The 72089-nt window shown below is 40.0% G+C and overlaps 2 protein-coding genes and 1 long non-coding RNA gene across 4 annotated transcripts; 1 reads left to right on the top strand and 2 right to left on the bottom strand.

Moving 5' to 3' along the window:
* Positions 1-5818: 5818 nt before the first annotated feature.
* On the bottom strand, positions 5819-7147 carry LOC104107497 (uncharacterized). Its single transcript, XR_688811.4, has 2 exons — positions 6766-7147; positions 5819-6321 (listed from the first exon to the last, which is right to left on the bottom strand). It is a non-coding gene; the product is annotated as an uncharacterized lncRNA (long non-coding RNA).
* Positions 7148-42590: 35443 nt separating this feature from the next.
* Positions 42591-48322, top strand: LOC104107498 (ABC transporter C family member 10-like). The gene is made up of 11 exons (XM_009616322.4): positions 42591-44648; positions 44741-45061; positions 45161-45247; positions 45454-46041; positions 46142-46306; positions 46427-46721; positions 46816-47030; positions 47106-47411; positions 47498-47561; positions 47661-47900; positions 48220-48322. Exons 1-11 carry the CDS (start codon positions 42660-42662, stop codon positions 48318-48320), a joined length of 4371 nt encoding a protein of 1456 aa, XP_009614617.1. The 5' UTR covers positions 42591-42659; the 3' UTR covers positions 48321-48322.
* Positions 48323-49574: 1252 nt separating this feature from the next.
* Positions 49575-70521, bottom strand: LOC104107499 (uncharacterized). Of its 2 annotated transcripts, none has more exons than XM_070188664.1 (15): positions 70094-70521; positions 67502-68176; positions 66585-66791; positions 66159-66470; positions 61156-61265; positions 58872-60059; positions 57801-57942; positions 57555-57726; positions 57248-57411; positions 56066-56151; positions 55138-55237; positions 54115-54176; positions 50809-50911; positions 50260-50468; positions 49575-50160 (listed from the first exon to the last, which is right to left on the bottom strand). In XM_070188664.1, the coding sequence occupies exons 1-14, from the start codon at positions 70265-70267 to the stop codon at positions 50292-50294; spliced, it is 3672 nt and encodes a 1223-aa protein (XP_070044765.1). In that variant the 5' UTR covers positions 70268-70521; the 3' UTR covers positions 49575-50160; positions 50260-50291. The 2 variants fall into 2 exon arrangements, with proteins under 2 accessions (XP_070044765.1, XP_070044764.1); XM_070188663.1 differs by having other exon boundaries at positions 49575-50163; positions 70094-70520.
* Between the last annotated feature and the right edge of the window lie 1568 nt (positions 70522-72089).

Below are 72089 nucleotides of genomic sequence, written 5' to 3'. Positions count from 1 at the left end.
TGGTAGAAAACTAGGGATTTAGGAAGAATTGGGGGTTTTTTGCAAATTTGGGGGTTTAGACCTCAATTTGGGGTAGGATTCCGAAACTAATTATATAATCGGTCGCGGCGTGAACGGGTAAATGGATTTTGGTCCGAACCTCGGGTTTTGACCAAGCGGGCCCGGGGTCGATTTTTGAATTTTTGGGGGAAAGTTTGGGGAATCTAAATTTATGCATTGTAATTGATTCCTTTAGCAATAATTGATATTGTTGAGTCGTTTGTGGATAGATACGAGTGGTTTGGAGGTGGATTCTAAAGGAAAAACCATGGTTGAGCTTTGAGTTTGGTGTTCGGAGCGAGGTAAGTATCGTGGTTAACCTTGACTTGAGGGAATAGGATTTGTTTGTCTATTTGCTACATGTATAAATGTTGGGTAACAACGTATATGTGAGGTGACGAGTACTTATGCGCTGTAGTCGGGTTAAAGCATGCGGGTGGGGCTTGGTTTTTTGCAATTATAGCTTCCTTTGTTCATGTTATCCGTGTTTAGACTAGTATTATTAAATTGATCGTTCTTATCATGTTTACGGATCTTCTGGTGATAATTGAGTATTGATTCCGAAGTTGAGGTTGATATTGTAGAACCAAATGTTGAAGTAAGGCTTGTACTTGTTATTCTATCTCCCTATTGTTATTTGTTCATTGCATTATGGTACGGGAGAGCGTTAATGCACGAAGGGTGATGTTGTGCCATATTGTGAGTGTTAATACACGAAGGGTGATGCCGTGCCATATCGTGAGTGTTAATGTACGAAGGGTGATGTCGTGCCACATTGTGAGTGTTAATGCACGAAGGGTGATGCCGTGCATTTTTCCTTTACTGTATTTACTTGTTTTTATTGGTTTATAATATATTGGCTGTTCAAGTTACCATTCTGCTGTAGTTCTCTATCTCGTATTCTCCTTAGCATGTTCCCCCTCCCAATAGTACATGTTTAGCTGTTATTTGTACATATACTGTTAAATTGCACAGGTTTGTTATGTAGGTGTCTTGTCATAGCCTCGTCACTACTTCGTCGAGGTTAAGCTCAACACTTACCAGTACCTGGGGTTGGTTGTACTGATACTGCACTCTGCACTTCCTATGCAGATTTTGGTATTGGTCCCAGCTGATCGAGAGGTGTAGTAGCTCGGACTGGTTCATCGGAGACTCAAGGTACATCTGTTGGCGTTCGCAGACCTTGAAGTCCCCGTCTATCTTTTCTTTGTTTTTTCTTTACTGTTTCTTTCGTTCAAATAGCTGTATTTTCTTTCAGACTTGTGCTTGTGGTAAATCCTAGAAGTTCGTAAATTGTGACTCCTGATCCAGGTTGTAGTAATTAATGAAGTTTTAATATTATTCCGCACTCGTTATATTTCATTTTAGCTTATTTGTTATTATTTACTGAATTGAATAAGGATTGGCTTAATAATTCTCTAACGCCGACTTACCTAGCAAGTGGAATGTTAGGCGCTATCACGATCCGGGCGGTGAAAATTTCAAGTCGTGACAGTTGTACTCATAATATACTTTTGCACCTCGCATGTAGATGTTGGATGCTGATGTTGCTGTGATCGGTGGGAGCTGGATTTGAAAACGTACCTGTGTTCCGGTTGTAGCTGTCTCTTGTTCATGGTAGCCTTAGATTTATAAAAATTTGTTTATGTACATTTCAAACAGATGATGTATTTAATTCATATCAACATTGTAAATTCTAATCTTAGATGCTCATGATTTGTAATACAAGTCCTTGGGAATTTTTGTATAAAGGGAGTTTTATTATCATTTATTTCTTGAAAAATCTCATTAAGTGGGATAGTTGTTAATTGGCTTACCTGACGGGTTGGGTTAAATTCCATCACGACTAGGTGGATTTTAGGTCGTGAGAATAAAGAAAGTACTTTCTCTACAATATGAAAAAAGTATTCATTTTGTTAAAATGAAAGAAAATACTTTTTTCACATCATGAAAAGAAAGTACTCATTTTGTTGAAATGAAAAAAAATATTTTTTACTACATTATTTTGTTGAAATGAAAGAAAATACATTTTCTACATCATAAAAGTAAGTTTTTTTTTTTAATGAAAGAAAATACTTTTTTACATCATGAAAAAAATACTCATTTTGTTGATATAACGACCCGGTCGGTCGTTTTGAGTATTTCAACCCTATTCCCCCATTAACTGCTTAAATTGTGATTTACGGTTATTATTTGGCTTGCCAGGGTAATTGGTTCGGGTCCGATGAGGTTTTGGAATGATTTGAAACACTTAGTTCCAAGGTTTAGAACTTAAGTTGAAAAGGTTAACCGGATATTGACTTATGTGTAACGACCCCGGAGAAATTTTGCTAAGGAAATTTAAGGTTTTGTGGTTCAAGCTCGCCGCGACTCGGATATTTTGGGTTGAACAATGTACTGGGAGTAAAGAAAAAATTTTGCCAAAAAATTTCATTTCTACGGCCCACTATGCGGTCGCAGAATCACTCTGCAGACCGCATAATGGCCGCAGAGTGAAGCAGATGAGGCAATTTTGCAGATCAGGTTTGCAGCACATTATGCGATCGCAGACCAGTTCTGCAGTGCATTATATGAACGCAGAACAGGTCTACGGGCCGCATAATCACCGCAAACCCAACCAGGCGACCCCCGTTTTTGGAGCTTCAGTTATGCGGTCGATGTGCGGACGCAGATGTGTTATGCGGTCGCATATGCAACCGCATATCTGTGTTGAGCTTCAATTTATTTTTAATTTTTTACCCGACCCAACTTCGATTTATAGCCCTTGAAGCTTATTTTGGAGCAAAAATCTGATATTTTTAGAGAGAAGGGAGAGTGTTCTAGAGAGAGAGGAAGAAGATCAAGGGCTTTGTTCATCAAGATCTTGTTCAAGCTTTGAAATCCAACAAGGAAATATCACAAGATCTTCACCCAAGAGGTAAGGTTCTAACCCCTAGTCTTCAATTTCGAGTTTGGGTAAAGATGAGTGATTAAGAGTATTATTCTTAGGTGTTAGAGTATTATTTATACATACACATACCAATAAAGTTTGTGGAAAGATTGTTGAGTTCAAATGGGTAAAGATTGAGTTGAAAATAATAGAAATCTTCATAGACTTTAATTGAAGATTTGAGAGTCGAGTTGATGTCAGAATTTTGTAAAATTTGTATGGTTGGACTCATGGTTGGATGGGAGTTCATATTTTGTAACTTTTGTCGGGTTCCGAGACGGGCGATTGTTTGAGTTAATTTCGGATTTTTCATTGGAAAATTAATTTCCTTATGGAATTAATTACTATAATTAGTATTGACTGAATCGAATTAATTATGACTAGATATGAAGCTTTCGGAGACCAATTCGCGAGGCAAGGGCATAACAGAGTAAGGAATTACGCGGTTTGAGGTAAGTAACACTTCTAAACTTGGTTCTGAGGGTATGAATCTCCGAATTTAGTATGATATAAATTGTTTGGAGGTGACACACATGATAGGTGACGAGCATGTGGACGTGCACCAAAGAAATTGTGTCTTGAATAAATCCTGTGCGGTTGTAAAATTTATGAATCATGTTATTATCGGAATATGTTCCACGTTTAGAGAAATTGAACTGAGGCTCTTATTAAAGATCATGTTTAGGCTACGTGCCAATATTTTGGGACCCATGGGGTCGTGTTGCTGTTGAATTAATTATTTTAAAAATATACATTTCCCACTCAGTCATATTTGTCCATTGTGAGGATATTTATGGGATCGAGTTGCGTGCCGCAGCAGGCCATATTGGCTTTATATATATGATTACTATATGGAACGGGGCTACCCGTCTGCAGCAGGCCATATTAGCTTTATACATTATTATTATATGGATCGGGGCTGCCCGCCTGCAGCAGGCCTTATAGGCTTTACTATCATATAGATCGGGGGTTGCCCGCCTGCAGCAGGCCTTATAGGCTTTATTATTATACGGATCGGGACTGCCCGCCTGCAGTAGGCCATATCGGCTTTATATCACGTTTGGGCTGAAGGAGCCCCTCCGGAGTCTGTACACACCCCCAGTGAGCGTAGATGATTATATATATTCGGGATGGATTTTTTCGGGACATGGACTTGCCTTAATTATTTATATTATAATGGATTTACCTGGACATGGATCTTGTCCGTATCATTTACATCTGGGGATAAATTACCCTAGGGCTGGATTGGCCTTATACGATACTAAGTGACTGACTGTCAGTCGATGTGTATTTATATACGGGTTGGAACACCCCTGGGCTAGATTGACCATAAAAAGTACTGAGTGACCGAGTAATTTGTGACCAGTATTTACATGAGGTCTTTCTACTGAGTTTAATTGTTGAACTTGAAAGCATGCCTACATTTTTGTACCACTATTTATACTGAATTGTACCTGCGGAGCTCGTCACTATTTTCATTCCAGAGGTTAGTCTTATTACTTATTGAGTTAGTTGTACTCATACTACACTCTGCACCTCGTGTGCAGATCCAGGTACTCCCGGATACGGCGGATACTAGATTTCGAAGTTAATTTTGTTGGGGACTATCAAGGTAGTTGTTTGACGTCCGCAGACTCGATTCCTTTCCTGTCTAATTATTGTATTGTTCTATATTTCCATACAATAATTTTTATCCGTCAGATTTTGTATTCATATTAGATGCTCATGTACTCAGTGGCACCGGATTTTGGAAGTGTTATATTTGAAATTGTGAGTTTCTTCCACTGAATTTAATTATTTTATTTTCAAACTTAAAAGATACGGTGGTTTATTGATATTGTTAGCTTGCCTAGTATTGAGATATGCATCATCACGACAGGTGAGATTTTGGGTTGTGACAGTTGAAATGAAAGAAAATATGTTTTCTACATCATAAAAAGAAAGTATTTTTTTTTTGTTGAAATGAAAGGCGATACTTTTTACTACATCATTTTGTTGAAAAGAAATAAAATACTTTTTCTACATCATGAACAAAAAGTACTTTTTGTGTTGAAATGAAAGAAGATATATTTTACTACATCAGTTTGCACAAATGAAAGAAAATACTTTTTCAACATCACGAAAAGAAAGTACTTTTTTGTTGAAATAAAAGAAAGTACTTTTTACTACATTATTTTATAATGAAGGAAAATATTTTTTTCTATATCATGAAAAGAAAGTACTTTTTCGGTTAAAATGAAAGAAGATATTTTTTACTATATCATTTTGTTGAAATGAAAGAAAAAATATTTTCTATATCATAAAAAAAATACTTTTTTTTTGTTGAAATGAAAGACGATACTTTTTATTACATCATTTTGCTGAAATGAAAGAAAAAGTTTTTTCTACATCATGAAAAGAAAGTACTTTTTTATTGAAATGAAAAAAGAAAGTACTCTATTTACAACATGAAAAAAAAGTATTCTTAATAATATTTTTATTTAGGGTGGGGGTAGGGTAGGGTTAGGGGAGGGTTGGTGGGGTGGGATAGGTGTGGGGGGTTGGTGGGGATGGGAAATAGGGAGGGGAAGGTTGAACAAAAGTTTTGAAAAATATTTTTCCTTCTCTTGACAGGAAAAATATTTTCCTTCAATTGGTGGAAAATGCGTTCATGAGAAAAATATTTTTCAAAACATTTAAGCCAATCAAACATGAGAAAATTGAAAAATATTTTTCGAAAAATATTTTCCTTTCGTACCAAACACACCTTGAGTCTCATTATAAAAAATTTTGTAAATCATTTAAATATCTTTTGGTCAACATGTGATAACACCATTTCTTTTTTCAATTCTTTTATGCTTGCTGAGCATGTAACAAAAATAAAAATTACCATTGAATCTACTTTCCTGTATTATTGAAGATGCGTCACTGAATGCTCTTTAATGTACTAATGAAGCTCCATACTGCTTCTGATTTGAAAGCTCTTTTTTTGGGGGGGAAAGGTCAAATTTGTACCTCTACTTTGGTAAATTGTTCACGTTTATACCTCGTTCTACTTTTTATCTAAATATGTCCCTACCGTTAACAAAGTAGATAAAATCATCCCTAACCCTAACAGATCTCCAACGTGACAATGAGACCCCTTAATTAATCTGCCAACTAGACAAAATATCAACCCAAATTTTAAAAGACCCATGCCCATTTCTTTGACCCAACTATCCAACCACCTTATGGGTCCCATCTCTCTCTCTTGATTGAAGTATTCAACTACAACTTTTCTTCTACCTCGTTTCTTCTTTTCCAGTTCTTGTTCTTCCTTCTTTTTTCTTTTTTATTTATGGCTGGGAAATCATGGTTCAAGATAAGGTAACCAACTGAAAATTTTATCAAAAAGAAAATATTGTGAGCAGAAAACTTAAAATCAATTTGAAAAATTTAGAAGATTCCATAATAAAATGAAAACTAAATACACATTGAATAACATTTCATCGGTCGAAAAAAAAGGATTTCCATGACAAAAAATGAAACAGACAAATCTTGTTTCTTTTTCTTCTCCCTTCTTTCATGTCCTGATAATCATTTATTTCTACAGGACAAAGAAATAGAACATGGAAAGAGATAACTCGGAGATGGATCCCTCTTTCTAACCTTCCCCCTCCAAATATTTGTGGGACTCCTCAACCATACTAATCTAGTCAGGCATCAATCAGTAACAACCACAAATAAAATCCAAAATATGTAGAAAAATTAGCTTATGTGTGCACATTAAACCATTTGAGTCCCTGGAACATAAAAGAAAAAGAAGAGAGCTCTCGTACTCATGATTTGATGGAAGAGAAGGAGAGCGGTCGATGGCGGCGACTGCGGCAGCTTAGCCGTGGAGGAACGAAGAGGAGTGAGCAATCGTCAGGCAGCGAGTCTTGCAATTTCTCCGACGGCACTGATTCGACGACCTCTTCATTGTCATCGTCTATTTGTTTCCAGATTTTGACCCATTCATTTGTGATAGTTGGGTCGGACATGGGTCTTTTAACTTGGGTTGATATTTGTCCAGTTGGCAAATTAATTGAAGGGTTCATTGCCACGTTGGAGATAGGGTTAGGGACGATTTTATCTACTTTGCTAACAGTAGGGACATATTTAAGACGGAAAGTAAAACGAGGTATAAACGTGAACAATTTACCAAAGTAGAGGTACAAATCTGGCCTTTTTCCCCTTTTTTTGGGTCCCCGAACCCTTATGCATAATGTTTTTTTTAAAAACGTTGTGTTAGAACCCGTGCGATGTGCGGATAATTTGACAGAATATTAATCTTTTAAAATTATGATTTAATATATCATATCCACACATCTGCGCTCCTGCCCAGCTCTCCCAGAACCGCTTCTGCGACCCTTTTGGTCGCTTTTACGACCCTCTTGGTCGCTTCTGCGGCTCCGCACCGGCGACCAAAACCTCGTAGGTGCGGTTACACCAGATGTCAGCTGCTTCAGCATTTCACCCTAGTCCAAACTCGAATCGTTTTCAATACAATTCGCACCCGAGGCCCCAAGGACCCCATCCAAACATACCAACACATCCCAAAGTACAATACAAACTTAGTCCAAGCCTTAAACCACGTCAAACAACATCAAAATCATGAATCGCACCTCGAATCAAACTTATAAATTTTCAAAATCTATATCATGTGCCGAAACGTAACAAATCAATCCGGAATGATTTTAAATTTTACACACGAGTCGTAAATGACATAACAAAACCGTTCCAAGGCTCGGAACCCTAAACAGACATTGATAACATCAAAATCCACTTCAAACCAAACTTATGAAATTCTTAAATCTTTAAAATACCAACCTTCCATAATAAGCGTCGAAATGTTCCCGGATGATCCAATACTCAACTCGAACGTACGCTCAAGTCCAAAATCATCATACAAACCTATTGGAACCTTCAAACTCCGATTCCGAGGTCTTTTACTCAAAAGTCAAATCTTAGCCAATTCTTCCAACTTAAGGCTTCCGAAATTAGAATTTTCTTTCCAAATCAACTCTGAACTTCCCGAAATTCAATTCCGACCACACGTACAAGTCATAATACCCGAAGTGAAGCTACTCAAGACCTCAAACCGCCAAACAACACGCTAAAACTCAAAACGACCGATCAGGTCGTTACATTCTCCCCCACTTAAACATACGTTCGTCCTTGAATGTGCTAAGAACTGTTCCGGAGTTTTTCAAAATCATTGTTTAACACCTCGTGCACCTACCCGTGCCACCACAATCCAGTTGAACACATTAGCTCGAGTCAGACTGAAGATCCTCCTTTTTATTTAGTCAATAAACCTCAGGACCAAATTCCAATCTCCGAATTTCTCTACAGGTCCTGATTCTAACATACGAACACCGTACCAATCACCACACTCTGTACCAACATATGATCATGCATCACATAAGTCGGTTGCCCATAATAACATCCTCCGACCATAATAGCTGTAATTTCACGAATTCGATGCCCGCAATACATATCATGATGCATATAAATCATGTTCCAACTCTCGCAATACTGCCACGACAAAAGAGACGTGTAAAAACTCATAACTACCTGCCGAATCAATAATTGATGGAGTCTCTCCTCCTGACTAGAACCATTACCTCATTTTGAACTGAATAACAATATTTCTTTTGAATGTACCTTATATAAATCTCATTGCACTAATTTCAGGACCAATAATCTCGTCTTACCCAGTACAAGTTGATCAGGCAATAACCCATCTCAGACACTTCCAAAAATCTCATATGACGCCCACAATGTGCCAACAAGCTACAACTCAAATGTGATACATAAGGAAGAACGAACGCTGGAGAAGGACTACCCAACCCGCATAACGAATAAAATGGCCGAATAGATGTTTTGAACCTACCTCAGGGATGAAAGCAAGGCACACGAAAATAAGTGTAAGGAATTATACTCAACATCTCGTTGTTGCAGCGTGCAACCCTATCCGACATGACAATGTTGCGGCGTGCAACCCGACCCACATGACACTGTTGTGGCATGCAACCCAATCCACATAACATGCCCGTGGCGGCGTACCACCCGATCTATACAATATACTCATGGCGGCGTGCCACCCGATCCGCACATAACATCAAGAAGACAAACACACACATCAAGCCATCACGCTTATACTTACGAAATGCCCAATTATCGACCACAGGCATGCCAAGTGCACAATACAAATCCCGGGGAGACGGATAGCGCCATACGCTATGAAACTCAAGCACAACTAAGGTGCAATAAATGACCTACATCTCGATAGCCATCCTGCTTACATAACACCACAAGCTACACGGGGCCTCAACACGTGTGCGAATAATCAAGCCGTCTCACAGCCAACATAGCACAATAGATATTTACATGGAATAGCCGACGACGGGAATAACATCCAATGCCCGACGCCTCCTCCATAAGAAATGCTATGACAAATGAACATATCTGACCTGACATAGAGCATACACTCACATTAGGCCCACCAATGAACCTCACACCGATTTTGATCATACCATACTGGGCCAATAACCTTCCAAAGATCCATAATGTCCCTATGCATGACACATAAGAACAACCGTCAAATCCGAAACAAACTCCCATAGTCCACAGCCCAAGGAATAGAACACCTCTCAGGCATAAACTCTCGTATTAACGACAATATGATACTCTTCATAGTTAGTTTCAATATTTAACAATCAAGTGACTAACATGTCACACTTATACAGATTTTCCCGTGGGATAATCTCCCATGATCTTTTGCACCAGGTAGCAAAGTATGCACATCCATACCACCAACCGTTCTAATCTATAAAGAAATTCACAATTCGTAACTCAATACGCATTGCCTCTTCCATAGAACACCATTCTTAGGCGACACTAAGATAACGCCAGCTTACTCTAAACATCTGAATTCTCCCCTGATCATCCGAGCTCATGACATTCTTATCAATACCGAACCGCAACCTTGATCCTCAACTTCTAATTTCCATGCCACTCACTGTACCCATCATGCCGCTACGCGAGAATACAAGAATTCATCATAAACCCTGAATTACCAGTAGAATAAACACTTCATTAGCTAGAATCCTTTCACTTAACTCATTTCAGAAGAACCAATGCAACACGTAACCGAATTCCCAAACCGCAGAATATACAAACCTTAAGTCGTGATCTAGGCCGCCATGACTCTTCCGGAGTCCTTTTACACAACAAGGCCATTTGAATCAAATACCTCCCAAGTCAATCAAGTTATGGTGGCTATAAAGCCTATACATACATCCACGAACAACACGTATAACTTCACATCGAAGGAACTAATCATTGCCACAATCATGCCGACTCAACCATTACTAACTGACCCAGCTTATTTCAATTTTCTCTTGACCTGACTTAGAAATATAATAGCTCCATTCACAAAATAACGAACTCAATTAGCACTCACCCTGAGTGACACGAATCGCGAGACCACATCATCTCAACACTCATGAACCATCACATACCCTCCTTATGTGCTCAATAGCAACTCTAACTGATACACCATTTCTGCAAGACCTTCCGCGAATCTGAAGTTATTACTTATTTTCCTACAATATTGTACCGCATACCCAATAATAACATAGAGAATTCCAAGTTCCGTTCGCAATCCACTATGAAGACTCGATCCTTAACCACATAACGAACCTGAAATCCTTAGGCACCGCATTTTAATTCTTGAACCCACTAGAACCGTTGTTGAGAGTAACCCACTCTGACCTGATCCCGAATATCACCAAATTTCAAGGCTCTGCTAGCACATGAACATACTATCAAAGAAATAACCAACTGAATTCTTATTCTTGTACATACATCCACAAGAAGCATAAACTCTGAGTCTTCCTAAAACCTACACCTCATTCTATAAGGCGAAATATAGCACACATTCATCAAGTTCCTTGCTTGAATTACTCCTGATATTTCCTTTTTTTAGTCATAATAATACACCAATGCATCGATAACTAGAAACCGCACAAGTAGACAACCACGCGATCCAATCGTAGACGGCGGGGCTCCCCTACTTAGCTTTAAGCTACCCTCACATAATGTAGAGCCCACAACGATTCCTCTTTCTCAATTACCATGATCTTGTACCATTAATCCGCCAAATTTCTCGAAGTCTTTTGTTAAGCTTTTCATGAACATTCTGAATCATCAGTCAAAATCATATATTCGACCTCTTACCAGGTAGAAAGTAGTTTTCATCGTAGAGGCGTCATCATCATCACGCAACCGCTAACATGTTCACAAGAGATAACCCACATGTGGAATTCCTTACTGATATCTTCCAATGACGCTGCACTAGGTACAACTACCATATAATCAGTAAATTCTCTTGAGCCTATGCTCGCCCACCAGTTGTATAAGTTTGTTCCTTCCCCATTGATATCAACTGAAAGTTCAACGATACCTTCCAAACTCAGATCATATTGTATCAGGAACGATAATCAAATCTTCACACCCATCTTCATTTCAAGCAACTCCTTTCTGCCATATTCAATATTTCTTCATACAATAACCATCATTCCAAATAAAATTCGTCGACCAAATCACCTTCTATCACAACTCCCAAACCGTTATATACTTTCTCAAGGTGCGTGGCTCTCCTACTACAGAGTCCATATGCTACTTTTACACTCCCACTTCGGTCAAACCATCTCCTTTAAGCAACTTCTCGGCCTATGTTATTCATACTTGACCTGCTAGTAATTCAACTACCGCGAGACATTTCCCGTCATGTCCCCCCTCATACTTTGCTGCCCAATTGATGCCTTACACCAACTCCCCATCTGTGGCACTGATCTAATGAATTGCCACTAACTCTAAACCTCGTAGAAGATCATCTTTCTCGAGCCATCAATATTAGAAATACCAATTCAATTCTGAACCGCTACACACTGCTATCTCTGATAACCGCTTCTCAGGCACCGTTTCACAACACCCTGCCATGAAGCCAAAAATCAAAGAAGACTATAACACAGGCGAACCTTAATGTGTTCAATATAAACGAAGACATCACATCACAATTGATAATTCCACCACACTCAAAAATATCAAGTCTCGTTATTTCATCAACCAAGGCCTGAACATCCATAGTCCGATTGCCTTTCCTTCGCTGTAGTTAAATGTTGAATCCCTAAATCATGCATTGATAAATCCTCCTTTCCAGTCATTCATGACCTCGACACATAAACAAGCATCCTACCATTACACCAATATTGTGCGTTAACAATGCCTGAACATCATAGCAATCTGCGCGTAGCCTCAAAATCATCGAAAATACAGTTGTTGAGCTGCAATGACAGAACATCCTTCTGTAAGACTACGATAATAGCCTACCCGAACACGCAGGGAAAACCAATCTACACCACGTCTACAATATCAATAGCACTACTCGACCTCTAATTGATAACAAGCGCTTCACGTCGCATAAGATTGAGTAGGAAGGAAATAAAGGTACATGCCTCAAAGGAATCAAATTGCACGATGAGGAATCAAGAAGGGAAGTGCTCCTAACACCCTTGTAACCTCTCGAAGATAAGCACAGACATCTACGTACCGATCCGCAAGACTCTACTAGACTTGCTCATGACTCGTGAGACATAAGTAAACCTAAGGCTCTGATACCAAGCTATCACGACCCAAAATTCGAGTCTGGTCATGATGGCGCCTAACGTCGCCGTCAGGCAAGCCAACGTTGATTTATCAATTTATTTACTCATGTTATTACTTTCGAGATCATAATCTCCAATACGTAAATAGTAAAAAAAATGGAATTTACAGGGTAAAAAAATAATAACTACGTGAACTATAATAACGAACAACCAGTAGGGACCCCCAAAACTCGGTGTCACAAGTGCATGAGCATTTTCTAAGGAGTACAATAATAATACAATATTTATCCCGAATGTAGTAAGACAGAATAAAATAAACAATACAATGGAGACTCGGTGGACTGTAATGCGTAGCTTGGAATGCAGCTCACATAAAGTCTCCTCAACAGGTGCGCCTACGCACCAAGGTGATCATTGAATGAACCTGTCAGATCTTGCACATTTAGTGCAGAAGTCCAGCATGAGTACGTAAATCAATGCGTACCCAGTAAGTATCTAGTATAACCCAGGAGAAGTAGTGACGAGGGGTCAACATCGACACTTACTAAAGGTCCAATAAAATAATATAATAAAACATGAGCAGATATGAAGCATACGGCAATGATGGGGCAAATTTGCAAATTACATAATCTTTCAATTACTTCTTTTAAGGAAATAATTTCTAAATATTGTATTCTATCTTAGCAGCTCAGTAAATGTCAAGTGTCATTATCAAATAAATAAGGAATCCCATATAAATGTCGGGCATCAGCGGAAAGATTAGCTCGTGAATATTCGGACTACTAGAGATATAACACATGATTCTGCCGAGGTCGTTCGGCCCGATCCAGAATAATATGTACACTGCCGAGGGTCGAGCGGCACGAACCATAGATGCATCTATATACTGCCGAGGCGTTCGGCCCGCTGCACAAGAAAGGAAGGAAGTTACCAAATTTTGAGACACGTGTTTACAATACCGTACATGAGTACAAAATGAATATAATCTTCACAGTTTCTCAAATAACTCGCCCACAACTCAAAGTGTTAAGTCTTGGCCTAGTATGCATATATTTGTTTCTAAATTAATTTCATTTATAATTCAATTAATTAAGCCAGCAAAATGATTTCAAATAATTCAAATATTACATGATAAAATCCTAAGTCTACCCGGACATAAACATGTTGTAGCTACGTACGGTCTCTCGTCACCTCGTGCATACGTAACACCCCACAACTAGTTGCACATAACAATAAATATCATCTAGGGGTAGTTTCCCCATCACAAGGATAGACAGGAGACTTACCTCGCTCCGAGGTTCCATAACCGGTTCCAAGGACTCTCTACACCTCAAATCAAATACCATCGATCCAAAACTATTCAAATAATGTGAAAACCAATCAAAATATATTCTAATAGCCATAATTAACCCATTTAAACAATTCCTAATTCCGTTCGAAAAGTTGATAAATTCAACCCTCGGGCCTACATGCCCGAATTCCAAAAATTTTTAAAGATAAACTTTACCCATAACACCACGAACTCAAATATATTATTTATTCCTAATTCCATGTCCAATTTCATAGTCAAAATCCAAAAATGCCAATTTTTTAGGTTTTCTACCAAAATTCTAATTTCTACAAATTTCCATGCTTAAATCCATATATAAACCATGTATTAAACTCACAATATGAAAAAAACACTTACCCCATAGTAGTTGATGAAGATGGCACTCTAAAAGTGCTCCAAGATCGGCTCCCATAGAAGAAATAAAGTGAAATTGAGCCAAACCCTCATTTTAAAGAAACACACTGTCCAACCCGACCTTCGCACATGCAGTCTAATAGCCGCTTCTGCGGCTCCGCACCTACGAAAAATCCATCGCAGGTGAAACTCTAACTCAACCAAGCAGCCTCCGCTTCTGCGGCCTATATAGCGCTTATGCGCTCAAGCACCTACGTGCCAAAGTCCGCTCCTGTGGCCCCAGGCTTTCTTGGACAAATTCCGCTTCTGCGATATCCCCTCCTTATCTGCGGCTATGCAGGTGCGGACATTTCCTCGCACTTGCGCTCCTTCCCAGCTCACCTAGAACCGCTTTTGCGACCCTCTTGGCCGTTTCTGCGGTGTCACAACCTAAAATCCTAACATGTTGTGATGGAGCCTATCGCGGTACTAGGAAAGCCTATGTTGCACAATATTCCCAACACTTTTAACAAAAAATGAATTTAAAATAGTTAAACAATGAAAAATCTCATAAATGGGATAGAAACCCAAAACAGAACGTGGAAGTTTCCAGCTATCGGGGTGTCTCAGAGTACATGAGCATCTAAACATCACAAGTTTGGAAAATACTGTCTATGATAGGTTGAACTAAATACAATAAATGGAAAGATAGGGAAGGAGAGACAAGGTCTGCGAAACGCTGGCAGCTACCTTAGAATCTCCATAAGATCAACTATGCGCTGAAATCAACACCCGTCGTATCCGAAAACACCTGGATCTACACACGAAGTGCATGGTGTAGTGTGAGTACAACCAACTCAGTAAGTAACAAGACTAAATAAAGAACTGAAAGTAGTGACAAACTTCACAGTCAAAGTTCAATTGCAGTGATTTCATCATAGGAAAGTAGACATGCTTTCAAGTTTGACTGTTAAGGCCAAAACAGTTAATTCATGACAAGTTCAACTGAAACAGAAGATAATATCTCTCAAAAATTTCAAGACAGTGATATATGACGACTGAAGTGCAACACAAATGAAAGTCAAATGCATCCTCTCAAAGGAACAGTCACTCAAACCTCCCATACATTCCAACCTCACAATCACTCAAACCTCCCATACATTCCAACCTCACAATCACTCTTTCCTCATAATCACTCATTCCTCTCAATCACTCAGCACTCGGTACTTGACACTCCGCACTCGCACTCAGTAGGTACCTGCGCTCACTGAGGTGTGTACTAACTCTGGAGGGGCACATTCAGTCCAAGCGCTATAACAAGCCAATCATGGCATATATCAGTGAAACATGATGCGGCGTGCAGCTCGATCCCATAAATTCTTCACAATCAGGCCATCGGCCTAACTGAGTCATCTACCTCTCCAGTCTCTTGGGATCTCAGAAATCATGATAAGCATCCCAAACAACAATAATATGATGCATCAATAATGAACAGTAGAGACTGAGGCGTAAGATACAAGTAAAACTGTGACTGAGTATAAAACAGCAATTTAGCGGATAATTCAACATGTACACGACCTCTGTGGGTCCCTACAGTGCCAACACAAAGTCTAAACATGATTTCTAACATGATTTGTGGTTCAATTTCTCTAATACATGGAGAATGTACAAATAACAACAGATTATTCAATTACACAGTTCCATGGAATTTGACCAAGTCACAATTCCTACGGTGCACGCCCACACGCCCGTCACGTACCATGTGTGTCACCTCAAAACCAAATACATGATGCATAATACGGGGTTTCGTACCCTCGGAACCAAATTTAGAACTGTTACTTACCTTAATCCGAGCAAATCACTACTCGAACACACCCTTGCCTCGCGAAATGGCCTCAGAATGCCTCGAATCTAGCCATAAGTAATTCGATATAATCAACACAGGGTAAAGGAATTAACTCCATAAGAAAATGCTAAGCTATTAATCAAAATAAAAAATCGACTCAAAAGTCGGCCCCCGGACCCACGTCTCGAAATTTGATAAAAGTCACAAAACTTGAAAGCCCATTCAACCATGAGTCTAACCATACCAAATTTATCAAAATCCGACACCAAATCATCACCAATATATCAAAATCCGACACCAAATCGTCACCCAAATCCCCAAATCAAACTCTCTAAATCCCTAGCCTCAAATTCTCCATTTACAACTTAATTACACACCAACTAGGTGGAAAAAACAATGGGGAAGCAAGATTGTTGATAAAGAAAGAGAACAAGGGACTTACCTCAAGAATCCCCTCGAAAACCCTCTCAAGAATCGCCCAAACCCGTGCTTTAAATGTTTGAAATGAAGCCAAAATCGCGAACCCTTGTTTTAATAATCTACCGAGCACTTCCGTTTCTGCAGGAACTTAACCGCTTCTGCGGCATCGCAAAAGCGACATCACACACGCATCTGCAACTCATTCCGCTCCTGCAATCCCTCACTCTACTTCTGCGGACTCGTTTCTACAAGACTCCAAGCCGCCTCTGCGGACCAAGCCCATCTGCCTAGTTCCGCTTCTATTATCCCCTTGCCGCATCTGTGATCACGCAGATGCGGAACTCCATATCGCACATGCGCACCTTTCATTTCTGCGCACCTCTCACCACACCAGCAGCCATGCATGTGAGAAAAACTCTCCTCGCACCTGCGACCACGTGCACACTCCCCTCCAATCTCACACCTGCGATCAAAGATCCGCAGGTGCGGTTACACCAGCAAAGGTCCTACTTCAGCAATCACTCAACTCCGACTTTTGATCTATTAACCATCCAGAATCAACTCGAGGCCCCCTAGACCTCAATCAAATACCAACAGGTCCTAAAACCTCATACAAACTTAGTCGAGCACTCAAATCACATCAACCATCTTCAAAAACACGAATCGCACCCCAATTCAAGCCTATTGAAACTAAGGAAATTCAACTTCCAAAAACGAAGTTGAAACTTATCAAATCACGTCCGATTCACTCCAAATTTTGCACACAAGTCACATTTGACATTACGGACCTACTCCAACGTCTGAAATCGGAATCCGACCCCGGTATCAAAAAGTCCACTCCCGGTCAAACTTTCCAAAAATTCCAATTTTCGTAATTTCAAGCCTAATTCCACTACGGACCTCCAAATCACAATCCGGACACGCTCCTAAGTCCAAAATCACCCAACGGGTATAACAGAACCATCAAAATACCATTCCGGAGTTGTTCACTCATAGATCAACATCCGGTCAATCATTTCAACTTAAGCTTTCATCCTTAAGACTAAGTGTCTCATTTTATTCTGAAATCTCACCGGACCAGGATCGATTACCCCGACAAGTTACATAATAGCTATAAAGTACAAAATGAGCAGTAAATGGGGGAACGAGGCTACAACTCTCAAAAAACCGGCCGGGTCATTACATCTTTCCCCTCTTAAACAAATGTTTGTCCTCGAACGGGTCTAGAAATATACCTAAAGTCTCAAATAGGTGTGGATATCTGCTTTGCATCTCCCGCTCGGTCTCCCAAGTAACCTCCTCAACTGGCTGAAACTATGTCCTTTGTCCTCAACTTTCAAACCTACCGATTCAAAATAGCGACCGGCTCCACATCATACGTCAATCACTGTCCAACTGAACCATGCTGAAATTGAAAACATGAGACGGATCGCCGACATACTTTTGGAGCATAGAAACATGAAATAAGGGATGCACACTTGACAAACTAGGTTGCAAAGCAAGCTTTTAAGCCACTTCCCCAATCCTCTGAAGTACCTCAAACGGCCCAATATATCGAGGGCTCAACTTTCCCTTCTTCCTGAACCTCATAACACCCTTCATGGGTGAAACCTTGAGTAGTACCTTCTTCTCAACCATGTAAGAAACATCACGGACCTTCCTATCTGCATAACTCTTCTGTCTAGACTGCGCCATGCACAAACGCTCCTAAATCATCTTAACCTTGTCTAAAGCATCCTGCACAAGTCAGTACCCAATAGCCTGGCCTCACCAGGCTCAAAGCAACCCACCGGAGAAAGCCTCAAACGGAATCATCTAAATGCTCGACTGGTAGCTGTCATTTTAGGCAAACTCCGTGAGTGGCAGAAACTGATCCCATAACCCCCAAAATCAATGACACAAGCACGTAGCATGTCCTCCAATATCTGAATAGATCACGGACCTTCCTATCTGCATAACTCTTCTGTCTAGACTGCGCCATGCACAAACGCTCCTAAATCATCTTAACCTTGTCTAAAGCATCCTGCACAAGTCAGTACCCAATAGCCTGGCCTCACCAGGCTCAAAGCAACCCACCGGAGAAAGCCTCAAATGGAATCATCTAAATGCTTGACTGGTAGCTGTCATTTTAGGCAAACTCCGTGAGTGGCAGAAACTGATCCCATAACCCCCAAAATCAATGACACAAGCACGTAGCATGTCCTCCAATATCTGAATAGTACGCTCGGACTATCCGGCTGTCTGAGGGTGAAACGATGTACTCAACCCAACCTGGGTACCCAACTCTCGCTGCACATCTCTCCAAAACTGCGATGTAAACTGCGTGCCCTATTTTGAAATTATGGACACTGGCACGCCGTGGAGGCGTACAATCTCTATGTTGTAAATCTCAATCAATCGCTCTGAAGAATAAGTAGTCCAAACGGGAATCAAGTGCGCGGACTTGGTCAGCCGATCCACAATCACCCAAATAGCATTGAACCTCCTCGAAGTCCGTGGGAGCCCAACTACAAAATCCATGGTGATCCGCTCCTATTTCCACTCTGGAATCTCTAACCTCTGAAGCAATCCACCCGGTCTCTGATGCTCATACTTCACCTGCTAACAGTTAAGGCACCGAGCTACAAACCCCACTATATCCTTCTTCATTCTTCTCCACCAATAATGTTTCCTCAAGTCCTGATACATCTTCGAGGCACTCGGATGACTAGAATGTCGCGAACTGTGGGCCTCCTCAAGAATCAACTCACGGCCCATCTACCTTTGGAACACAAATCTGACCCTGCATCATTAACATCCATCATCCCCAATAGTAATATCTCAAGCATCACCGTATTGAACCGTGTCCTTAAGGACAAGCAAATGAGGATTATCATAATGACGCTCTCTGATGCGATCATATAAGGAAGACCGAGAAACCACACAAGCTATAACCTGACTAGGCTCTGAAACATCTAATCTCACGAACTTGTTGGCCAAGGCCTGAACATCAACTGCAAGAGGTCTCTCACCAACAGGAATGAATGCAAGGCTACCCATACTCACCGCCTTTCTACTCAAGGCATCAGCTACCACATTGGCCTTCTCGGGATGATACAGAATAGTGATATCATAGTCCTTTAGCAGCTCCAACCAACTCTGCTGCCTCAAATTTAGATCCTTCTGTTTGAACAAGTGTTGGAGACTCCAATGATCTGTAAACACCTCACAAGACACACCGTAGAGATAATTCCTCCAAATCTTCAATGCATGAACGTTGGCAACTAACTCCAAATCATAGACAGGGTAGTTATTCTCATAGGGATTCAACTGACGCAAAGCATAAGCAATCACTCTACCCTTATGCATCAAAACACATTCAATACCGATCCGAGAAGCATTGTAATACACTGTATAAAATCCTGACGCTGAAAGTAAAACTAGAACTGGAGCTGTGGTCAAGGTAGTTTTGAGCTTCTTAAAGCTCTCCACACACTCATTCGTCCACCTGAAAATAGCACCCTTTTGGGTTAATTTGGTCAAAGGTGATGCAATAGATGAGAAACCCTCCACAAAGCGATGATAATAACCGGCCAAGCCGAGAAATCTCCGAATCTCCGTAGCTGAGGATGGTCTGGGCTAACTCTGAACCACCTCTATCTTTTTTGGATCCACCTAAATCCCCTCACCGGACACCACGTGCCCCAAGAATGTCACTGAGCTAAGCCAAAACTCATATTTAGAGAACTTAGCATAAAGCTTCTCCTCCCTCAACCGCTGCAACACAATTCTCAAATGATGGGCATGCTCCTCCTAGCTACGAGAGTACACCAAGATATCATCAATGAACACTATGACAAACGAGTCAAGATAAGGCTGAAATACACTGTTCATCAGGTGCATGAACGCTATTGGGGCGTTGGTCAGCCCAAAAGACATCACGAGGAACTCATAATGACCATAACGTGTCTTGAATGTTGTCTTTAGAATATCCGAGTCCTGAATCTTCAACTGGTGACACCCAGACCTCAAGTCAATCTTAGAGAACACCCTCACTCCCTGAAGCTGGTCAAATAGATCATCAATGCGTGGCAAAGGTTACTTGTTCTTGATTGTAACTTTGTTCAACTGCCTATAATTAATGCACATCTACATAGTACCATCCTTCTTCTTCACAAACAGAGCCGGTGCACCCCAAGGCGACACACTAGGCCTAATAAACCCCTTATCAAGAAGTTCGTGAAGTTGTTCCTTCAATTCCTTCAACTCATCCAGTATCGTACGATACGATGGAATAAAAATGGGTTGAGTGCCCGACACCAAGTCAATACCAAAGTGAATATCCATGTTGGGCGGAATACCCAGCAAGTCTGCAGGAAACACATCCGAAAACTCTCGCACCACCGGAACAAAATCAATAGTAGGAATATCAGCACCAACATCCCTCACAAAGGCCAAATAAGATAAACAACCCTTCCCAACCATCTGCTGGGCCTTCAAATCTGAAATTACTCTGCTGAGAACATAGTCTAGAGAACCTCTCCACTCAATTCTTAGCAACCCCAGCATCGCTAACATCACGGTCTTAGCGTGACAATCCAAAACAGCATGACATGGAGACAACCAATACATACCCAAGATCATGTCAAAGTCCACCATACTAAGCAATAAAAGATCAACTCTAGTCTCAAATCTGCCAAAAGTCACTACACACGACCGATATACATGGTCCACAATAATAGTATTGCCTACCGGCATAGATACATGGACAGATGAAACTAAGGAATCACGGGGCATATCCAGATAATGAGCAAAATATGATGATACATATGAATAAGTGGAACCAGGGTCAAATAATACAGAGGCATCCCTGTGGCATACTAAGACAATATATGTGATCAATGCATCAGAAGCAACAATATCTGGTCTGGAAGGAATAGCATAGAATCGAGCCTGGCCTACACCTGATTGGCCTCCCCCTCTAGGGCGACCCCTAACTGACTGAGCCCCACCCTGAGCTGGCTGGACGGGTGGTGAAATATATGGTGCAGAAGTCGCAGCCTGACTCCTCTGCTGCACTGGACCTCCCGGGCGACGAGGACACTGCCTTCACATATGCCCAAACTATCCGTACTCAAAGCAACTCCCCGGTGCTGGTGGTGGGGACTGAAGGGAGCCCCGAGCACTGGATAACTACTAGAAGGGCCCGGCATAGATGAACCCTGAGCCGATAGAGCATGGGAAGAACTTTGAGTTGGAAAGGCACCGAGAGATGACTGACCCTGATAAGAAATGTATGAACTATGGCTGGATGTTGCACTACGGTAAACTGGATGAGCCGTCTGAGCGTGCCTATACGGACAACCCCTACCATGGTATAACTGACACCTAGAAGGAGCACCACTGAAACCACCTGGGATACGAGGCCTCTTGTCCTCCCTCTCTCCGTGCTCTTGACTGCAGACTATCTCTATCTATTGAGCAACATCGACCACATCATCAAAAGTAGCACCAGACACCCTCTATCGGGTCATAAGCAATCACAGCTGATATGTGAGGCCATCAATGAACCTCCTAATCCTCTCCCTATCAGTGGGAACCAACCAAACTACATGACGAGCCAACTCAGAAAACCTCATGCCATACTGCATCACAGACATGCCCTCTTGTCGTAATCGCTCAAACTGTCTACGCAGCTCCTCCATGCGAGACTGTGGCACAAACTTATCCAAGAAGAGAATGGAGAAATCCTGCCATGTAAGTGGTGTTGTACCGACCAGCCTGCGCCTCTCATAAGCCTCCCACCATCTGAAGGCAGCCTTAGTGAACTGAAAAGTAGTGAACGAGACCCCATTGGTCTCCAGAATACTAGCCGTGCGAATATTCTGCTGGCACTTATCCAAGAAACCCTGGGTATCCTCTGATTCAGCACTGCTAAATGATGGAGGATGAAGTCTCCCAAATCTCTCAAGTCTCCTCTGCTTATCATCAATCATAATGGGGACCACTAGGGCCTGAGCAGCTGCAGCCGGCTGGACTGGTAGTACCCCCGGTGTCTGAAATCCCTGCATCACCTGCTCTGGAGCGGGGGTATGAGTACCTCCCCCGACCTGAGAAGTGGCTGGTGTGGCCTGAGCTGAAACCACCTGACCAAGGCCAGTGCAAACCGTCAATAGCTGAGCCAAAGCCTCTTGAAGGCCTGGAATCATAATGGGCACAGTTGGTGTCTGAGATGGCCCAACTGGCTCAACTATATCTGGAACCTGCTCCTGAGCTGGGGCAACTGGTGGATCTACATGTGTTGCTCTATCTATTGTACGAGCTACACCTCTGCCCTTACTGCGGTCCCTACCACGACCTCAGCCTCTCGTGGCCCTAGAAAGTGGTACTGGTGGTTGTCAACCCTGTCCGGTAGCACGTGTCCTCACTATGTGTGAGAGAATAGAATACAAAAGTTTAGTTACCGGAATCAACAAATCCGCACGACATGAATACAAGAACGTGAAGTTTCCTAAGGGTTCGGCAGCCTCTTGAAGATAAGTACAGACGCCTCTATACCGATCTGCAAGACTCTACTGATACCAACTTGTCATGACCCAAAATCCTAACCTGTCATGATGGCGCCTATCGTGGTACTAGGTAAGCCGATGTTTCAAAATATTCCCAACACTCTTGATAGAAAATGAATTCAAAATAGTTAAACAATGAAAATTCTCATAAATGGGATAGAAACCCAAAACATAACATGAAAGTTCCCAACTATCGGGGTGTCACAGAGTACATGAGCATATAAACATCACAAATTTGGAAAATACTGTCTATGATAGTTTGAACTAAATACAATAAATGGAAAGATAGGGAATAAGAGACAAAGTCTCCAAAACATCGGCAGCGGCCCTGGAATCTCCAGAAGATCAACTATGCGCTAAAATCAACCCCAACTGTGTTCGGAAACACCTGGATCTGCATACGAAGTGCAGGGTGTAGCGTGAGTACAAAAACTTAGTAAGTAACAAGACTAAATAAAGAACTGAAAGTAGTGACGAGCTTCACAATCAAAATTCAATTGCAGTGATTTCATCATAGGAAAGTAGGCATGCTTTCAAGTTCGACTGTTAAGGCCAAAACAGTTAATTCATGACAAGTTCAACTGAAACAGAAGATAATATCTCTCAAAAATATCAAGACAGTGATATATGACAACTGAAGTGCAAAAGAAATGAAAGTCAAATGCATCCTCTCAGAGGAACAGTCACTCGGTCCACCCATACATTCCAACCTCACAAACACTCATTTCTCTCAATCACTCAGCACTCGGCACTCGCACTAAGTAGGCGCCTGTGCTCACTAGGGGTGTGTACAGACTCCGGAGGGGCTCCTTCAGCCCAAGCGCTATAACAAGCCAATCATGGCATATATCAGTAAAACATGCTGCAGCATGCAGACCGATCCCATAAATATCCTCACAATCAGGCCCTCGGCCTTACTCAATCATCAACCTCTGCAGTCTCTCGGGCTCTCAGAAATCATGATAAGCAACCCAAATAGCAATAACATGATGCATCAATAATGAACAGTAGAGACTGAGACGTTACATACAAGTAAAACTGTGACTGGGTACAAAATAGCATTTTAGCAGATAATTCAATGTGTACACGACCTCTGTGGGTCCCTACAGTGCCAGCACAGAGTCTAAACATGATTTGTGGTTCAATTTCTCTAATACATGGAGAATGTATAGTAACAACAAATTATTCAATTACAAAATTCTATGGAATTTGACCAAGTCACAATTCCTACGGTGCACGCCCATACGCCCGTCACCTACCATGTGCGCCACCTCAAAACCAAAGACATGACATGTAATACAGGGTTTCATACCCTCAGAACAAAATTTAGAACTGTTACTTACCTCAATCCGAGCAAATCTCTACTCCAACACACCCCTACCTCGTGAAACGGCTATGAATGCCTCGAATCTAGCCATAAATAATTCAATATAATCAACACGGACGAAAGGGATCAACTCCATACGAAACTGCTAAGCTATTAATCAAAATCATAAATCGACTCAAAAGTCGCCCCCCGGGCCCACGTCTCGAAATTCGATATAAGTCATAAAACCTAAAAGCCCATTCAACCACGAGACCAACCATACCAAATTTATCAAAATTCGACACCAAATCGTCACCCAAATCCCCAAATAAAGCTCTCTAAATCCCTAGCCTCAAACTCCCAATTTACACCTTAAATGCACACCAACTAGGTGGGAAAATCACTGGGGAAGCAAGATTATTGATAAAAAAATGAGCACAAATGACTTACCTCAAGAACTCCCTCGAAAACCCTCTCAAGAATAGCCCAAACCCGTGCTTAAAATATTTGAAATGAAGCCAAAATCGCGAACCCTTGTTTCAATAATCTACCCAGCACTTCCGCTTCTGCGGGAACTTAACCGCTTCTGCGGCGTCGTAGAAGCGACATCACACATGCATCTGCGTCTCATTCTTCTCCTGCGGTCCCTCACTCAGCTTCTGCAGACTCACTTCTCTGAGATTCCAAGCGCCTCTGCGGACCAAGCCCATCTGCCCAGTTCTGCTTCTGTTGTCCCCCTGCCGCATTTGCGGTCACGCAGATGTGGAACTCCCTATCACACGTGTGCGCCTTCCGCTTCTGCGCACCTCTTACCGCACTTGCAGGCATGCAGGTGCGAAAAACTCCTCGCACCTGCAATCACCTGCACACTCCCCTCCAATCTCGCACTGCAATCAAAGCTCCGCAGGTGCGGTTACACCAGCAGAGGTCCAACTTCAGCAATCACTTAACTCCGACTTTTGATCTGTTAACCATCCGAAATCAACCCAAGGCCCCCGGGACCTCAACCAAATATACCAACAGGTCCTAAAACCTCATACGGACTTAGTCGAGCACTCAAATCACATCAACCATCTTCAAAAACTCGAATCGCACCCCAATTCAAGCCTATTGAAACTAAGGAAATTCAACTTCCACAAACAACGCTGAAACTTATCAAATCACGTCTGATTGACTCCAAATTTTGCACACAAGTCACATTTGATATTACGGACATACTTAAACTTCTGTAATAGGAATCTGACCCCGATATCAAAAAGTTCACTCCCAGTCAAACTTTCCAAAAATTCTAACTTTAGTCATTTCAAGCCTAATTCCACTACGGACCTCCAAATAACAATCCCGACACACTCCTAAGTCCAAAATCACCCAACGAAGATAACGGAACCATCAAAACTCCATTACGGAGTTGTCTACTCACTGATCAATATCCGTTCAATCATTTCAACTTAAGCTTTCAACATTGAGACTACTGTCTCATTTCATTCTGAAATCCCACCGGACCCGAATCTACTACTTTGGCAAGTCACATAACAGTTATAAAGTACAAAATGTGCAGTAAATGGGGGAATGGGGCTACAACTCTCAAAACGACCGGCCGGGTCATTACATGCGGCTCTGCACCTGCGGCCAAAACCTCGCAGGTGCGGTTACACCAGATGCCAGGGCTTCAGTATTTCTCTCAAGTCCAAACTCGATCCGTTTTCAATCTGATTCGCACCCGAGGCCCTCGGGACCCCGTCAAAATATACCAACACATTCCAAAGTATAATACGAACTTAGTCAAAGCCTTAAAGTACGTTAAACAACATCAAAATCATGAATCGCGCCTCGAATCAAAGTTATAAATTTTTAAATTTCCAAAATCTATATCTTGTTCCGAAACGTATCAAATCAATCCGGAATGACTTCAAATTTCACACAATAACGAAGCTATTCCAAGGCTCAGAACCTCAAACGGACATTGATAACATCAAAATCCACTTCAAACCAAACTTATGAAATTCTAAACCTTTAAAATACCAATCTTCCATAATAAGCGTCAAAATGCTCTCGGGTGATTTGATACTCAACTCGAACATACGCTCAAGTCCAAAATCATCATACGAACCTATTGAAACTTTCAAACCCCGATTCTGAGATCTTTTACTCAAAAGTCAAATCTTAGCCAATTCTTCTAACTTAAGACTTCCGAAATTAGAATTTCTTTCCAAATCAACTCCGAACTTCCCGAAGTTTAATTTTGACCACACGCACAAGTCATAATATCCTAAGTGAAGCTACTCAAGGCCTCAAACCGTCGAACGATATGCTAAAGCTCAGAACGATCGGTCGGATCATTACATAAATATTTTATTATTTTGATAAAAGACGTTTCCAAAATTTTTAATAATTATTAATTTATGTTATATATATAATATACTTATCTTATGTATAATATCTTAATAGTATCTTTATATTTTGTATTTTCATTATGAAATTATGAGGTTTATTTATTTACTAAAATTTCCGACATGAGAAATTTAATTAGTATATGTATGTTATCGCTTGAAATTCTTTTTTTTTAGGTATTATTCCTTTATGAATATTTATTTAATATTATTTTAGTTATGTGTATGTGTACGACTTCCCTCATAATATACTAATTATAAATCTTATATTTTTGTATTTTTCCATAATTTTATATTTTATTTCTTTTTTTGTTCCTTCCTTATCTGTATTATCCATTACTTAGTATTACTAAATTAAAATATTAATATTTAATAAATATTCAGTTTAATATAAAAAATAAATATAATACAATAAATTTTTAATTTTGTTTTTTATTATTTTCGTTTTTTATAAATATTTAAATTCAAAAATAATACTCAATAACTAATTATTAACTAAATAACTAATTATACCATGTGGCTTTTTCCTAGGCTACCACTTGGCTTAATGTGGTGCCTTTTTCCTTGAAATATATATATATATATATATAAAAAAAAATAATACTCAATAACTAATTATTAACTAAATAACTAATTATACCATGTGGCTTTTTCCTAGGCTACCACTTGGCTTAATGTGGTGCCTTTTTCCTTGAAATATATATATATATATATATAAAAAAAAATAATACTCAATAACTAATATATATATATATATATATATATATATACGACTCAACCGGTCGTTTTACTTTCTAGATTTTCGTTCCCCTAAATAAGACTTCTCATATGTACTTTTACTATTTTATGACCTACGGGGATGGTTAGTTCGAATTTGGAAGGGTTCGGATTGAAATCGGAACGCTAGGTTTCTTAGTTTGGCTTTTAAAAGGCTAAATTTGACTTTGGTCAACATTTTGAGTAAACAACCTCGGAACCGGGATTTGACAGTTCCAATAGGTTCATATGATGATTTTGTACTTGGGCGTACGTTTGGATCAGGTTTTGGATGACTCGGGAGCGTTTCGGCGCTTAATGTTGAAAGTTGGCTTATTGAAGGTTTAAAAGTTTTTTAAATTTGATTTGGGGTAGGTTTTGGTGTTATCGAGGTCTGTGTCAGATTTCGAGCCTGGGAATAGTTTTGTATGGTTATTTAAGACTTGCACGCGAAATTTGGTGTCATTTCGAATAGTTTGGGTATGATTCGGCGCGTTCGGAGCAAGTTAAAGAACTTTAAGTTCATAAGTTGATTCGATTTGGTTTGTGGCGTGATTCTTAGTTTTGGTGTTATTTTCCAAGTTCTGAGGGTTCGAGCAAGTTTTTCTTATGTTACGGACTTATTGGTATGTTTGGACGAGGCCTCGGGTGGAATCCGGACGATGCACGGATTAATTTAGGACACAAAAGGGTTGTTGGTGCACCAGTTCTGGTGTGACCGCACCTGCGAGCTTTTGGCCGTAGTGTCACGACCCAAACTCCCTCCGTATAACATCGTGATGGCACCTAGTCTCTACGACTAGGTAAGCCTAACAAATTGCGCAAATAACAAAACAAAAACAAAACTTATCAACTAACTGCAATAGATACTGAATAACCAAAAATAATGCCGCTCGGCATGTACAATAACCAAAACGCTAGACGTACACAGCTTTTTCCAAAAGCCAGAATATCATAAGTCACAAGCTACAGAAGGAAACTAGTATCTCTATACACCAGAGTCTAACAAAAGAAGTACGGAAGGTAAATTCCATAGGAGAGAATAGAAGGGGGCTCCGAGGTCTGCGGACGCAGCAGATGTACCTTGAAGTCTCCATACAGCAGCAAGCACTCTCAGCTAATAGCGAGACTGATAAGTAGTACCTGGATCTACACACAAAATATGTGCAGAACAATAGCATGAGTACACCACAACGGTTTCTAGTAAGTGTCAAGCCTAACCTCGGTAGAATAGTGACGAGGTCAGGCCAGGCCCACTAGTATATAACTAATAAAGCAGGAGAATATAATAGTATAATAAGAAACTGGAATTTAACAAAAGGAAAACATAGAGATATAACAATACAATACACAGGGATAAACAGCAGGGGATCTCCCAAGATACTGTCTCGTAGTCCCAAAATAAATATGCAGGGAGAACTCCCGAGGTACCGCCTCGTAGTCTCAAAAGTAAATATATAGGGAGAACTCCCGAGGTACCGCCTCGTAGTCTCAAAAGTAAATGTGCAAGGAGAACTCCCGAGGTACCGCCTCGTAGTCTCAAAATTAAATGTACAGGGAGAACTCCCGAGGAACCGCCTAATAGTTTCAAAAGTAAATATGCAGGGAGAACTCCTGAGGAACTGCCTCGTAGTCTCAAAAGTAAATATGCAAGAAGAACTCCCGAGGAACCGCCTCGTAGTCTCAAAAGTAAATATGCAGGGAGAACTCCCGAGGAACCGCCTCATAGTCTCAAAAGTAAATGTGCAGGGAGAACTTCCGAGGAACCGCCTCGTAGTCTCAAAAGTAAACACATAGCTCAAACCGATAAATACCATAGTTAATAGCAAGATTTCTACAGTTAAACTGATAAAGAACAAGGAAAAATAGGAAATCAACTAGGCATGCTTCACGGAGTTCAAATAAGCAATGAAAGCACGTAGACATGCGATATTAGACTAAACAGGATAGCTACACATGTTGGAATAACTCAATTAAGAATGAAAACAGACTAATACTCATTTAAACGGTATAACTCAAATTAAAGGAAAAACAGATTACTACTTAGTAAAATAAATCAGGTTTTACAACAAATAGCATGTGTACGTACTCGTCACCTCACGTACACGGCGCTCACATATCACAACAGTACCAAATCCTAAGGAGATTTTTCCCACATAAGGTTAGGCAAGCCACTTACCCCGAACCAAGCTCAATCAATCCATAAGAATGCTTTTTCCTTGATTATCCGACTCTGAATGGCCCAAATCTAGCCAAACACAATTGCATATCATAAATACAACTGTAATAGGCTCATCTAATTAATGAAATCAATATTTTAACAAAAAATTCGAAATTCGTCCAACAAAGTCAACCTAGGACCATGTCTCAGAATTAGGTAAAAGTCACAAAATATGAACACACATTTACTCACGAGTCTAACCATATCAAATTTACTAAAATCTGACACCAAATGGTCCTTCAAATCCTCAAATCAAACTCTTCAAATCCCTAGTCTCAACTCCCAAATTCCACCTTAAATACACACTAACTAGGTGGAAAAATAAATGGGGAAGCAAGATTATTGATAAAAAATAAGCACAAGGGACTTACCTCAAGAAATCCCTCAAAAATGCTCTCAAGAAATCGCCAAACCCGAGCTCTAAATGTTAAAGATGAGCAAAAATCGTGAACCTTTGCATTTAAGTGTTCTATCCAGAAATGTCGCACCTGCGATGCCGCACCTGCAGAATTTCCATCGCATGTGTGAAAATGACTTAAAGGGACTGAGTCCGCATCTGCGAGCAATGGGCCGCACATGCGTGCCCGCTCCTGTGGAATTCATCCGCTTCTGCGATCCCTTACGCCTTGACCACTTCCGCTTCTGCGCACCATCTTCCTCATTTGCGAATGCGCAGATCCGGTTATACCTCCGCACCTGCGACCTCTGGCCTCTTCCTTCCAAACTGCACTTGCATCCAATGGCTCGCTTCAGCGAGCTAGCACCTACGGTGAATGTTGCGCAGGTGCGATTGCACCAGGTGCAGCAGCTTCAGCTATTCTTCCAAAACCAAATTTGATCTGTTAACCATCCGAAATCAACCCGAGGCCCCCGGGACCTCAACCAAACATACCCACTAGTCCTAAATCTCCATACGGACTTAGTCGAGCCCTCAAATCACATCAAACAACGCTAAAACCCTCCAATTCAAACTTAATGAACTTCAAACCTATCAAACCACGTCCGATTGACCTCAAATTTTGCACGCAAGTCATATTCGACATTACTACCTACTCCAACTTCTGGAATCGGAGTCCGACCCCGATATTAAAAAGTCCACTACCGGTCAAAATCTTCAAAAATTCAACTTTCGCCAATTCAAGCCTAAATCAGCTACATACCTCAAACTCAAAGTCCGGACATGCTCCCATATCCAAAATCACCTAACGGAGCTAATGCAACCGACGGAACTCTATTCCGGAGTCGTCTTCACACAGTTCCGACTACGGTCAAAATCCTAAGACTTAAGCTTATGTTGTTTTTAGGGACTAAGTGTCCTAAGAAACTCCGAAACCAAAAACAAGACCTCCCGGCAAGTAACATAAGCAGAAAAGGTACGGGGAAAACAGTAAACAAGGGATTGGGGCTATTACTCTCAAAATGACCGGTCGGGTCGTTACATCCTTCCCCTCTTAAAAGCAATCGTTCGTCCTCGAACAAGCATAAAGACATACCTGAAGTGGTGAAAAGATGAGGATAACGGCTACGCATATCCCGCTCGATCTCCCAAGTCGCCTCCTCGATCGGCTGACCACTCCATTGAACCTTCACGGAAGCAATGTTCTTTGACCTCAGCTTTCGAACCTGCCTGCACAAAATAGCCACTGGCTCCTCAACATAAGATAGATCCTTGTCCAACTGTACTGAGATGAAATCCAACACATGAGTCGGGTCACCGTGATACTTTCGGAGCATAGAAACATGGAATATCGGATGAACTTCTGCTAGACTGGGAGGTAAGGAAATCTCATAAGCAACCTCCCTAATTCGCCGCAACACCTCAAAGGGACCAATGAACCTTGGGCTCAGCTTGCCCTTCTTTCTGAACCTCATAACACCCTTCATAGGCGAAACCCAGAGCAAGAATCGCTCTCCAACCATGAATACAATATCACGAACCTTCCGATCCGCATAACTCTTCTCTCTGGACTGGGCTGTGCGAAGTCGATCCTGAATCACCTTCACCTTATCCAGGGCATCCTGAACCAAGTCTGTACCCAATAATCTATCCTCGCCCGGCTCGAACCAACCCACTGGAGACCAACACCGCCTACCATATAGATCCTCATACGGTGCCATCTGAATGCTCGACTGATAACTGTTGTTGTAGACAAACTCCGCAAGTGGAAAGAATTGATCCCAAGCACCTCCAAAATCAATCACACAAACGCAGAGCATATCTTCCAGTATTTGAATAGTGTGCTCGGACTGCCCGTCCGTTAGAGGGTGAAACGTTGTGCTCAACTCAACCCGAGTACCCAACTTTTACTGTACAACCCTCCAGAACCGTGATATAAACTACGTACCTCGGTCAGAGATGATAGATATCGGTACGCCATAAAGCCTGACAATCTCGTGGATATAAATTCGAGTCAACTGCTCGAAAGAATAGGTAGTCATCACAAGAATAAAATGAGCTGACTTGGTCAGCCTATCCACAATCACCCAGACTGCATCAAGCCTCAACTGAGTCCTGGGAGTCCAACAACGAAATCCATAGTGATCCGCTCCCATTTCCACTCCGGAACCTCTAACTTCTGAAGCAATACACCTGGATGCTAATGCTCAGACTTTGCCTGTTGGCAATTCAGACACCGAGTCACATATTCCACTATGTCTTTCTTCATTCTTCTCCATCGGTAATGTTGTCTCAAGTCCTGATACATCTTTGCGGCACCCGGATGAATAGAGTACCGTGAACTGTGAGCCTCCTGGATAATCAACTCACACAAACCATCTATATTGGCCACACATAGCCGGAACTGCATCCTCAATGCACCATCATCTCCAATAGTGACCTCTTTAGCATCACCGTGATGTACCGTGTCCTTAAGGACAAGCAGATGGGGGTAAACTTTCCGACGCTCCCTGATACGATCATAAAGAGAAGATGGAGAGACCACACAAGCCAATACTCAACTCGGCTGGTAGATATGCTAAGCTCCCCAAACTCTCCGCCCGACGACTCAAAGCATCGGCCACTACATTGGCCTTCCCGGGATGGTACAAAATGGTGATATCATAATCCTTAAGAAACTCCAACTATCTCCACTGATGCAAATTAAGATCCTTCTGCTTGAACAGATGCTGCAAACTCTAATGGTCAGTTTAAATCTCACAAGGAACACCGTACAAATAGTGTCGCCAAATCTTCAAGGCATGAACAATAGCTGCTAACTCAAGGTCATGGACAGGATAGTTCTTCCCATGCACCTTCAGTTGTCTGGACGTGTAGGCAATCACCCTACCGTCCTGCATCAAAACCGTGCCGAGACCAATCTGCGACGCATTACAATATACAGTATAAGACCTAGAACCTGTAGGCAATACCAATATTGGGGTTGTAGTCAAAGCTATCTTGAGCTTCTGAATGATCTCCTCATATTCATCTGTCCACCTGAATGGAGCACCCTTCTGGGTCAGCCCGTTCATAGGTGCTGCAATAGATGAGAATCCCTCTACAAAATGACGGTAATATCCCGCCAAACCAAGAAAACTCTGGATCTCCGTAGTTGATGACGGTCTAGGCCAACTTCGAACTGCTTCCACCTTCTTCGGATCCACCTGGATCCCATCACTCGATACTACATGAACCAAGAATGTCACTAAGTCTAGCTAGAACTCACACTTTGAAAATTTTGCATATAACCTTTTCTCTCTCAAGGTCTGAAGCACAGTCATCAGGTGCTGCTCATGATCCTCCCAAGTCCGAGAGTACACCAGAATGTCATCAATAAACAAAATGATGAATGAGTCAAGATAAGGCCGGAACACGCTATGCATCAAGTGTATAAAAGCCGCTGGGGCATTGGTCAGCCCAAATGACATCACAAGGAACTCGTAGTGACCATACCGAATCTTGAAAGCAGTCTTTGGGATATCTGGCTCCCGAATCTTCAACTGGTGATAGCCAGAATGTAAATCAATCTTGGAAAATACCCTGGCACCCTATAGCTGATCAGATAAATCATCAATATGAGGCAATGGATACCTGTTCTTCACCGTAACTTTGTTCAACTAGCAGTAATAAATACACATCCTCATATAACCATCCTTCTTCTTCACAAATAAGACAAGAGCACCCCAAGGTGACACACTGGGCCGAATGAGCCCTTATCAAGCAACTCCTATAACTACTCCTTCAACTCTTTCAATTTAGGAGGAGCCATACGATATGGAGGAATAGAGATGGGCTGAGTGCCCGGCAACAAATCAATGCCAAAATCAATATCTCTGTCGGGCGGCATGCCCGAAAGATCAGTTGGAAACACATCTAGAAAGTCACTCACTACTGGAACTGACTCAACTGTAAGGGTATCAATATTGATGTCTCTCACACAAGCTAGATAGGTATTACACCCCTTCTCAACCATTCGCTGAGCTTTAAGAAATGAAATAACTCTGCTGGGAGTATACTCTAAGGTACCTCTCCACTCAAATCGCGGTAAACCTGGCATAGGAAGCGTCACGGTCTTAGCGTGATAATCAAGAATAGCATAATGGGGCGACAACCAGCCCATGCCCAAGATAACATCAAAGTCTACCATGCTAAGTAATAATAAATCGTCTTTGGTCTCAAAACCACTAAGAGCAATCAAACCCGACTGATACACGCGGTCCATAACAAGAGAATCTCCCACAGGAGTAGACACATAAATAGGGGAACTAAACGAATCCCGAGACACGCCCAAATACAGGGCAAAATAAGAGGACACATAGGAATATGTAGAGCCTGGGTCAAATAATATCGACGCATCTCTATGACAGACCGGAACAATACCTGTAATGACAGAGTTGGAAGCAACTGCCTCTGTATAATCTGGAAGAGCATATTATCTGGCCTGGCCTCCCCCTCTAGGGCGACCTCAACCTCCTCGACCTCCACCTCGAGCTGGCTAAGTAGGTGAGGTGGTAGTTGGTGTTGGAATCATAGCCTGAGGACCCGCTGGAGCACGTGGTGGCTGAGAAGTTTGTAGAGGTACACCCCTCCTAAATCTGGGGCAATCTCTCACCATATGGCGAGTGTCGCCATACTCAAAACAAGCTCTCGGAGAGTGTGACTGTTGTGACTGGCTCGAGCCAGGTCTACTAGACTGGCCGCTAAAAGCACCCTGAGCAGGAGGCACACTAGATACTAGCGATGCATAATAAGGCTCATGGGGCCTAGAAGGGACCGTAATACCACTGGCGGCTGGAAGAGACGAATGAACGGGGTGACTCACATAACCCCTACCATGTCGAACATTAGTTGGGGCACAAGTACCACTGTAAGTGCCAGACTCTAGAGCACCCTCTCCTCTCTACCCCGGGCAAGCATTCCCTCCAATCTCCTAGTAATACTCATAACCTGCTGATAAGAAATATCCATCTCCAATTCCCTGGCCATACTAATCCGGATACTGGGGTGGAGTCCCTTAATAAACCATCGAACCCTCTCTCAAACTGTGGCAATCAAGGCCGGTGCATGTCGGGCCAATTCACTGAAGCAGACTGCATACTCTGACACAGTCATAGCACCCTGGCGCAGCTGCTCAAACTCTGCGCGCCATGAGTCCTTGAGGCTCTGAGGGACATACTCTCTCAAAAACATGTCCGAGAACTGAGTCCATGTAAGTGAAGCTTCCTCATCCAGAATACTCAACTCATAAGCACGCCACCATTAATAGGTTGCTCCTCTAAGCTAGATGGTGGTAAAAGAAACCCCACTCGTCTATGCTACGCCCGCAGTACATAGAATACAATGACACTCCTCCAGAATACCCTGAGCATTATCCGTAGCCAATCCGCTGAAGGTATGTGGGTGGTACTTCTTGTACCTCTCAAGTCTGAGATGCTCCGCCTCAGAAGCGGTTGTCCTAGTCCCGTGCTGAACTGGAGCTACCAGCTGCATCGGTATAATCTCTGGAACTTGGTCGGCCTGAACCCGTTGCTCTAGAGTATCGGCGATGGGAGTCTATGCTCCTACCCCGTCCTGCGATGTGGCAGGAGTGAGTGGAATCAATCCAGCCTGAGCTAAGGTGTCGAACATGCTCAGAAACTGAGCTAGAGTCTCCTGGAGAGCCGGTGCAGCAACAGGTATCTCACGTGTCTACCCTCCAGCTGGAGCTACTGGGGGCTCTTCTGTCGTCGTGCGCGCGGGTGCTCTGGCTGACCTAGTAGGGGGTACAGGTGCCTGGTCATCAGATTCGCCTGTAGGTGTCCTCACCATCTGTGAGAGAATAGAATACAGAAGTTTTGAATTTCGAAATCAACATTTTGCACGACAAGGTATCAAAGAAGTATAACTTTTCCTAACAGTTCCATAGCCTCCCGATGATAAGTACAGACATCTCCGTACCGATTCCCGAGACTCTAATAAATCGGCTTGTGACTCATGACACCTATGAACCTAGAGCTCTGATACCAACTTGTCATGACCCAAACTCCCTCGGTATAACGTCGTGACAGCACTTATTCTCTACGACTAGGTAAGCCTAACAAATTGCAGAAATAACGAAACGAAAACAAAACTTATCAACTAACTGCAATAGATACTGAATAACTAATAACAATGTCGCTCGGCATGTACAATAACCAAAACGCTAGACGTACACAACTTTTTCCAAAACCCGGAACATCATAAGTCACAAGCTATAGAAGGAAACTAGTACACCAGAGTCTAACAAAATAAGTACGGAAGGTAAATGACGTAGGAGAGAATAAAGGGGGGCTCCGAGGTCTACGGACGCGGTAGATGTACCTTGAAATCTCCATATAGAAGCAAGCACTCTCAGCTAATAGCGGGGATGATAAGTAGTACCTAGATCTGCACACAAAACATGTGTAGAAGAGTAGCATGAGTACACCATAACGGTTCGCAGTAAGTGTCAAGCCTAACCTCGGTAGAATAGTGACGAGGTCAGGCCAGGCCTACTGGTATATAACAAATAAAGTAGGAGAATATAACAGTATAATAAGAGACTGGAATTTAACAAAAGGAAAACATAGAGATATAACAATACAATACACAGGGATAAACAGTAGGGGATCTCCCGAGATACTGTCTCGTAGTCCCAAAATAAATATGCAGGGAGAACTCCCGAGGTACCGCCTCTTAGTCTTAAAAGTAAATATATAGGGAGAACTCCCGAGGTACCGCCTCGTAGTCTCAAAAGTAAATATGCAAGGAGAACTCCCGAGGTACCGCCTTGTAGTCTCGTAAGTAAATGTACAGGGAGAACTCCCGTGGAACCGCCTCGTAGTCTCAAAAGTAAATATGCAGGGAGAACTCCCGGGGAACCGCCTCGTAGTCTCAAAAGTAAATATGCAGGGAGAACTCCCGAGGAACCGCCTCATAGTCTCAAAAGTAAATGTGCAGGGAGAACTCCCGAGGAACCGCCTCGTAGTCTCAAAAGTAAACACATAGCTCAAACCGATAAATACCATAGTTAATAGCAAGATTTCTACAGTTAAACTGATAAAGAACAAGGAAAAATAGGAAATCAACTAGGCATGCTTCACGGAGTTCAAATAAGCAATGAAAGCACGTAGACATGCGATATTAGACTAAACAGGATAGCTACACATGTTGGAATAACTCAATTAAGAATGAAAACAGACTAATACTCATTTAAACGGTATAACTCAAATTAAAGGAAAAACAGATTACTACTTAGTAAAATAAATCAGGTTTTACAACAAATAGCATGTGTACGTACTCGTCACCTCACGTACACGGCGCTCACATATCACAACAGTACCAAATCCTAAGGAGATTTCCCCCACATAAGGTTAGGCAAGCCACTTACCCCGAACCAAGCTCAATCAATCCATAAGAATGCTTTTTCCTTGATTATCCGACTCTGAATGGCCCAAATCTAGCCAAACACAATTGCATATCATAAATACAACTGTAATAGGCTCATCTAATTAATGAAATCAATATTTTAACAAAAAATTCGAAATTCGTCCAACAAAGTCAACCTAGGACCATGTCTCAGAATTAGGTAAAAGTCACAAAATATGAACACACATTCACTCACGAGTCTAACCATATCAAATTTACTAAAATCTGACACCAAAATGGTCCTTCAAATCCTCAAATCAAACTCTTCAAATCCCTAGTCTCAACTCCCAAATTCCACCTTAAATACACACTAACTAGGTGGAAAAATAAATGGGGAAGCAAGATTATTGATAAAAAATAAGCACAAGGGACTTACCTCAAGAAATCCCTCAAAAATGCTCTCAAGAAATCGCCAAACCCGAGCTCTAAATGTTAAAGATGAGCAAAAATCGTGAACCTTTGCATTTAAGTGTTCTATCCAGAAATGTCGCACCTGCGATGCCGCACCTGCGGAATTTCCATCACAGGTGTGGAAATGACTTAAAGGGACCGGGTCCACATCTGCGAGCAATGGGCCGCACCTGCGCGCCCGCTCCTGCGGAATTCTTCCACTCTTGCGATCCTTCACGCCCTGGTCCCTTCCGTTTCTGGGCTCCATCTTTCGCGCGTGCGGATGCGCAGATGCGGTTATACCTCCGCACCTGCAAACTCTGGCCTCTTACTTCCAATCCTCACCTGCGTCCAGTGGCTTGCTTCTGCGGGCTCGCACTTGCGGTCAATGTTGCGCATGTGCGATTACACCAGGTGCAGCAGCTTCAGCTATTCTTCCAAAACCAAATTTGATTTGTTAACCATCAGAAATCAACTTGAGGCCCCGGGACCTCAACGAAACATACCCACTAGTCCTAAATCACCATACGGACTTAGTCGAGCCCTCAAATCATATCAAACAATGCTAAAAACACGAATCACCCTCCAATTCAAACTTAATGAACTTCAAAGTTTCGAACCTCCACAACTGACGCCTAAACTGATCAAACCACGTCCGATTGACATCAAATTTTACACACAAGTCATATTTGACATTATGGACCTACTCCAACTTCCGGAATCGGAGTCCGAACCCGATATCAAAAAGTTCACTACCGGTCAAAATCTCCAAAAAATCGATTGTTGCCAATTCAAGCCTAAATTAGCTACATACCTCAAATTCACAGTCCGAACACGCTTCTAAGTCCAAAATCACCCAACGGAACTAACAGAACCGACGGAACTCCATTCTGGAGTCGTCTTCACACAGTTCCAACTACGGTCAAAATTTTAAGACTTAAGGTTCCATTTTTCTTTTAGGGACTAAGTGTCCCAAGACACTCCGAAACCAAAACCAAGACCTCTGGGCAAGTCACATAAGAGAAAAAGGTACGGGAAAAATAGTAAACAAGGGATCGGGGCTATTACTCTCAAAACGACCGGTCGGGTAGTTACATGCAGGTGAGAGCCCGCAGATGCGTGATTTTGGCCGCAGAAGCGGCTTTGGGGTAACTAGCCAGTGGTCCGTAGAAGCGGAGAAGCACGTGCAGAAGCGGCCTCGCTTCTGCGATGGATCGCCTGCAGGTGCGAAGGGTCCGCAAATGCGCTTCACCATCCGCAAAAGCGGGGTCCCTTCCACAGAAGCGGCCCGCGCTGGGCCAGAGGAATTCCATAGAAGCGGGCCAAGTTCCGCAGAAGCGATACCACAGATGCGGCCCGGGGACCGCAAATGCGAAAGTCCTGCTGGGCAGAACCTTCATTTAAGTCGGGACTCAAATATTTTTGAGTTCATTTATTGCATTCCTTGGGCGATTTTTGGAGATCTTAAAGAGGGGTTTTCACTAGCTATTTGAGATAAGTAATTTCTATCTAATGTAAGTTAAATACATAGATTATGAGTAGATTTTAACATGTAAATTTGTGAAAATTATGGGTTTAGATGAAAAATCTAGGTTTTGATAAAAAAAGAAAATGGAATTTAACCACGAAAATGATTATGGAATGGGATGAAAATTATATATTTGAGTTCGTAAGATTATGGGTAATAATTTTCTTCGAAAATTTCCGTAATCCGGGCACGTGGGCCTGGGGATAAATTTTAGGTATCTTCCAATTTGGGTTGGGTAATTACTCTAATAACTTAATCATTAACTTTTGACCGTATATTAATTAATTTATATAATATTGACTAGTTTCGAGTCGTTTGGCACCGAGTTGAGGCTTTAGGGTGAATTTGAGGCCGGAAAGCGAGCTTTGAGACAAGGTAAGTCTCTTGCCTAACCTTGTAAGAGAGAATTTATCCCATAGCTAATTTAAATTGCTATTTGCTGCTAATTGTGGGAGATACATATGCACAAGGTGACGAGAGTCCGTGCGTAGCTACTATTTATGATTATGTCCGGATAGTTTAGGACCCGAATCATGAAATACTTGTAATATTTGTACCCTACTTGTTAAATTAAAGTTCCTAAATTGTATTAGAATTTGATAAAGGAATTGTAGAAGGCCGAATTTCACTTACTTGAGTTTTGGCGAGTTACTTGACCGTTAATAGAAATTGTGCTTCTTTGCGAATTAGCCTTATAATAACTTTTAAATCGGATGTTCATAAAGTATCCTCTTTTCTTGTGGAGCGGGTCTCGGCAGTAGATAGATACATCTATTATTCGTATCGCACGACCCTCGGCAGTGTACACGTTATTCTGGATCGGGTCATACGACATCGGCATAATCGTGCGTGATAATACTCAGAGTTTGATTATATTTGATATTTCTTTTATGGCTTGAGAGATTAAAATTATATAAGACAAAAATTGATCCGGGATGTATCATTTGTGAAAGGATTATTTATTTTCCTGTTTGTTATTGAGTTATTATTATTATTTACATAACCCATGCTTATCTAGAATTTCTGTATTTCTTTATTGTTAGCCCATAATAAGTGTCGATGTCGACCCCTCGTTACTACTTTTTCGAGGTTAGACTTGATACTTACTGGTTACATGTTATTTATGTACTCACGCTACACTTCAACACTAACCGTGCAGATTCTGAGGCAGGTGCATCCGGTGGTTATCCCGGCGCACACTCTTGATACTCCGAGACTTAGCGGTGAGCTGCTTCCCGAGCCCGTTCTGCAGCACCCAAAATCTTTCTTTTGTACTTACTTTCTGTCTACTTTATTTCAGAAAGTAGCTTAGTGTTTTGTATATTCTACTAGTAGCTCATACACTTGTGACACCAGGTCTTGGCACACATTCTAGTAGACTTTACGGTTTTGGAGTACTTGTATATCTATGATTTCACTCAGTTGCTTTCGTTTTATTTCTTAAACTTTATACTTCTTAAATCTCTTAATAAATGAAATTTAAATACTTGAAAACTTATTAAAATGAGTAATCACGTAGTTAGTTCATCGTTAGCTTGCCTAGCGGCAACGTTGGGCGCCATCACGACCTATAGGAGAATTGAGTCGTGACAATATAGATAATACTAGCATGTTAACCTAGTATATCTACTTTCCTATACTTGGTGGAAATCCTGTTTCCGCCACTGAATGTACTTATGAACAGGGGCAGATGCACTCTCACGCCGCTTGGTCGGAAAATTTAAAAAAGAAACTAAGTATATCAGATAAGATGACCCCATATGCCAGATAGTGGCGTTCAGCGTAGTGGAAAAGCGCTTCATTTCCCTAAATTATGTTGAGGGATCGAATTCAAACAGTTGTGATGATTTTCTTTTTAAAAATTTTAGCTTGGTCCCTCTGAAAAATTGGAATTCATAGAAAGTTAACACTCAATCTCATCTTCAAAAGATAATCAATTAATCCTATTGGACAAAATACTTCCACGCACTATAAGTGAGAAAAAAAATTCAATGCGTAAAACATTATTTCAGCATATATAATGAAATTTGGAATCTTAATTTTGAAAAGCTTACTCTACTTTTGTGATTTGTATATTTTGGACATATTGATTTGCTATTATCATTGTTATAAACTTCTTCTCTCTCATTATTTGTCCTAGTTTGTTTATTTTCTTAAATATCGACACCGCTTACTAAAAGTTATGTCTGCTTATGAAGATCCAGTACTGCTTCTGATGGAAAGCTTGTTGTTATTTTTATTTTTGTCCCTAGACCCTCATGCATAATAATGTGGATAGTATTGCTAGCATGTTGGGGTTGTTTGGAGTAAATCGTAGAATTACTTCTTGAAGGAGTAAATGCTGGTTAATTCTTCTCTTTAGCCGAGGGTTTATCGCAAATAGTCTCTCTGTCCTCCCAAGGTAGGAGGCAATTAGTTCTGCGTATACACTACCCTCACCAGACTCCACTGGTGAGAATTCAATGGATTTGTTATTATTGTTGTTGAATCGCAACGCGGGGATTAAAATATGTGTTTCGGTTAATACATGAGGGTTTGGTCATGTTAGTTTTATTAGTCAATGTTCTACTAATCTCCACATTCTTATGTACTCCAATTTCTATGTGGCATAAGATAATACATAGACTTAAATATTATTCATACGAGCAACAAAAATGACAACCAACAATGTGTGTTATAATGCTGACTTTTATGCAAGTATATCAAAAAGCTACCCAAACAATACATGCACAAAACAGTGTTGGAATTTATTAGAAAGGTAATTAACCAAGCTCCATTTCTGCTTCTGATGTGAAAGCTAGTTTCTTTTTTAACTTTTTGGTTCCTCCACCCTCATGAATAATGTTATTAGCATGTTAATGCAACATCAGGTCAATATCTTGACAATTCATTTCTGTTTCCACTCCTATATGTCTTATCATTTAATTTGTGGCCCAACCAACCAACTATGCACATTTCATCTACCAAACATAAATTGCAGAATCACTACTTGCTGAAGGACTAAATGTTACTTAGTGTTCTTGACAAAGATAAGAAAGTTACATAAACTTGCCTTTTCTGCTTGCATCTTAAGGAAACTGAACCTATGGATTTCTCAATTACCTTTTGTGGGAAATCCTTTGATGCATGTCTCAATCATATTTTTCTTTTATCTGTTGATTCTCTACTGTTGATCATCCTGTTAGTTGTACTAGCTTGTAATATAGTATCATTGAGGAAGTTTTTACGTCGGTCAAAATGTAATGGAGCTTCTTCTAAGTTGTCGATTTCGTCAGCCATTGTTAATGGATGTTTGGGCTTAGGATACATAGCCTTGGGAGCATGGAAGCTTAAAGAGCAATTCCATGATCAAGAATATGAGACTTTTCTGCCTCTACATCGTTGGCTCGCATTTCTTGTCCATGGAATTACATGGCTATTTGTAAGTTCAATCATAAGCCTATACAAGCAGCAACTTTTCCTCATAGTGAAGCTTTATTCAATCCTTGCCATGTTATTAGCAGGATTTCTTTGCATAATATCTGTGTGGAAATGTATTAATCATGACCATGTAATTGGAGGTGAAGTGATATTAGATGCACTATCTTTAGTAGGAGCCATTCTTTTGATCTGTAGTGTATTTAAGGAAAGTGATGAATATGACAATTATGGGGGTACTGATCTTTGTGATGAGACATTTTATAAACCTTTACAATGTGAAGATAGAAATAGCAATGAAACTACTCCATTTGCAAATTCTGGATTTCTTGGGAAATTTTCATTTTGGTGGTTGAATCCGTTAATGAAGAAAGGTAAAAAGAAGATTCTTGAGGATGAAGACGTACCTCAGCTAAGATCAGCCGATGAAGCAGGAACATGTTATAATCTGTTTAATGAGCAAGCGAATATGCTAAAAAGAAAATACCCTTTAAGAAAACCTTCTGTACTAATGGCATTACTCCTCTGCCAGCAGAAAGAAATTTTCATATCTGGGATCTTTGCTCTGATCAAGATATTAACACTGACGACAGGACCATTATTTCTTCATACCTTCATTGAGGTTGCTGAAGGAAGAGAAGCTTTTAAGTATGAGGGCTATGCTCTAACAGCTGGCTTTTTCCTTGCAAAATGCTTGGAATCTCTAGCGCAAAGGCAATGGTGCTTCAGGAGTAGATTGATTGGACTCCAAGTCAAGTCTTCGCTTACTGCAGCTATCTTTCAAAAACAACTCCAAGTCTCAAATGCTGCTAAGACAAGTCACTCCCCTGGACAGATAATGAACTATGTCACTGTAGATGCTCATAAAATAGGCGAGTTCCCCTTTTGGTTTCATCAGATATGGACGACAATTCTTCAGCTCGTACTAGTTTTATGTGTAATATACTATTCTATAGGGGTAGCTGCATCAGCAGCATTAGTGATTGTGATATTAATTGTATTAGTTAACTCCCCATTAGCCAAGTTCCAGCTTAAGTATCAGATTAACCTCATGATCGCGCAAGATAAAAGGCTAAAGGCCATCACAGAAGCGCTTACACATATGAAGGTTCTCAAGTTATATTCTTGGGAGAAACATTTCTTGAATGAGATAAACAAGTTGAGATCTGAGGAAACCAAGTGGCTATCATTAGTTCAAACACAAAAAGGATACTACCTTATCCTGTTTTGGTCATCTCCCACTCTGGTCTCATCTGCCACTTTTGTAGCTTGTTACTTGTTTGGAGTTCCTCTCAATGTCAGCAATGTTTTCACATTTCTAGCCTCTTTAAATCTGCTTCAAGATCCCATTAGAAGAATCCCTGATGTTGTCGGGGCATTTATTGAAGCAAAGGTTTCGCTGTCAAGGATTGTGAAATTTTTAGAGGAACCTGACATGGTTAGAAGGGATCACATGAAGCAAAGTCCGGATGATTTGAATATTTATATAAATTGCACCGATGTTTCTTGGGAGATGAATTTTTTAAATCCCGCATTGAGGGACATAAATCTGGAGATAAAACATGGTGAAAAAGTGGCTGTTTGTGGTGAAGTCGGCTCAGGGAAATCTACGCTAATGTCTCTCATTCTTGGAGAAGTTCCATACATCAATGGCACTGTAAGTCTTTTGTATATTGTTTTGTCTACCTATTTGATTTGGTGCAATAATGCAGTATAGGCGTAACCAGAAAATGTTACTGTATTTTGTAGGTTAAGGTTTATGGAAAGATCGCTTATGTTTCTCAGACAGCATGGATTCAGACAGGAACCGTAAAAGAAAACATATTATTTGGATCCAATATGGAACCACAGAGGTATCGACAAGCACTAGTAAAGAGTTCACTAGTGAAAGATTTGGAGATGCTTCCATTTGGTGATCTTACTGAGATAGGAGAAAGAGGTAACAATTTGAGTGGAGGCCAAAAGCAAAGGGTTCAACTAGCTCGCGCCCTTTATCAGGATGCAGATATTTACCTCTTGGATGATCCATTTAGTGCTGTAGACGCACATACCTCAACTAATCTATTTAATGTACTTATAATTCAAAACCTAGTCTTTCTCAATTGGCTTCCTTTGCAAACCTTATGCAGTTGAAAATTTTCACTCAACTTTCCGCATTTGATTTGGCAGGATTATATCATGGGAGCTTTATCAGGAAAAACTGTGCTGTTGGTAACACACCAAGTTGAATTTCTTCCGACATTTGATTCAATTTTGGTTAGTAACCTCATTCAAAAACTCTATTAATTCTATTTGTATTCTCTTGTAACTTTCCATTTAATCTCTCATGTAATGTATTTCAGTAGTAATCTTTATCCATCTTGATTTTAAAAAAGCAGAAATCCAACAAGGTTGCAACAAATTTATTTATTTAGCCCTTGGAAAAATTAAAGATTTTAACTAGGTCTCTTTCGATTTCACAGCTAATATCTAGTGGGAAGATCCTGAAATCTGGTACCTTTGATGAATTGCTGTCACAAAGTGAGGAGTTTCAGGAACTCGTCAACGCACAAAAAACTCCTCCTGGTCTTAAACGTGAAGAAATTTATGCTTCTAAAAGGCCTAAAGCTGCTGAAATAGAGATCAATAATGTTTCCTCCGACGAATGTGCTGTAGTTTCTCTAAAAAGTGATCAATTAATCAAGGCAGAAGAACGAGAAGTAGGAGACGCAGGAATGAAGCCATACATTCAATATCTAAGGCATTACAAGGGATTCTTGTATTTCTCCTTGGCAGTCATTGTTCACACAATGTTTGTAGTTGGACAGTATATACAGAGTTACAAGCTGGCTACTGGCCTTCAAGATTCCAGTGTTAGCATATTAAAGCTAATCACTGTCTACACAATCATTGGTTTCAGTTTAATACTCTTTCTGCTTTTTAGATCCTTATTGACAGTAAAGCTCGGGCTTGGTGCATCAAAATCGATTTTCTGTACACTGTCAAGCTCTCTTTTCTTTGCTCCAATGTCTTTTTTTGACTCAACACCTTTCGGAAGAATACTTAGTCGGGTAAGAATGGCTGAACAAATGTCTACTGCAAATCAAATCTACACTTATATGTTAGTTTTAATTGGTTGACTATTGAAGATTGTCTATTTGTTTTGTGCAGGTATCTTCAGATTTAAGCACTGTTGACATTGAGTTGCCTTTCTTAATAAACTTTACTGTTGGATCAATCATAATTTTATACTCTACCTATGTCATCTTATGCCTTCTTGCTCCAGAGGTCCTCCTAGTAATCGTGCTTATGATTTACGTAACTATACTAGTTCAGGTGATAGACATTTTTATAACTTTTTAAGTCTTATAACACCTTCATAATCGTAATAGGAGCGTGATATCAATTGTTCTTTCTTACTACGTGTAATTTTATCTACACATTTTTATTACGCAGAGGTACTACAACGCTTCAGCAAAAGAGCTAATGAGATTAAATGGAACAACAAAGTCTTTAGTTGCCAACCATTTAGCTGAAAGCATTTCAGGAATAACGACGATTAGATCTTTTGGACAGGAAGGCCGTTTCTTTTTCAAGAACTTGGAGTTTATTGATAAAAATGCAAGGCCATTTTTTCATACTTTCTCAGCAACTGAATGGTTAATTCTACGTTTGGAGATAATGTGCGCGGTTATCATGTCCTCCTGGATGCTTGGCATGACGTCGCTTCACATAGGCTCTTCTGTATCTGGTTTGTTCAGTTTATGCTTTTTAATACACGACGTTTTCTAAGGCTAATACTCGTGCTTATCAGAAAATCTCAGACTAAGCCTTGTTGTTGGCAGGACTTATTGGAATGGCATTTTCCTATGGCCTATCACTAAATGCATTCCTAATTTGGTCTGTTCAATGTGAATGCACAATAGAAAACTCTATTATCTCTGTAGAAAGGTTAGAACAATACATGAGACTACCAAGTGAAGCAACTGAAGTAGCTCAAATTAACCACCCTTTACCTGGTTGGCCTACGGGTGGCAAAGTGGAAATTCGCGACCTAAATGTATGTTTTCAGTAGCAGGAATCGTTAACTAGTTCATGAAAGCGTCTGATCTTTTGTAAGTTTGTTCTAAAACAGGTGAGGTACAGGCCGAATTCTCCATTAGTTCTTCAAGGTATAAGTTGTACATTTGAAGGAGGACAAAAGGTTGGAGTTGTAGGCCGAACAGGCAGTGGGAAAACAACTCTTATCAGTGCATTGTTTCGCCTCGTTGAACCTACACATGGCAAAATCATCATTGATCATCGCGATATTGCAACAATAAGGCTTCATGATCTTAGGTCGCGTATTGGAATTATTCCACAAGATCCTACACTCTTTACAGGTTCTGTTAGATACAATCTAGATCCCTTGTCAGAATATAGTGATGATCAGATATGGAAGGTATACGTTTTATATATATCTAATCTCATTGTTTACTAGAATTTGATAATTGCTTCTAATTTACTAATAGAATTTTCTTGTTGAAGGTTCTTGAGAAGTGTCAGCTTAGAGAGGCTGTTCAAGGAAAAGAAACAGGACTAGATTCCTCAGGTAAAGATCAAAATGTAGATCATCAATATAAAGATCATATAACCAATTTTACTGGTTTTTGTACTAGAAGATAACAATAGTATTGTGAGCAAATTGCAGTTTTACAAGATGGATCAAACTGGAGTATGGGACAGCGACAATTGTTCTGTCTCGGACGTGCACTGTTGAAGAGGAGTAGAATTCTAGTGCTAGATGAAGCAACTGCATCCATTGACAATGCAACAGATGCAATTCTTCAGAAAATAATCAGACTAGAATTCGCGGACTGCACAGTTATAACAGTAGCTCACAGAATTCCAACAGTAATGGATTACACAAAAGTTTTAGCAATAAGTGATGGTGAGTTCTTATATTATTCCAATAATATTACTTCTTTTGTCCCTAATTATGTGAGATGATCCACTTGCAAATCGTCATTTGGAATAGAGGAAGTATTTATTTCATAATATGTTTGAAGTGGAGGTAACCGGTAAAGTTGCTGTCATGTAACCAGGAGTTCACGGGTACGAACCGTGGAAACAGCCTTGTGGTAAGGCTGCGTACGATAGACCCTTGTGGTCCGGCCTTTCCCCTGACCCGCGCATAGCGGGAGCTTAACGCACCGGGCTGCCCTTTTTTTATGTTTGAAGCTTACAATTTGCTCATTCTTGATTTCCAGGGAAGTTGGTTGAGTTTGATGAGCCAAAGAAGCTGATAAACAAAGAGAGTTCATTATTTGGAGAGCTTGTTAAAGAATACTGGGCTCGTACTGAAAAGTGAAAGGGAAAGGACTAGAGAATTTTGTCATTGCGTCTAGGTTAATTTTCTGCCAAACGACTTGATTGGGATCGAGGCATAGTTGTGTTTAGATTAACTCTTTGTTTAGTTGAAGTAAAAGGTGGCTCCAGTTTGCTTTGTCCATATTGGAGTTCATTTTGCAAATTTGTTTGCTATTAAACAAAAAAAAAATTGAATAAATACATAATCAAACCCGGAGAAACTAGATCTTTGCTAAGAATAGATTGGCATTATTTCCTTATTCGTTTGTTTCAACAAGATTGGCACCTTTTAATATTTTCTTAATAAGAAACATTTATAGCCACTCAAATGCTATGGCAAGTTTCAGACCACAAATTTTAAAAGTTTTACAGCCACACAATTATACAAATGCTATGGCTTATTTAAAACCACATATCTCAAAAGTATTACCTTCTTTATTAAAGTTTGTGCCAGGTCAAACTAAGATAATCTTTTTGAAATGGAGGGAGCAATACCCGTTGTTACTATGATCGTCCTCTCATTCATCATCTTAAGAATAAAGTTTCAATTTACATGAATACTTTAGCAAAATTCTCTTTCCAAATCCTGCAGACTCCGATTTGTATTCCTTAGGGCTAAAGCTATCAATAAATTGTTTGAAATGGATGTATTTTCCTTTCTATAAGCCTATAATATAATCAAGTCTCTGCTTAGTAGACACTACCAGAAAATAGTTAGCATACAATTGGCAATTGCAGTACATTAGGAATTTAATACCAACTCCTTGAAAAACTTTAGGCATACTAACTATAAAGCTACCTACACGAATGTACAGAAAATACCTACCTTCACTCGGCATTCGGACAATAACGTATTTATCGTGGTTAAGTGATAAATTAAAATTAAAATGCATATTAACAAATCTTTGAAAACTATGGAAAGAAGGAATAACAGTATTTATCGTGAATATTTTGGTTTGATTAACCTTTAGCCTTCTTTATCGTGCATACTCGCCTGTTCGATTCAAAGATGAAATTCCTTTACATAACAAACCGTAAAAGTTACATAAATGATTAAGAAAAATGGAAAAGCAAGTGGGAGACAACACTGCATAAAATGAGCACCACTTAAATTATAATTTTTTTTTCTTTCTCATCTTCTCTCTACTAATGTCTCATTTTGACCAATTTGCATCTTGTATATTGACGTTTCTAGTGATATATAAACACTATGCTCTTGGCCTAGTTTGGAAACACTGGAAAGAAGAAATAACAGTACAAGAAAACAAGAGGACAAGTGTCCCTTCATAAAGTATAAAGCAAATTATGTTTCTGTGGACTGTATTCTTGCAATTAGTGATTTCATACAAAATACTCAAACAGGAAAACCAACTTCCTTAATCTTGTATTCATAATATACACAAAGTGAAACGCAAGAAGTTACTATTACAATTCAACCGAGCTATCAACAAAGGCTAAATTCACTTATACACAACATATAGCCAAACTTTCAAACTCATTCAAACCTAAACGACATCCTATAATGTGAACCCAAAGGTAGCAAGTCTGCGAGCAAGATACAGAAGCCAGATTATCCGCCTGAAATAGATTACTGCTTTCAAGGATCTTATATAGACATGCACGACATTTAATGTATTTGTGCTTGTTGGGCATGAGCGAGCCTTCGAACAAAATGCACCCACACAATGTCAAGATGCTATTGCTCGTGGAAAATCTGACCTCATGATCATATCCAAGCTCCTGAAACAAAATACTCTCCTTCTGCATATAATCTCCTTGATGGGGGCATTCCCGGCCCACCAAGCGAAACCAGTGGTTTCTTGGTCACGACCATGTAAACTCTTCTGAAAGGGATCAATAGAAGTAAAAAACATGTAATAACTTGGGTGGAATAGGTAGTTCATTTCCTACCTTTAGAGTCGTACTTGAAAATTTCTTACCTCATTCGAGTCAGCAGTCAATTCTTGGTGTTTTAGACGAGAAAGACCTTGTGTCCCATCTGTTTACCAATAACCTCTGAGTAATGGTCGTTATAATTCAGACGCTCCCAGAAACATGACAGGCCGAATTCTCCATGTCTGGGCGACTTAAGATAACATAGATACAACTCTTTGATGTTCTCAGATAATGATTTCCTTATGTGAAGCACCTGCAAACAGCAATAATATTTTGTATTTGGTTTATTATCTCCAGTCTCTTAGAGGATGTTAAATGCAACTTTTTTCCCAGGTTGATTTATTTTCAGACATGCCATTCCCCCAAACCCACAGAATGAGAACGTGAATTTGGAGATGCACAACAAAATAATCAAAGTATGCATGCAAGGCATGAGTGCTGTTGCTGTACTAGATCCTCGGAAAACTCAGAATCAAGAACTAAGTATTACCCTACAAGTTGACTTCTCAAATAATTATTTGATAACAATCTGTAAAAAGTTCTCAAACCAACAAATGCCTCCTGAACACAAACATGTAGATGTTAACAATTACCTGTGAAATGTCTCCACTCAGACAAGATCGAAAATCCACCGCAGATTGCAAGATGCTTCTTATAATGCTGGCAGTATGTTGAGTTTCCTCAGACAGGAAGCATCTGTAAAGGTTCATATTGAAAACATTAGACACGTTCATCAGACAGAAAGTCAAAATTTCTGAGTCATCAACAACAAAATCAAAGCAAAGATAGGGACTTGTGCCTAGACAAGATAGGTCACAGGTCACAAGATCCTAAACTCTTAAGGGTCTAAATTCTATGAGAAATGGAAAGCCTCAATTAGTTGGGATTATAGGGATTCCACTTTAGCTGTATGACAAGGAAAACTTAACCCTAAGGATGGGGGGAGAGGCGGGGGAAGGGGGGTGACATAGAAGTTCCAATATTGAATCTTCATCAAAATGATATCAGGTAACTGGAACATTATGAGCAAAGGAAAAGCATTAAATAAACACAAATGCTAAGAAAAGTGAATCATACAAGCTCTAGTATCCTTCTAAAGCAGAAAGAACGTCTTTACCTGCTTCAAGGCACTCTAGAGGGATAAAGGACAAAATATAACATTGAATAGTCTTTAAGGACTCAAACAAGATATAATAGATTAACACAGAGATTATTCGCGCACATCTAATCCAATCATAACAGTGTTATCAAAGGCGAAAAGCGCAAAAAAGCTCCAAGATCTGTTGGGGCTTCAAGCCCAAAGCGCAAATAAAGCGTGGGTTTTAATGAAAACAGGTGCAACTAGAGAAAGAGTAAAAATATGTATATGTAGTCTAAGACCAATAATTATAAGCATGAATAACAAAAATATGGACAAAGAAATTGAAAAAAAAATTACGATAAAGTGAAATATCAATTATTTAGTGTCGCTTTTTCAGGATTACACTCGTTGGCAAGGAAAAGTATGCCTTAGAGCCTTGATGCAACATTGAGGCGCCCACAAAGCGAGGCGAAGCGCTCAACATGTTTTGAGCCACCCTTCAGGGCTTAAGCGCGCCTTTAACAACAACAGGTTCAATTTCCCTTGAGACAAAGAGACTCTGGTTCCATAGGGAAGTGTAAACTGAAACAGACACCATGGAAGCCCAAACCTCACATCCCCTTCTTGTTAAGTTGCCAATTAATAAAGATATGCAAATAGTTTGCAACTGTTATGAAAATGAACCTTGGGTCTAACTTAATTCCAAAAGCTAGCTCATGAGGTAAGACTTGCCCAAGAATATATAAGGAGATAAAAGCTAATTCTCTCAACCAATGTGGAACACTTAAGACCCCCCTGCACGTCTAGGACTGAATGTCTGATGCATGAACAATATAACATAATGGCCCAACATTAGGTAAACTGGTAATAGGGATGGTTTTGCTCTGATATCATGTTAAAAAAAGACTTTAGCCCTTAAAAATCTAAAAGCCAACTCATGAGGTGAAGATTTCCCAAGACAATATAAGAAGACAATAGCTCATTCTTTCAATTAATGTGGGACACTTAATAGAAACTAATGCATTGAGGTCCACACCCATTTCTAAAATAGTGTCAGGGAAATAATTACTTATGCATTTAATATTACATGCAAAAGATCAAGTAGGATATTGAGTAGGATGACGATGGACTTCATCAAAAGATGCCTTTTTGGCAACCTCCCTCACGAAAGCAGTGAAAGAATCCTTCCGCTCTATCAAGGGTCATTTCATTCTAATACTAAATAATTTGTTTGTTAAAGAAAATTCGAGACTAGAGGCTATCTACATCTAGCACTAATGTTTCTTGTTATTCATCTAGATCGTTTCAAAATCTATCCAGAAAGTATGCATGCATTCCTACCCATAAGTCTACATTTGAAGGTGCAAATCATTTGGTCATATAGGAGAGTTGCCAACAAATAGTCACTGGTATACACTCTAAAATAACATAATTCAGTTTCAAAGAAAACTACTTCCCACATTCCAACAATTTTGGCTTTTATTTGATATAAAAATGTCAAACTCAGGTTTGATCCGTCATTTTTGCAAACTAAAATGGAAAACCATACAAGTACATAAAAGTTTAGTATTATCATTTTAAAGATTTATAATTTCTATGTCAAATTAACATGTCACAACAGACAAGTTTTGAGACAGAAGTAGAGTAGTAGTCAATTTTGCCAACAATTTGTCAACTTATCTTTATCAGCAGATCTACTTTTCTTTTCATTTTTCCCCTTTTAATATAGCATTACATTTTAATGCTCATTAAATTGGAACAATTGGACGAAAAAATGTTACAACTATTAAGCTAGATAAGTGCAGTAGCTTATTTGTCCTGCTGCTGGTAGAGTACAATAAGTTTTCTGTAGAAGATAAGAGACAATAGATCATAAGAAATCATTTAGTGCTGTTCAGTACCAGAAGAGCTTTTTTGTTTTCTCCATTTATAGTTCAACTAAATGGAAAAAGAAAACTCCAATTTCCTATAACGAATAAGTGGAAAAATAAAAAAGAGCTGTCAAGTTTTTCATACTAAAGTAGAAGAATGCAAGATGTGATACACTTATCCTTCCTTTTCATCCTAATTATACACAGAAGTGGAGAACTACAAACAGACTCAGTGTCTCAACCAACTACGGAGTCAAACGAAATGTGCTCACTCTAGAGCCCGTTTGGCCATTAAAATTTTTTCACTTTTTTCGACATAAGTGTTTGGCCATAAAATTTCCAATTTTCACTTGAAGATGAATTTTGGAATTTTTCGAAAATTTGAAAAACTCCAAAAAGCTGTATTTAAAAATTTTCACTCAGATCACTAACAAAAATACAAAAAAAAAACCAAAATTATATTCATGTCCAAACACAACTCTAATTTTCAAATACCATTTCACTTGAAAAAAAATTCACTTTTTTCGGAATTTTACAATTCTTATGTCCAAACGCCCACTAAATATCATCTTTCTGACTCACCATCACAAATGTCTCCTTCCGTCTCTCCACCATCCCTCCCCCTCATGCACACGTAGACAACACCAGAGATTCTCCAGGTGACTGCTGATTGTCACTTACACTGGTCACATAATCATACACCCTCCTGCACTACTACTCAACCACAGATAGTATTCACCTTTTCCCACTAGCTTAAAATTGAGGCAAAATTACAAAACAACTTGTTGACTAAATCCCGAAGTGTTGCACTATACAAAATTACACACAAAAGTATCTCTTTTTGAATATTGTTCATAACCGTTTTTTTTCTGTGTGTGTGTGTATCAGAGATAGAGAAAGGGGGGAGGGGGGAGGATAAGAAAAGTGGCCACATGAGCTGATCTTACATGTGCAGGGAGTCATCCAGGTATGCCATATGTGCAGAATGCAGATCCATCATATCTTTGACCTGATGACGAAAGAATGGTATCATAAGTATGGAGTAAAATCTCGAAAAATTTCTGAATGACAAGAATATAATTACTAAAAGTTAAAAAATATTTTTTAAATCTTTTTTGGATAATTTGGAATTACTCTTAACACATTAAGCGCTTAAAAACCTGTTTGAGCCAGACACAATAGAAAATACACCAATGAAGAAAATAAAAAGCATAACTGTATTTCTGTAGAAAAAGATAATATAGTTTGCATTGCTTGACAATAAAAATGAGAACAATTTGACACTTCCGTCTGGTAAGTTTTGAATGAGAGTGACCCATTCATAGAACATGTGAGGGAAACCTGTTTGCAGGAATTGGTCAATATGTTCATTTAATTGCTAAATTAACCTACCATAAGATAACTCCAAGCCTTCAAGAATCCATCGATGCTACATCTCAAAATTAATATTTTTTATTGACCAACACCATGCTGAAGAAACTGGCTCAAATAGCAAAATCCTATAAGCGAGATTACAGTATCAAGTGTTGGTCCCTCCCCACCCCCATCCACAAAAATACCGATCATTTATAACCAAAAGGACAACAGCAAATATTTATTGAATTTCGACAGCTTATTAACTCATCCAAATAGGTTCACATCTTAGCCATTAAAAGCATAGGATATAAGAGGGTCTATCGGAAATAGCCTCTCTACCTACCCCCAAGGTAGGGGTAAGGTCTATGTGCACACTACCCTCTCCAGACCCCACTTGTGGGATTATACTGGGTATGTTGTTATTGTTGTTGTTGTTTTTGTTGTTGATATAAGAGCTTGGAACCATTCTAAAACAACATTATATAAAGCATACTGTAGGCTACTGAAATGCACAAGATTAAGACTAGTAAGAGGCTGATAATCACAAACCAAACAGCAAATAAAGGGGGTAAAGGTGAAATTCATTAAAACCCAGATCAGAAGGTGCTCCAAACCTTATCCTTAAGAGAATGCATGAACCTGCACCAGGACACATGAGATAGTTGTGGTTGTACATATTGCTGCAGCGTAGATACAAAATGATTAAGCTGGTGCCTGGAATGAAATTCAGAACCACGTAAGGAAAACAGCAGAAAGTAGCAGACTCTAACCACAAAAGTAATGAAACGACTCAGCACGTATAGCATATATGATTGAGTAGAAAATCATAGGATAAGTTTATGTTAGATATAAGAGGAGATTGAAGAATGGTGATGTCTACAGGCTTTTATAGATGGTTTACACTTAACACATTTACTTTCTTCCAACATCACAAATATATTTTATATACAACTATAATATTCAAACTCACAGCTACGTCGCAGACCCTCCAAGCGTCATGGCATACCAATTTGCTTCGGTTGAGACTTTGTCTCGCCACAATGCTCAACAAGTTACTTCAGGTCCTAGATATAGGTCTTAGGTCCATTTGCATTGTGACTCTAAAACATTTCATTTGCATTTAGTATCAATGTGATTATGACCCAACAAGTGTTTAAGCGCAACACGACATAGCGCACAGTTGCTTTGCTTCGCGTTTCCAAGATAACCAAGAAATGCACGGTGTGGCAGCGTGCTTCTTAGGTTTCTATCAAAAGAAACTCTATAGCAAGATCTGAAATATCTCAACTTTAAACAAGCTCGGAAAAAGCTAGCATCTTTCTGCATATATGATTGCACACAACCTCTTAATAAATAAACCTTTTCACACATCTGAGCACATAAAAGAGCAAGCAACATCATACAGAAAAACGTGTCATACACAAAAGCATAATATCTTGTGGTTATTCCTTTCACATAGAGTTACCAGACATGCCTTGGGTCAAATGACATCAAGTTAGCCAGAAAGAAAGAAGATAACAATAATTAAAACGTAAAAAGGACCTTGTTTCAATTAAGATGGACAATTGCTTTGGTTCTGCATTGCCAAACGCAAAATGTTGATTCTTCTTGTCCAATTGAGAGAGATCCTGTTCACAAGGACAACATATCAAAATTATTAGGTGACTTAAAGCATCACTTATGTAAAATAATTTGGTTGAGCCAACTGTCAAAACTACAGCTGTGATTATCCTGTGCAGTGTAATCATTTTATTTTATTTTATTTGGTTTTGGGAGGGACAAGAGTGGGTTGCTCTAGTGGTAAGCACCCTCCACTTCCAATCAAGAGGTTGTGAGTTCGAGTCACCCCAAGAGCAAGGTGGGGAGTTCTTGGAGGGAGGGAGCCGAGGGTCTATCGGAAACAGCCCCTCTACCCCAGGGTAGGGATAAGGTCTGCGTACACATTACCCTCCCCAGACCCCACTAGTGGGATTATACTGTGTTGTTGTTGTTGTTGTTGTTGTTGTTGTTTGGTTTGGGAGGATTTAATGTAAATATGCACCCTCAGTTTATTGTTTCATTTTATCAGCATGATAGGGAAGGGGTAAGATATATGAGTATTAAACTTCCTAAATACTTCTCCACCTTAGTTGAAGCCCTTCAAAATCAAATGCATTCAAACACTAACTAAACTGCGATGGCGGCCACTAGAAAGAATTCACAAAACTAAGGAAAAATAAGTCATATTAAATGGTATTGGATTGCGTTGACTGAACCACGATTTCCAATACTTAACAACTATACCGCAAAACAAATAAGCCCACTCTTCATTCCTTCATCCAATATAGATTCAGTTACTAACCTGTAGGCTCCATAAATCAATGCCTTCACAAGGCATTTGACAACAAATTAAACACGGATATCCCTGTTCTCAACCTGTATAAGCTAATGAAAAGAAATGAAATAGGGCTTTCCATGGTCACACAAGGGGTAATTTCAATGTTAGGTAACCCCTAACTTCTTCTTTGCGCAATCCCAAGCAGGCTGGAACTTGCTTTAACTTCAACGAACTAGGTGTATACAAGTTCTTAGACTACTTAAAATGGTAAATATACAGAGACAGGGAATACGCAAAGAAAAGAAAATGAGAAGGGTTGAGCAAAGACATAGAAACATAAAATCCACGCATTACATATATATACATGATGAATTTACAAAAATATGGGACCAATATCAAATCAGTACCTTTAATGAGCGCCATATATCACTTAAAGAGAAAGCAGCAAGCTTGACTTGTATCAGAAAACTAAAGATCTCTGAGTACATTTTTAGTGTGCCAGGAGACAATATGATGCTGAGTGGCCAATCTACTCGATAACCCAAACCCAAACAATCAAAGGAGTGGATTCCTGCCAAGAGTAATATAGTTCTAAAAGCTGAACCAAAAACGCCTGTAGAAGACAATGCACCATATATACAGATGCAGAGAAACAAATGGACAGAGAAAAAGTAAAACGTAAGGGTCCCCTTCACAAGAAGATGTTTGCCATACCATAAAATGTTCCTCTACCAGAAACTGAGATGTTTGTCATACTACTCCCTTTCACATAGACAAACAAACGATCCTTATAAGGGTCCCCTTCACAAGAAGATCTCTGAACTGACAACTCAAGAATGCCCTGAATTTCTGATATTCTCTTTTCTGCCTCTACGGTGTACCATTTCTGTTTCGAGAAAATTACACAAATCAAGAAAAGGAAAGTTAAAAAACAAACTATAAAGTGGGAAAAGAACATACATGATGCTGAAGAGAGCTGACAAACAGATGTGCCCAATCTGCTAATTCCATAAAATGATACCTCCTTAGAGCCAGCAAATGTTCATGCAAACTAAAACCTTTATCAAGTAATTGTATAGTCAACTTGCTCAAGTATTTGTATCTAGTAATGTCAAGGAAAAATGAGAGGCCATATAAGAATGCCTTTGCCTGCTCCCCAACAAGTAAGGGTTACTTAAAGAACATTGTGATGGTGGTGATTAATAACAAATAAAAGTTTAAGCAAAACAATCATTTCTTTTTTTTATATGAAAAAACAATCATTTCTTTTCGAATAACACTCTTCTTAAAATTAGAGAAAGAAATGAAAATATCACTTTCGCAGATATAAACTAGCTGAAGAAAATATCAAAGTTGAGGATTCAAAGGAAAACATAAGAGAACTATGGCCCGCCGAGGAAAAATGGATCTAAAACACAGTTTACAGATGTCAAAGTGGGCAAGACAATGGTCACTATTCAAAATTGGAGAAGGAAATTTGTTCTAGAGGACAATGGCCCATCAAGGAACATCAGCCCTGCAACTCGAATACTTCACTGACCTTGAACTAACTGATTTTTCATGAAAACCCATCATCTGAGACTGCATAAATCAGGCGAGTCTAAAATAATTCCAACTTCAAAATCCTTGAATACTCATATTTTATCAAGCATCATGTCAACTACATAGATGATCATCCCTTATTGAATAATATTTTAGCACTACAGGTCACAGGAATATCAACATTTGAGGTAATAGAAGCATGAGCATCTCTACCTATTTCGTTAATATTTAACTTCATAATGGGGGCACTTGAGTCAGCCGCCGGCGCCCGACAGCATCTTGACACACATCCAATTTTTGGCTATCTTGATTTTAATCTTCTTTGCTAAGTAGTCAGAAAAATGTAAATGGAATTCTTTCCTCGTCATGAATGGGGAGAAAAGTTGGACGCCCACAGTAGTAAAGCATAAACAAACAAGGGAAAATAAAGACAGTTTACTGCAAGTGTTGATAAGCTGCATTTCGTGCATCTAGAATATATAAGGATACTGAAGCAAAATCTCCTCCAACAGGCACTTTTTGATAATATGATCCAGTGGCATCTCAAGGACTGTCACCAAACTAGTTTTCGGATATCTAGCAGTTGTACTGGCAATCTTGCTAGAATTAGCAAGCAGTCTCTCCCAACCACTCCCACCAGCAGCATTTTCCAATGATGAGACTTTTTGAATGTGAGCCTCGGAACCTACAGGGGAACAAGTATGAGACAGCTCTGCCTTTTTCTCCAAGTTCTTATCAGAGTAATCTTTTAAGTTATGTTGACGACTAGTAAGAACAGCAGCAGTAGCTGCTGTACCAGTCAAAACAGAAACCCCAGCTCCTAACTGATCTCTAGAATTGGCAGCAAACTTTTCTATATAAACCTCGCAAGGATCTCTTATAGATGTGAAATTAAAAAGAGGAAAAGATTGCCTAGAATCTCTTGAGAACATTTGTTCAGGCTCCCTCTTTGGGTTAACAAGAGAACTTCTAGCCAAAATTGGGTTCATGCTTAGTAAGTCGGAGTTATGCTTCAGCTTCCATGGCAAACTTGTTGAACTTAAAAAAGTACAAGCTCTATATGGATGCTGATCCTTTTCATAAGCCTCGGGCAATGAAGGATTTCGAGGTAGAACTGAACCACTAGAATCTACGTTGTCAGGCAGTTGGACACCAAATTTACAACTGCCTACTTCCGGCTCAATCTCAACTTCATGCAACCATGTACTCTGAGAGCTCCTCCTATCAATATTCAGAAGATTTCCTGGAAAGCAATCAGACAGCCAGCAAGTATTGTGGCAACTATTAGAAATCCGGTTATCAAGATCCAGCAGCGTACTTTGTTCCCCACTTCTATAGGGCAGAGAACTGTCACATGCAGCTCTTTCACTGTTACTAACATCCGTGGAAGATATTTCCATCCTTATACATGACTTACACGAAACATATTCTGCAGAGCATGAAATCTCATCTTGCGGAAACTTCTGCTTCTGCAAAAGACCATCATCAATAAAACTTAAAGCAGATAAATAATCTGGCTCCAACACCACATCAGTGCCAGGTGTGTTGCTCGGCAGGTCAAAATCACTTTGCTCCTCTGAGTTTTCTTCTGATGAAGCTTCAGATGACTCCAGGAGATCTTCGGTACCAGAAAAATCATCGTCTGTGCTAATCTCAGCTTCTATGGTGTCGTGAGCCCTAAAATTCAGATGCGATACTCTTTAGTGACAGGGAAAGGACTTATACAAAAATCAAAAAGTTACTGACAAAATGATCAAATTGGCCTCAAGAATGAGTGGAAATAAAATACTCAGCTATGCAGCTCTAGCGACTCAACTAAGAGTTCAGTGAACTCATTCAATGTAAAAGAGTCCGGGTATCCAATCCAAAACTTAGGGCAATGCATTGACTAGTCCAACACTTTTATAAACCCTTAGATGCCCCTAATATACCTGATGTGGACATTATATGACTCAACACCCTCTTTTATATGCAATATAATTTTAGGGTTAATACGTGCACTTTAATGCAGACTTACGTGTCTTAGAAAGGTCTTTCTAAAGGTTGCTCAATACCATGCCAAAGAACTTGAACATCCACCAATGCAAAATCATAAAGCAATGGGTGGAGCAGCCCCAAACCTTTATAGACCTCTTTTGACCAATGTGGGATTGTATATAATCAACACCCTGTTGAATCGTGTGAACCATTTCATCTAAAAGTTCAAAAAGTTAACAAAACAATTCTTTTATTTATTTATTTTAGGTCTTCAACACACTCCCTCATGTGCAGCCGAGATTCTTTTTCATGGGCCAAGCAAGTGGAAGTTTTTTTTAATGAAAGAGTGAGGTGAGACTCGAAAGTAGGACCTATGCTTACTTCAATACCATGTTGAATTGGTAAACAGTCTCACCTAAAAGCTTAAATTATTGAAGAGTGGATATTTGATTTATTTATATCTTCTACATCACACATCCTTGGGACGTGGCCCTTCCCCGGACCTTGCATGAACGCGGGATGCTTCGTACACCGGGCTGCCCATTGTTTTCTACATTTCTAACTTCAGATCATGCAATTTTTGCTCCCTATAGACAGAAACCAAGAACTATAGAGAAAGAATGATGGATAGATAGTAGATAAATAATTTTTAAACAAATAGATTATAGACAAACAGCCCTGGACGGAAGCACAATCAAATTAGATTATAGACATAACAATCCTGGATGGATGCACAATCAAATGAGCCAGCACATGGGGACATGCACAATGAAGCGTATAAAGTGGGTACACTTACAAAGTTTGACCTCTGGTATCATTTGAATATGCATCCAAGTTGTCACTAGTTGAAAACAAAACAGGAGAGGTCAAGTTCCTTGCATGGTTTGCATACCTAGGTTGCATGCCCTGGAGAGATATTTGGGAAATAGAAATCTTATGGAACACATGAAAAAGTTAAAAGAAAAGATTAGCCTTGTTTTACTTCTATAATAAATAAAAGGTGAGAGGCTAGAATTACTGTGAAAAAAGCTGGTTTAATTGTCTAGATTACTTGATGCATCATAAAAATATCCGACAATTTTGTTCAACAACGCAGATGTATTAAACTCTTATTAGGTACTCTACATATGCAGGAATAGAACCTTTAAAAGTTAACTTCTGGAATGTGTAATCAAAATTAATATATTTGCTTGATATTAAAAGACAAAGAGGGGAGAAGAAATGAAAAACAGAGAATATGCTAGGTAAAGGACATTACTACATATAAAGACATGGTTACATACCAGCAAAGACATTTGTTTTTTGATAAGGTAAATTGTATTAATCAAAAGGGAGAAAAAACTCCCGCATACAAGAAGTATACAAAAAGTAGAGAATTTACATCAGAACATGATTCCCTACAAATGACGCTCAATCTTCTACACAAGTAGGGGCTACATGTGTGCACCAAAAAGCGATCAGAGATAAATGACTATTCTTAAGATGTGAAAACGAAGACTCAATCCCCTCAAAAACTCTCCTATTTCTCTCTCCCCAGACTAACCACATGAGAGCTAACGGGGCGAACTTCCACGCCTTTTGCTTGCTTCTTCTACGGAAACCGGCCCAGCTATATAGCATTTCTTTTACAGTGTTTGGCATCACCCATTGAACACCAAAGAGATTCAGGATTGCCCTCCATAGACCCCAGGACACAGGGCAATGCAGCATAAGATGATCAACTTCTTCCCCTGAGCTTTTACACATGTAGCACCAACTAACATGTGTAATTCCTCTCTTTCGCAGATTTTCAGATGTCAAGATCACTCCCCTCGCTGCTAGCCACGCGAAGAAACACACCTTCGTGGGCGCCTTAGGAATCCAGATCGATGAGTATGGGAAAGTAGCCTCCTGTCTCACCAACATACTCTGGTAGAAGGACTTTACGGTGAACAAGCCATCATCACGCAACCCCCATCTCCAAGAATCATAAGATGGATGGGGCATATCTTGCCCGTATAGCAGTGCCAATAAATTTTGGAGCTCCGCAATCTCCCAATCTTGCATGTTCCTTCTAAAAGAGAGGTCCCATACTATCCCCCCTTCATGCTCCTTGCGTATTTGTTGGACCATCAATTCTTTCTGGTTTGAAGCTCTGTAGACGTGTGGGAAAGAGACCCTCAGAGTAGCCTCTCCACACCACTTGTGATTCCAAAAGCTGATTCTCTTTCCATCTCCCACCTTGTAAGTGATGCTGCCATAGAAAGCTTCCCAGTTCTTCATGATGTTCCTCCACATGCCACACCCAAACGGTGTTGTGATTGCCTTGGTCCTCCAACCCCCTCCCGTGGAATCATACTTTTCTGCTATCCATAGAGCATGCTCTTCTACCCCGAATCTCCACAGCCACTTCCCCAGCAAAGCTCTGTTTAATACCCTGAGATCTTTTACTCCAAGTCCACCCCACTTCTTTGGGGAAGTGACTGTCTGCCAATTCACTAGATGAAACTTTCTAGTTCCATCTGCCGCATCCCAGAGAAAATTCCTTTGAAATCGCTCCAGTTTTTCTGTGATGCTCACAGGTGCTTGCAACAGGGATAAGTAATAGGTAGGGATACTTGAAAAAGTGCTTTTAATAAGCACTTCCTTACCGCCTTTTGACAAATACCGTTTCTGCCAACCTGCTAATCGTTTTTCAACCCTTTCAATGACTGGATTCCAAACAGTAGTATCCTTTCTTAAAGCACCCAACGGTAGACCCAGGTAAGTAGTGGGGAGAGAGCCCATCTTGCATCCGAGAACATGCGACAAAGCATCAATGTTAGCAACCTCACCCACCGGGAAAATCTCACACTTGCCGAGGTTGATTTTGAGTCCTGATATTATCTGAAACCACTGCAGTACCTGCTTCAGGCAGGTCAACTGATCCATATCGGCATCACAGAAAACTAGGGTGTCATCCGCAAAAAGCAAATGAGAGACCCTTCGGGCACTGAGCACCCCGATCGGAGCTGAGAAACCTCTCAAGAAGCCTCCACTCGCCGCACGATCCATCATTTTACTCAGAGCATCCATCACTAAAATGAATAGCATGGGGATAGGGGGTCACCTTGCCTGAGCCCCCTGGAGCTGCCAAAGAAACCACACGGGCTACCATTAACCAGGACAGAGAATCTGACTGTTGAAATGCAAAACTTGATCCATCCCCTCCATCTTTCCCCAAACCCCATCCGTTTCATAATGAAGTCCAGGAACTCCCAATTGACATGATCGAAAGCCTTCTCAAGGTCCAACTTGCACAGTAATCCGGATTCTCTATTTTTCCTTCTGGAGTCTACAAGTTCATTTGCCACAAGAGCAGCATCCAGGATCTGCCTACCTTCCACAAACGCATTCTGGGAGGACGAAACGGACACGTCAAGAACCTTCTTTAGTCTGTTGGAAAGCACTTTAGAAATAATCTTGTAAATGCTCCCCACTAGACTGATAGGCCTATAGTCTCTGATACAAGATGCGCCTTCTTTCTTAGGCACAATGGTAATAAAAGAAGCATTGATGCTTCTCTCGAAAGCACCATTCACGTGGAAGTATTCGATGGTTTCCATCAACTCCCCCTTAACAGTGTCCCAACAGAGCTGGAAGAAAGCCAAGGAGAAACCATCAGGCCCAGGGGCCTTATCACCAGCACAACTCGATACAGCATCGTGCACCTCCTCCTCCTCGAAAGCTCTTTCTAGCCACTCATTGTCTCCCTCCCCTATGTGGTTGAACTCTATTCCCCCAAAGTAGGCCTCCAACTAACTTCCTCTTTGTATAAGTTCTCATAAAACCCCACTATCGCCCCTTTTACCTCTTCCTCTCCCTCGATCCTTACCCCATCTACAACTAAGGACTCTATGAAGTTTCTCCTTCGATTTGCAATCGCAACCCTGTGGAAAAACTTAGTATTCGAATCCCCCTCCTTTAACCAGAGCGCCCTTGATTTTTGTCACCAACTAGTCTCCTGAGCTATTGCTAGCTCGACTATTTCACTTTTAACCTCCCCCAATCTCACTTTCTCAGTTTCATCTAGCTCCCTCGCCCCTTCCCCTCTCTCTAATTCCCCCAATTCATGCATAAGCTCCCTCATTTTGACCTCCACCCTCCCGAAGACCTCCTTGTTCCACCTAATAATATCTCCCTTGAGCAATTTGAGTTTCTTCGACAGACGGAATGAGGGTGACCCTGATACCCCGTAGTTGGTCCACCATTCTTTCACTTTGTCACAAAATCCTGGCACTTTCAACCACATGTTCTCGAACCGGAAGGGAGCACGGACCCCCCTCCCTCTGCATCCATCTAGCAAGATAGGCAAGTGATCCGAAGTCAGCCTAGGTAAAGGGATCTGCAACACATTCGGCACCAGCTCATCCCAAGAGGACGATATCAGAAATCTATCGAGTCTGGACCTTGAGTTTGAATCCTCCGCCCTGGCCCAAGTAAACCTTTCCCCTGACAGAGGAAGATCAATGAGAAAGTGATCATTGATGAAGTCAGAAAACTCCTCCATGGCCCTCGAAATCACATTGCACCCTAATCTCTCCTCCGGGAATCTAATTGTGTTAAAGTCTCCACCTATAACCCATGGAATGTCCCATTCCCCCATAATATTAGCAAGTTCCTCCCAGAATGACACTTTGGCCCAGTTCCTAACAGCTTCTGGGGAACCAACCCATTTAGCAAGTTCCTCTGATGTCCACATTTTCCAAGGCAGCAGGCAGGTTTAGAAAGAATTAAATAAGTTGGACCAGGTTAGAATATCTAACACGTCTTTTAAAATAATCACCATCTTAGTGAAGAAAAGAATAACTTAATTTATTTTAGACAAGATTCATCACCTGCTGTTGGCATTTTTTTTTAATTCAATATCTAAATTTATCCATATTCTTCTCCCTAATTTAAACAGAATTCATACTTCAAAAATACTAGTGCAGTATTTTCAGGAGGCAAAAGAACTCTTCCTTAAAACTTTTTACTGATATCTAGGCATTACCAAAAGTAAAGCAGCTATCCAGACTATGTTTAACATCCCTGCAAAGAATTAAGTACGAGATTCAATCTCGGTGGAATCTCCAATATATAACGAGATAAACCAGAACAACTGCAGGAACTACCTCAAGTCAGAAGTGAAAAGCAGAAGTAAAAGTTGGTGTTCCCACATCGCATATTGTTGAAGTGTGTAACCATCTCATCTAAAAGCTTATGTTGTTAGAGAGAACACACTTTTAGTTACTTAATTATGCCTCAACACGCCCACTCATGTGCGGACCTGATTCTTTTTCATGGGCCAAACACGTGGATTCTTTTTTAAAATGGGTGGCAGGGAAACTCGAACCCAGGGCCTCTGCAGCTCTCATACCATGTTGAGGTATGTCACCAGCTTATCGAAAAGTTTAAGATGTTAGAGAGCACAAAAATAATTACTTAATTATGTCTCAGCAGATATATCGGAAACAGCTTCTCTACCTTCACAACATAGGGCTAAGGTCTGCGTACACACCACCTTCCCCAGACCCCACTTGTGGGATTACACTGGATTTTTTTATTTTATTTTTTGTTGTTGTTGTTGTTGTTGTTATCTCTCAGCAGATATATCAAATTAGAGATTCTTTAACAGGAATCTCTAGTTTCTAATAGATAAAGCAGCACAAGCAATTAGCCAAGATTCAACATACCTTGTTATCCTAGAAAGAAAAAAAAATCATAGATCCTACAGCTGTAGAGGAAAGCAAAGGATATATAAGAAAGATGATACTGGAACAGTGGCCTCTGAAAAATTACCTCCCGAAATCTGAATTCCAACTTAGTGAAAACATTGTCAACTTTCTCCAGCATCCTTTGGTAATAACTGTTTCTTGAAACCACCATTGTCTCAATAGTACCTTTCTCAAATAACAAGGACGATCTGAAGTTTGGGAATTCGCTTGAAAACCCATTGATGATGCCAGAAAGGAGTTCTTCATGAATACCGTTAAATGGTCCAAAAGAATCACAGAACTCAAGTAACTTAGTTATTATTTGAAGCTGTTGACCTGCTCGGAAAAGGGGAAGCAAACAATCCTCCAGAAACAAAGGTAAAACTCCCTCTCGCACCTGAGATATTGAATCGCAGATGATAAAAACAGACTCCAAAGTTGACACAATAAGCATATCAGCATTGGAAAAAGATTAAAACTCCAAATTCTAGGCAATGACAGACAGCATTACCCTAACACTTGCTAATGGGAAGTCATTAGAGATTCCAGTGTTACCCGGCTCATGATCAGGTTGCTCTTTCACAATTTCCACGATGAACTCTTTAAAAGGATCAGCAATTCTACCTTCAAAAATCCATGCTCTAATAAATCCACAGTACGGTTCCCATGAACGTAGAAACAGGAACTTCAGGAGAGCACAATGGGCTGGATCAGCCATCTAGCCAAAAAAATCCAATGAACGATACCAATAATAAGCAAAAGAGACACCTTATTTAATATCTTATACAAAAAGTTCAGATCCATAAAATCTCACACCTTGTTTCACCCAAAATGTAACTTTTTCCACAATGGTGAATGGAATAATACTTAGCACCACACATTATTGTAACAGCCAAAATAGTGAGTGCACCATTCGGACAATATCGACATCGCAGTTAAATACCTTAAGCTACATATTTTCCCTTAAGAATGCAGGCTATTTCTTTCCTACTTACAAAAATCTCTTAGCAGAATCAGATTAACCATTTTGGATATTTCAGTAGCATTTTCAGGTGGTAACGTAAATTTAGGCACAAATTAGGAAACAGGTTTACTCTAGCCTCAGTGAAGTATATGGATATGTGTCCTTCTGCACACATTATTACATCGCTCTTTTCTCACATATCTACTAATAACTGGCTGCTTTCCTCCTCGGATATAGAAAGGAAAGAAATATGTAGCACATAATCCATGAAGCATTTACACCAAGATGATAATCAAATACCATGTGTGACTTGCTAAACCTGCACAACGTAATTCTTCATGAATCGGCAAAGTACCAGATCAAGCACATACAGTTGAATGAGCAAAAGAATATCAGGAATCCAATTTTAAGAATGTCAAAGTGTAGAACAGCCACTAAATGAACTGCTTCTATATGATGCTAACCTTTAGTTGTGTGTACAAGAAAGTGAGCAGAGCACCGCTTCTGGGGAAATTATTAAACTCTAAAAACGCTTTGGCACTTATTTCTTCAAGAGATAATTCAGAATATCTAAGAGCTAGATCACTCATATTGCAGATATTACCAAGCACATCCAGCTGAGTTCTTAGTCCTGCAGAGTGCAGATAAGCCTCTAGCAATGTAATTTCGCCATGCCCAACACTAGTAAAACAGCCTCCACCCTTGGACTTCAAGCAACGCCTAAAATTGACAGAAGCATATAGTGTATTTAGGGCGGAGGTATACCCATCTAAGATTTTCGCCACAGAAACTGCAAAAGCCTGATTAACAAGTGTATGATTGCTCATTCGGCATCCCACACCATCATTAGCATCATACTTTTGAACTTCATCCTCATCTGATTTCCCATCTAGAGTTAAACATGTAAAATGATCGACAAATTTGTGAAGGAGGAAAATGATGCAACCAAAACGCCCAATAGATTTGAGTAGATTTCCCAAAGCAAGGGTGCTTGAAGTTCGTGTCAACAAACTTGGGATATGATGAAAGGATCTATCAGCTGAATCAAAACAAAATAAAGCAGAAAGCTTTTGAATAGATATCAGAGCTGATTCTACACCTTGCAGAGCATCCAATGTCAGTCTCACCAAGCTAGGCTCCTGAAAGGATGAATGTTCGAATAATAGGTAAAGTGTCTTTTCATTTTCCAGAATTTAGAAGGAAGAAAAAACTCTTAGTTCATTCATCATAAAATGGTAATATCACAAGAGATGAAGTCATAAAGATAATGCAACTTTCTTTCTTGTCACAAGAAAAAGAAAAGGTTCAGCCTTGAGGATCTAAGAAAACAATAGAACCTCAAAGAACATGGCCAACAAAACATGTCCCAGCAAGAATCAAGCATAGAGCAGTATCATAGGTTGTATATTATGCACTCAAACTGGTAATTTCCATTCCCACTTCCTCGTTTAATGAACAACAAGAAAAGGTGAATTGCAGTAAAAACCCGAAAAATATTGAAAAGCCGCACTTAACCATTAAACGGTAAATTGTTGCAATTAAAACATTTATCAATTACAGCCATTGCAACTTTAGAACTTAGGAAAATCCAAACTACAGGAGGAAACAAATTTCGCATTTCCATTTAGCATATCACAAAAGGTTCCCCAATCTCCCCTTAACTTTGGCTTCAAATTAATTGAAATAACAATAGACATAGCAAATAATAATTTTGTAAGTGAAATGTGAATCCCCATTTCACAGTTATCAAGTCCCATAGAACAGTGATGAGACCACCAATTCATATGAAAGAACTTTTGAGCCTTTAAAGTCCATCACATCCACAAGAAGAGTGCCAGAAATGCGGATGTTAATATGGATGTGTAATAAGATTCGACAAAATCAGATGATAACATCTGATAGAATGTGTAAGCAGCGCACATATAGAATAAATGAATGAAGGTCACTTGAGATGTTTCGATCATGTCCTGTGTAAGCCTCCAAATGCAATGATTAGTATTTGAGAAAACCAAAAAAATCACATGGAATGATGTTATTTCAAAGATTCATTTTCCTTCGAGATCCATGCAAATTGAGGTTAAGAAGCCAAAGACTCCTATAGGCGACACTTACTAGTTGAGATTAAGGCTTAGTCATTATGTTACTATACATTACACCTAGTGTTCATGGGAGCGCTTTTAACTTTTTAGATTTATATGTCAGTAAGAATTCTAGAGAACCTCGAGAACTCAAAAATAATAGTGTGGACTTATATGCTGAGACCAACTAGCCTGGGATTGAGGCAAAACTGAGCTGTTATTTGGCACCAAAACATACATGGGAAATTTGTTCCTACTTTTTCTATTTAAGTGAGTCATGTAGCAGTGACATGTCACTCTAGATTTGCTTGAAAAGTTAAGGTACAGAAGAACTAACGTATTAGTGGTTTTATTGCAACTGTCCATAAATTAGTTCATAAAATGCAACTTTCTATGAGTTACACTTTATAACGGTAGCGTCCGGTCATCTCTCGTACGCCTCAATTAATCCACAGTACCTGTTTCCATACATTAGCAAATGTACAAAATAACTCTGTCAAAATTCTTAGACAGATGGGAATAAATCGCCTAGCTTGTGTTGCTTCTACTAGGATTGAACCCTAGTCTCATGTCTTATTTCCAGCTTCATTGAGCCCTATGCCAAGCAGTGCCAACTTCCTAATAGTGTAACAGTCTTCACTAAGACACAAGCACGAAACAATCCTCATCTGGTGTACACTAGGCAATTAATCATGTACATTGCCGCTTTGATTTCTCATCGAATTAACAGAAGAAAAAAAAAAAGCAAAAATCAAAATGCTATACGAAATCAAAATGCTCCTTACGAAAACAGCGAAAGAAGCACATAATTCAATCGAAAATGAGGAAAAATGTAAAAAATCTCAAAGAACGTGTCCCCAAAAAAAAAATGCTATAGCAATACATAAGTAATAAAACAACACTCCACCAGCTATACATCACGCAATTAATCAAGTACACTGCCAATATGCAAATCTCATAGATGAAAAGGGTCCTTACAGAAACAGCCGAAGTGGAGTATTGAACATGGGAAGAGCGATTAGTGTTAGCGGAATTGGAAGAAGAAATGCCGCCGCTTTCTGAAGTAATTGATTCCCAAGGTCTGGGCGAAACATACGGATCTTCCAACTTCAATTTCTCAAATAACGAAGCCAAATTGGTATCCACTGCCATTGGATTAAAAGTTGAAGTTCAGTCAATTTTGCCTCTGATCCCTAGGGTTTTCTGGGAAGCGAAATGGGAATTGGTAAAGTTTGAAAATTTTCAAATTTGTGGGTGTTTAAAACTAGTAGTACTACTCTACAGTGTTTGTTACTTCTGGTGTCACCGAAGAGGATTGAGGAAGAAAGAGAAGGGAAAGAAAGTTTTGTAATTTAGACCTTTTCCCTCCAATTTTTACGATATTTACCGGGAACAACTTGGAAATTTAGATATTTTTTCGATTGGAACCTTGATGATTTTTTATTCTTCATTGATATTTAATATATTATTAAGCTTTTTTTTCCTCATATTATTAAGCTATTAATGACATTTACATGGCTCTACAATCATGAAAGAAATTACATTTTTCATAGCTAGACTCCCTATACTTCTGAATATGAAAAGAAAATCATAATTCATACGGCAACGATTTTTGCATAATAATAACGGCAATCCACATAATTATGTTATGTGAACATGTTATTTTGCATAATAATACTGTTGGAAATGATAATTGGCATATTTCTTGAAATCGATCCAATGGTTCTGAAGATAAACCTAGGCCAAACGTGTGACAGAGCAAATTCATACAAAAGCTAAAGCTAGGCCAAATATGATTGATTCAAGTGAAAGACATATGGAACCACATGTGGACGTTGATAAACATATGATTGAACGGACAGGATTTGGGAATAATGTTGCCTAATTTTCCTTCTAGATAGTTCTATTTTTTGTATAGGTGTATAGTCCTTTATTTAGTATATTTCTCCGGCTGCAATTGTACAGTTAGTTAGGGAAGAAGCCAATAGGAAATACACACAGGATACCTAGGTAGTACATTCTATTTGTATATATACCAGTGTACAGTGATCAATGAAATACAGAGAAAAAGAATTTTCCTCTGAAATAGCTTCCAAATTTACTGCATTCTTTCATGGTATAAAAGCAGTCCTTTTGAAAGATCCTTACAGTCTTCATTCCCTCATCATCATGCTCTTTTTCGATTAACAACCATGGGTTCCACATCTGAGGTGACTTCAGCTGATACTACCATAGTCATTGATAACTCACACCTTTTTCTTTCTAGCACCTTTCTGATTTACCTGGTGTTGTGCTAGTCTGTGTCATTTTCGAGGGCAGAAGTTATGTTGGATGGCGTCAGGCAATGCCCATTGCTCTATCAGCTAAGAACAAAGTTGGGTTTGTTGATGGAAGTATCACAAAGGAAGGACCTCATTCTTCAAAGTTTAAGTCTTGTAGTCGTTGTAACGGTATGGTGATTTCTTGAACTTTGAACTCCCTCTCAAAGGAGATAGTAGAAAGTGTCATTTACTCCAATACCGCAACAGAGATCTGGACAAGTTTGGAAGATTGATTTGGGCAATGCAATGGAGCCCAATTTGACCTCAAAGTTAGTCATATCAAGTAAGAAAAGATTTGATCTGGTCTCATAACCACAGCAAGTCACTACACAGAACCGGTATACCCGATCCACAATAATAGAATCACCCACTATCATGGAACACATATATAGAACCACCCAAGGACTCACGAGAGACATCTAGATAATGAGAAAATAGAGAAGACACATATGAATATGTAGACCCTGGATCGAATAGTATCGAAGTATCCCTACTGCAGACAAAAATAATATTTATGATCACAATGTCTGAGTCTACTGTATCTGGTCTGGCTGAAAAGGTATAGAACCTAGCCGGAGCGCCACGTGGTTGACCTCCACCTCTAGGGAAAACTTTACCCATCTGCCCTCAGCCTCTGTCTAGTTGGATGGGCG

This window comes from Nicotiana tomentosiformis, chromosome 11 (genome assembly GCF_000390325.3).
Source record: "Nicotiana tomentosiformis chromosome 11, ASM39032v3, whole genome shotgun sequence".
Taxonomy (NCBI): Eukaryota; Viridiplantae; Streptophyta; class Magnoliopsida; order Solanales; family Solanaceae; genus Nicotiana; species Nicotiana tomentosiformis.
This window is presented reverse-complemented; position numbering and strand designations above follow the sequence as displayed.

Excerpts from the sequence above, each read along its gene's own strand:
- LOC104107498 (XM_009616322.4), top strand. The coding sequence starts at position 42,660 with ATGGATTTCTCAATTACCTTTTGTGGGAAATCCTTTGATGCATGTCTC. Across the intron at positions 46,042-46,141 it reads TCGGAAGAATACTTAGTCGG|GTATCTTCAGATTTAAGCAC; the intron begins GTAAGAATGGCT and ends TGTTTTGTGCAG. Across the intron at positions 47,412-47,497 it reads GTGATGATCAGATATGGAAG|GTTCTTGAGAAGTGTCAGCT; the intron begins GTATACGTTTTA and ends TTCTTGTTGAAG.
- LOC104107499 (XM_070188664.1), bottom strand. The coding sequence starts at position 70,267 with ATGGCAGTGGATACCAATTTGGCTTCGTTATTTGAGAAATTGAAGTTG. Across the intron at positions 57,412-57,554 it reads TGGTAGAGGAACATTTTATG|GAATCCACTCCTTTGATTGT; the intron begins GTATGGCAAACA and ends TACTCTTGGCAG. Across the intron at positions 50,469-50,808 it reads TGAGTGGAGACATTTCACAG|GTGCTTCACATAAGGAAATC; the intron begins GTAATTGTTAAC and ends TGCTGTTTGCAG.